Source organism: Phocoena sinus, chromosome 3, assembly GCF_008692025.1.
Source record: "Phocoena sinus isolate mPhoSin1 chromosome 3, mPhoSin1.pri, whole genome shotgun sequence".
Lineage (NCBI taxonomy): Eukaryota > Metazoa > Chordata > Mammalia > Artiodactyla > Phocoenidae > Phocoena > Phocoena sinus.
In genome coordinates this window covers 153,082,295-153,154,383 of record NC_045765.1, presented here as the reverse complement: position 1 = coordinate 153,154,383, position 72,089 = coordinate 153,082,295, and the positions used below count along the sequence as shown (strand labels likewise).

Genomic DNA, 72,089 nt, shown 5'->3' with positions numbered 1-72,089 from the left:
ATCTGAGGTATTTTTCAACCCCTGGTTCTCATGACATTTTCCCTATGTGCATATTTATGTACAAATTTCCCCCTTTTTATAAGGACAGCAGTCATATTGGATTAGGGGGCCATCCCACTCCAGTATGATTTCATCTTAACTAATAACATACACAACAAATTGGTTTCCAAAATGGTCACATTCTGAAGTACTAGGAGTTAAGACTTCAACATATGAATATTTACTGGCCACAATTCAACCCATAACACCATCCATAGTTACTTGGAGTTCATCCTCTCTCATTGTAAACTGTAGATTGTGTGTGTATGTGTGTGTGTGTGTGTGTGTGTGTGTGTGTGCTTTCCACACTTGACTGAGGCTGTTCCTAAATGTACACATGACTGTAGTTTTGTTCACCCAAATCAATGCCCTGTTGGTCTATCCAGTTTATGGTAGATGACTGCTGGTCACATAATTTCTTGATATAAACAAGATTAGAATCAGTAGCCTATCAGACATTCCTTTTTGTTTCTTTCTGTTTGTTTGTTTGGCCACTCCTCATGCGCAGCTTGTGGGATCTTAGTTCCCTGATCAGGGATTGAAGCCAGGCCCTTGGCAGAGAAAGCACCAAGTCCTAACCACTGGACCACCAGGGAATTCCCTCAGACATTCCTTTTTGAATGGGCAAATGTCATATGCTGCAGATGATCTTGTTCCAGAACCCTAGGAATCTGTATAATGTCTCTCATATTGGAGCTTGCCAGAGACACCATATGCCATTCCTATCTACCACAGGTAACACAAGCACTACAGAGTCTGCGGGGTCAGATTGCTGAATGCAGTGCAGCTTGTACCAAAGCCTGAACCTGCTGAAGAGTCCTCCCTTTCTCTGGACCCCACTCTAATATGGCAGTCTTCTGAATCACTCAGTTAGAGCAATATTTTCAACTGTCCTATATATTGTCTGCAAAATACAAAGTGATTGTCATCATGTACTGTGCCTCTCTCTTCATGGTAATAATTGCAACATTCAATAACTCATCCTGGGGCTTCCCTGGTGGCGCAGTGGTTGAGAGTCTGCCTGCTGATGCAGGGGACACGGGTTCGTGCCCTGGTCTGGGAGGATCCCACATGCCGCAGAACGGCTGGGCCCGTGAGCCATGGCCGCTGAGCCTGTGCGTCCGGAGCCTGTGCGTCCGGAGCCTGTGCTCTGCAACGGGAGAGGCCACAACAGTGAGAAGGCTGCACACCAAAAAAAAACCTCATCCTATATCTCGGAGGTGATGTCTCCAAACCATTAGATATTAAAAATGTCCCTATAGTGCAAGTCCCTGAAATTGTGTAGGGTTTATTTCTCACCATTTTCCAGGGCTTGCAGAATACTTTCCAGTTTTGACTTTAAGGGTAACATTAATCTTTGCTATATAATCTGATGTGTTTTTTAATTTCTCTAACTGACTTTCTTGACTAAAGGGGAAGAAGTTTCTAGGTCTTCAACTTGGCTTCTATTACCATAATCCCACTTACTAAGTCCTAGAACTACTGTGAGTATGTGATTATTCTGCCCAGTATATTTCTACATTATGTAGTGAAAGACCAGGGAAAAGACAACAGGAAGGGTCCATGGAATCACTGGACATATTGTGAGATGAACTGAGTCCATAACATAGTGGACACTAGAGAATACACCCTCCTTGGTAACTGAACAATTCTGTTAGCATGCTTTCTGTAGATAGAAAGTCAGGACCTAAAGGTATCTGTACTTTCAGACAGCTACCAGTCTCCTTTAATTCATGCTGGTGGCACTTTTCCCACATATATTTTGGTTACCACCAATGAGATGTTGAGTAATGTTAATGCTTCCTTTGTACTCTTTTAATCACCTTAATGGAGGTAGTGTCCTCTTGACCCTTCTGGGGAATATATTCATCTGATGCTTCTCTGTTTTTATGTAATAAATATATCCTTCAATGCATGCCTTTCTGAGTCTTTTCAATCCTGCCTCAAAACTCTAATGGTAGTTCCACATCTTTATCTCTTCTGGCTTGGGTGTCGTTCTAGCAGCATAATAGGTCAGGTTCCTGAGTTATAGGACAACGATCTCATATCAGTAAATCTCCGTTATCCAGCCTCCCATGTCACCTAGTTCACTCTTGAGATTGACGCCAACATATTTTCTTCTGGTTCCTATTGGTAACTGGTAGCCTGATTCTGCTGCTTTTCCTTTCCTTTAATTTATATTTTCTCCCTTCCTTCCTTCCTTCCTTCCTTCCTTCCTTCCTCCCTCCCTCCCTCCCTCCCTTCTTTCTTTCTTTCTTTCTTTCTTTCTTTCTTTCTTTCTTTCTTTCTTTCTTTCTTTCTTTCTTTCTTTCTTTCTTTCTTTCTTTCTTTCTTTCTTCTTCTCTCTCTCCCACCCACCCTTTCTTATTTATGTATTTAGGTAAAAATCCATTTCCCAGTATTGCAGAAAATATTTCTTCATTGCTCAGGCTATGCTTACACCCACTTAATTTTTGGTCTGGAAGCAATATGGAGATAAAGCTATGTTTTGAGGAGGATAAAATAATCTTTTGAGACCTTTTCATGGTTTATAGGCAGTGGGAGACTGCTTTGCTATAGCAAGGTGAAAAGGACCCTTTTACCGGCCAATAGTCTAGGCTCTAACCTAGGGGAAACTGGAGGTTCAGATGTTCCTATCTCAGTCCTCAGGGTTCCATACCTTCCTTGTCAGAACTTTAACTCTACCAAAGTGTGAATTCAGTCAACTTTTAAAATGGGTCAATTCTCTCAAACCTTTGATTTTACCCTTTTATCTGTCGCCCTTAAAATATAACCTCACTTATCAGCATCAACTCTTTTAGTTTGGGATCCTTCCAAAGAAGATCCTGAAACAACTGTACACATAGTTTATTTAGGAGGTAATCCCAGGAAGAATAATGGGTGAGGCGAGAAGTGAGAAAGTTAAGAAAATTGTGAAAAAGAGGTTAGTGCTATGGGCAAGTAGGACTCAACTTCACTTTAAAATCTCTGAGAGACTGTATAAAATCTCAACTTAGAATTGTTCTGTAAAGTGACAAACGTGTCCACAGGCATGCATCATCCCTCATTGGTTGATACATTAATACTTCTCACCTACCTTTTGTATGGGCTGACGATACTCTTATAAATAGAGATACCCTGCAGTCGAGCAACAGAGAAAGCCACTCTCATGTAAGGAAACTGTTTGAAGATGGCTTTCTAGGTAGGTGGAGGGCTTTGGGCTTGTTTATCCAACAGAGGCAACGTTGGCTTATACCAAGCCAAGATAGTAGAAATATAAATACAGATTGAAATATATTTGTTTATTTTACATTGTTGAGTTCACCTGTAACATTATGGAAGACAGGTCCAATAGTGTAATGTGTGTAAGGACAGATTACATTGCTTTAAAGAATGTGTTTAAGTTTTAGAAATAGAGCCTGAATTAGTTAGCTAACTCTAACTAATACTGCATAAAATCTATTCCAAAGTCAGTGTCTTGGAAAACAAATTATGCATTCTCATGAAGTTTGAGGTTGGTAAAGGGTCAGAGTATATTGTTCAGGCTGGGACTTCTGGGAAGCTCTGCTTCATGTTATAGGCCTTCAGGGCTAGCCCTGCCTCACATGTCTGTCATCCTCCTGGGAGCAATAGACTGTACAGGATATGCTCTTCTCATGGTAACAGCATAGGTACAAGAGGGCAAGCAGCACCACAAGAGGTCTCTGAATGTCTAGGCCCACTGCTATATTAACCAACATTTGTAAGAGAGAATAAACCTGACTCCATATTGGATCTATTCCTTGCTCTCTGTTGCTTGTGCTTAGGCTGGCTCTGCGCCTTTGTAAAAGGATGTTGCTTATAGCCTGAAATATATATGATAGCTCATTCTCAAGACCCTGACCTTTAAAGGTATAACAATTTTTCATTCATATAGAGATAAAAAGTTGCAGAAAAGAGAATAACTCTTAGAACACTGTGACCAGGCCTACATGGACAACTGCAAGAACAAAGGATTCCAGAACCAAGAAATGTGCAACAATTAGCCACACACCCTCTCCTTTTAGCATAAAAGAAGCCTCAATTCTAACTCTGGTAAGATTGTTCTTTGAGACACCAGTCCACCATCTTCTTGGTCTGCTGGCTTTCCAAATAAAATTGTTATTACCTGCCCCAACACCGCATCTCTCAATTTATTGGCTTGTCAGCAGTGAGCAGTATTGGCTTGTCAGCAGTGAGCAGTACAAGCTTCGACTTGGTAACACATTCAGAAAACCAAAACTTGACTACCATTAAGGTGAGGTAACTGAGACTCTCACTTGGGGCACAAAAGTTGAGGGGCTGCCAAAAACCTTAATGGGCAAGATGAAAAATATTTTAACGCAATATTTTAAAAATGCAAAAAGTTCCACAAAGAACAAAATATCAAGCAAACTTATTTTATAGAGGTATGATTAACATACAAAAAGTTATACATACTTATGCATACAACATAATGAATTCAGAGATAAATATATATCTGTGAACTATCACCATAATCTGTGCCATAAACATATCCAACACCTCCAAAAGTTTCCTCTCACCATATTTTATTTATTTATTTATTATAATTATTATTATTTTAATCTGGCCTTGAATGTGCATGGCCTTGCTTCACCTTCCTTACCTTAATCCCACCTGGCAAGTCACATAGCCAAGCTTAAGTTGACAGGGTGATAAATGTACTCTACCTAAGGAGGTAGGATTTGAGGAATAAAGTATTTTGAACAATAATTTAAAAACTAAACAATATGTCTAAATATTTCAATGAAGAACTTATATCTGAGGGAAATAGGACTGATAGAGTGATAAATCTAGTAATAAGAAGATGATGTAGGATGAAGGAAACATGCTTATACACATAATAACATGCATAAAAGCCCCATTATAAAGACTTTAAGATGTATTATTAGACAAAGTGACTTAACTAGCTTGGTAGAAGAGACAACGTAAAGTAGATAAAGAAATAAAGATTTTCTGGAATAATTTTTGTATAATAGCCAAAGTCTGCAAAGATTGTTATTTAGGAATAGAGAAGATCCATTTGGTGAAGCTACACAATTCTTGTGTTGATGAACTGTCTAATAAAGAGATTTTTGTTAAATATGCTCTTTTCAAGCATATTTACATATATATTTTCATATATACATATATATATTATATATACTTATAAACATAATCTTTTTCATATATTCTCAGTGAATATTCTGAAGCATTTTATTCAACACTGATGAAATTGTGTCTTGTTACCAGCAATTTCTTGCTTCTGTACTATTTCTTGGAGATATTTTCCCTAATGTATTATATGAAGATAGTGAATTATATGGTACATAAATCCAAGCTTAGTATTTTTTAAAACAAATGAAGACTTTTGAGCCCTTTGGAAAAGTTGGAAATACCGGGGATACGTAAAAAACAAAAACTGTAATTTTGATTTGCAAATATTTATATAATGAAATAGATATTTGCTTTAGCTTTCTTTTTTTAATTTTAAAGTCAGTACTTTCTTGTGTTTTTTAATATATTTTGTTTGCATCTTGCAAAACTGAGATGGAGATAATTACCTTAATAACATTTTAAGCAATATGTGTTGAGCTATAGATAACATTTCTAAAATACATTAAAATTTAAAATTTTATAAAATATATATAATTTTTTCAGCTGAAGTTTTAAGTGTCCAAAATTTTCATAAAATTTGTTTTTGGAGGAAGAATTATAGAAAGTTCACATAATTTTTCCATATAGCTCAATATTTATAGGTTCACTGTGGTCATCTACCTACTAAATTAGTAGATTGTTTTTGGGGAGAGGAATTGGTTAATTTGTATCTTTAATGACATTACAGGTCTACAATTAAAAACACAACAACAAAAATATAAGGTATTTTAGTGAAAGTACTTATTGTCATTTAAAACACAAAAATTATATGTTCATCAGAATTTGTACGTATTCTATGTTTTTTTACTTGATCTCAGTTGTTAACTTTGGTTATTACTTGGAATCCAAAGATTGTATATGAATTCTTATGATATCCTATAATTTCCAGTAGAGTAATAGTCTATACTTTCTAAACATAAAATAATTGAAAAATACATATTATCTTACTGCTTTTGCTTACAGCCATGTTCTGTATTATATCCCTTCTTCTGAACAACCTTAACAAACATAATTGCAATGCATTTACTTATAAAGCCTTCAGCTACCCTAAAGTATAAAAGGGATACTTACAGCTGATACTCAGCAGAAGCTTTACCTAGTTTTCATTAAAATAGTTTAACAACTGTGCTACATAAGATGACAACATTTATTATGTTGCAGAACAACTTTTAAATAGCTGACACAATTTTTTAGTGATAAATTGCCAATAGAAAAATAGGTCTTCCATTTATAAACTTTAGAGAAGATATTCACAAAGCCCTAAAACTATTTTCACCCCATATATGTGTTACATTTGACAACACTAAAAAAATATATTCTACTGAGATGGATATGGTATAAAGTGTTATTGCAATTTGAAATTAAAAGAATACGGTACAATGTTGATGATATATTTTCCAAACTCATATGCTTCATCTTTAATATTTAGCATTATTGCTCTATAAACTAAAAATCATTAGTTAAAGTAGTATATTGGGATTTCTTTATATGGCAAAAATATGGATATATTTATTTCTATCAAATGACCACCTTATTTACTATATTAAAAAAGTCATATAGTTAAGTTATAATTTCAAAATCCATAGTAACAGTGACAAGCCTCTGATAAGGTAGACCAATATAAAAGTGGAAACTTTAAAGAGTTGAAGTCAACTCTAATAGATAGGAGCATTAACCCTAAAAAACAATTCATTAAAATGAAACATAGATCGCTAGATTGTAAGCAAAGAGAAATACTGATATTTCTATTATTATATTTATTATGTATTTACATTTGTTATATATTTATTATTATATCACATTAACTAATAAAGGTGTCTATTTAGAGTAGATATACCCATTAGGTATGATTTAAATTTTCAGATTTTGGAATTTTTAATATTAATTAATCAAGGGGAAAATTACCCAATTTACTTACCTTTTCTTACTCCCTTTTTTCCTTTTTCTTTTAATACTTAATAACCTCATTCTTTTCCCAATAAGAAAAATAATCAAATATTTGAAGAGTCAAATTTATGTTGATTGAGCCATAAAATCACAATTTTATAATTTTAAAAATTGTGACTTTATTATCCTTAAAATTACATATACTGAATATTATTGCAGAGGAAGTAGGTTAAGTTTATCATAATAGTGAGCTTATCCTTGAGATATGCCTCTTGAGCAAAAAGCCTGGAATCATGAACATGGTATTAATAATATCAATTTAATGAAGTAATATTACATTTCATATGCTTATGCTGAGATGAATTCTGGAATAATATCCTGAGGACATACAGATATAATGAGGAAACATTTTTTCAAGAAATATTAAATCTCAGTAAAAACAGTAGAAGCCTGTGGCATTTGAGCCATGGCCCCCTCCCTTCCCACCCTGTCCCAGTTCAATCTGATTGAAGCCTTACCCCTGAAATATTCATGCAAGAATACAGGGCTTCCTCTGTCTTTAGCCCCCTGTCTAATGTCTAATGTCACTGTTTCTCCTCAGGAAGGGTAAGCTGGCAGTAATTCTCATCTTCCTAGCTCTGTGTTGCAGAGGTACTATTTCAGGCAACAGCAGCTGAGAGGTCTGGATTTTCTACCTCCACCAAGGCAAAGGGTCTACCCTAGATGGGGCAGACTTAGAATTATCATCCTCCTATCACTATTGCCCCAATCCTCTAGGAGAGCAAAATTTCTGTTCTGAAAGATGCAAGCTGAAGAGCTAAAGCTGAATTAGGAGATAAAACTACAAAGCAGTTATTATAAATATGTTCAAAGAACAAGAGAAAGCAACGTTTAAAGAAGTAAAGGGAAGTATGATGATAAAGTCTCATTAAATATAAAATAACAATAAAGAAATAAAAACAAATTGTAATTTTGCAGTTGAAATGTACAATAACTGAAATACAGAATTCACTAGAGGGGCTCAACGGTAAACTTGAACTGACGAAAGAAAGAGTCAGCAAACTTGAAGATAGAACAAAAGAGATAATGCAATCTGAATAGTAGAGAGAAAAAAGAGAAATGAGGGATACTCTTTAGTGCACCAATATATACACAATAGCAATATCAGAAGATGAGGAATGAGAAGGGTAGAAAAGATATTCAAAGATAATGGCTAAAAATCTCATAATCTAGTTATCTAAAACTTTCATATCTATATATCTCATAATCTATTTCTATTGTCTTTTTTTATTGGCTATAGGTTACATTTATCTTTTCCTTCACAGGTTACAAAATTTGATTATATACTGGAACGTATTGATATGTTGTAGATATTCTGGATTATTTTACTTTTCCCAGGACAGTGTTCATTTTTTTTATATCCAATGGTTGACTTTTCTGGTCTATTTCCCTTGCAGTTGGCAGTAGTTAAAATACTTATTCTGTTCTTTCTGCTTTCCACCCATTACCTTCCATCATTACTGTTATGAACTGAATGTGTCTTGCCCCAAATTCAGGTTGAAATCTTACCTTCCAATGTGATGGTGTTAGAAGGTGGGGCCTTTGGGAGATGATTAGGTTATGAGCATGGAGTCCTCATGAATGGGATTAATACTTTTATAAAGCAGACCACAGAGGTCTCTCACCACCACTTCCACCATGTGAGGATGACTGTCTGCAGACCAGGAACTGGGCCTTCACCAAAAACCCAACCATGCTGGCATCATGAACTTTTAATTCCAGCCTCCAGAACTGTAAGAAATAAAATTCTGTTTTAAGCCATCCAATCCATGGTACTCTTATAGCAGCAAAAATTAAAACAATTATTCTTGATATTTACCACATCCATGGGAACTTGGGGGATAAGTCAGTGTTTTGAACAGAGTTTATACCAAGACTCTACTTTCCAGAATTTCCTCCCACTATCTAGGTGCCTCTGTAGTCTTAAAGTCTCTCTTTTGGCCTTTTAAAACAATATCACCATTTCTTCTAATGGAGTTCCAGTATTCCTATATCATGAGGAGTGAAAATTCCCTCAGGTAATCACATATCACCAATGGCAGTTTTCTTAATTTTCTACCCCATTCACTTTCCAGATTTCTCCTGAATTATGTCACTCTCTAGGATTTTAAGTATCTTTAAACTACATTTCAGTGTGTGTTCTGTGTGTATGTGTGTGAGATCCCCAAGAATGTGTTTGATCAAACTACTCCACCATTATCAGAAGCAGAACTTGAATGCTCAAATGAAATTTCAGTGAAAAGCACTCATTTTTCCTCCAGCGTTTGTTCCTCAATCATTACCATATATTAATAGTCTCACAGTACTGATTCAGACTCTGAAAATCAGTTTCAACTACCTGAAAATTAGAACACTGGTCACTATGTACATATAAAATAATTTGCCTTTGCATAGTTTATGTTATTAATATTATGGGGTGTCCAACACTGTCATTTGTAAAGTTAAATTTTGTCAAAAACTAGTTATGATCACTTCTCTCTCTCTCTCGCTCTTTTGAATGTATTTGTCATTACATTGACAAATGATTGTACAAGCTTGTGACATTAAAAAAATGCAAGTTGGAAAGATGCATTTAATTTTTTTTAACATCTTTATGGGAGTATGATTGCTTTACAATGTTGTGTTAGTTTCTGCTATATAACAAAGTGAATCAGCTATATGTATAAATATATCCCCATTCACTTCATCCCAGCTTACTCTTCCCCCTCCCTGTGTCCTCAAGTCCGCTCTCAATGTCTGCATCTTTATTTCTGTCCTGCCCCGAGGTTCATCAGAACCTTTCTTTTTTTTTTAGATTCCGTATATATGTGTTAGCATACGGTATTTTTCTCTTTCTGACTTACTTCACTCCGTAGGACAGTCTCTAGGTACATCCACCTCATTACAAATAACACACTTTCATTTCTTTTTATGACCGAGTAATATTCCATTGTATACATGTGCCACAGCTTCTTTATCCATTCATCTGTAAATGCACACCTAGGTTACTTCCATGTCCTAGTTATTGTAAACAGTGCTGCAATGAATATTGTGGTACATGACTTTTTGAATTATGGTATTTGTTAATTTGTATATACACTGTAGTGGGATTGTGGGGTCATATGGTAGTTCTATTTTTAGTTTTTTAAGGAACCTCCATACTGTTCTCCATAGTGGCTGTATCAATTTACCTTCTCACCAACAGTGAAAGAGGGTTCCCTTTTCTCCACACCCTCTCCAGCATTTATTGTTTGTAGATTTTTGATGATGGACATTCTGACATGTGTGAAGTGGTAACACACTGTGGTTTTGATTTGCATTTCTCTAATGATTAGAGTTGTTGAGTATCCTTTCATGTGTTTGTTGGCATTCTGTATATCTTCTTTAGAGAAATGTATATTTAGGTCTTCTGCCCATTTTTTGATTGGGTTGTTTGTTTTTTTGATATTGAGCTGCATGGGGTGCTTGTATATTTTGGAGATTAATCATTCATCAGCTGCTTCATTTACAAATATTTTCTCCCATTCTGAGGGTTGTCTTTTCGCCTTGTTTATGCTGTGCAAAAGCACTGAAGTTTCATTAGGTCCCATTTGTTTATTTTTGTTTTTATTTCCGTTTCTCTAGGAGATGGGTCAAAAAGGATCTTGCTGTGATTTACATCATAGAGTGTTCTGCCTATGTTTTCCTCTAAGAGTTTTATAGTGTCTGGCCTCACATTTAGGCCTTTAATCCATTTTGAGTTTATTTTTGTGTATGGTGTTAGGAAATGTTCTAATTTCATTCTTTTACATGTAGCTATCCAGTTTTCCCAGCACCACTTACTGAAGAGTCTATCTTTTCTCCATTGTAAATTCTTCCCTCCTTTGTCAAAGATAAGGTGACCATATGTGCATGGCTCTATCTCTGAGTTTCTATCCTGTTCCATTGATATACATTTCTGTTTCTGTGCCAGTACCACACTGTCTTGATTACTGTAGCTTGGGAGTATAGCCTGAAGTCAGGGAGCCTGATTCCTCCAGCTCTGTTTTTCTTTCTCAAGATTGCTTTGGCTAGTCAGAGTCTTTTGTGTTTCCATACAAATGGTGAATTTTTTTGTTTGAGTTCCATAAAAAATGCCAGTGGTAGTTTGACAGAGATTGCATTGAATCTGTAGATTGCTTTGGGTAGTAGAGTCATTTTCACAATGTTGATCCTTCCAAACCAAGAACATGGTATATCTCTCGATCTGTTTGTGTCATCTTTAATTTCTTTCATCAGTGTCTTATAGTTTTCTGCATACCGGTCTTTTGTCTCCTTAGGTAGGTTTATTCCTAGGTATTTTATTCTTTTTGTTGCAATGGTAAATGGGAATGTTTCCTTAATTTCTCTTTCAGATTTTTTCATCATTAGTGTATAGGAATGCAAGAGATTTCTGTGCATTAATTTTGTATCCTGCTACTTTACCAAATTCATTGATTAGTCCTAGTAGTTTTCCAGTAGTGTCTTTGGGATTCTCTATGTATAGTATCATGTCATCTGCAAACAGTGACAGCTATACTTCTTCTTTTCCGATTTGGATTCCTTTTATTTCTATTTCTTCTCTGATTGCTGTGGCTAAAACTACCAAAACTATGTTGAATAACAGCGATGAGAGTGGGCAACCTTGTCTTGTTCCTGATCTTAGAGGAAATGGTTTCAGTTTTTCACCATTGAGAACAATGGTGGCTGTGGGTTTGTCATATATGGCTTTTATTATGTTAAGGTAGGTTCCCTCTAGGCCCACTTTCTGAAGAATTTGTATCATAAATGGGTGTTGAATTTTGTCAAAAGCTTTTTCTGTATCTATTGAGATTATAATATGATTTTTATCCTTCAGTTTGTTAAGATGTTGTATCACATTGATTGATTTGCACATGTGGAAGAATCCTTGCATTCCAGGTATAAACTCCACTTGACCATGGTGTATGATGCTTTTAATGTGCTGTTGGTTTCTGTTTGCTAGTATTTTGTTGAGGATTTTTGCTTCTATGTTTATCAGTGATACAAGCCTGTATTTTTCTTTTTTGGGACATCTTTGTCTGGTTTTGGTATCAGGGTGATGGTGGCCTTGTAGAATGTTTGGGAGTGTTTCTCCCTCTGCTATACTTTGGAAGAGGTTGAGAAGGATAGGTGTTAGCTCTTCTCTAAATATTTGATAGAATTAACCTGTGAAGCCATCTGGTCCTGGGCTTTTGTTTGTTGGAAGATTTATAATCAGAGTTTCCATTTCAGTGCTTGTGATTGGTCTGTTTATATTTTCTATTCCTTCCTGTTTCACTCTCAGAAGGTTGTGCTTTTCTAAGAATTTGTCTACTTCTTCCAGGCTGCCCATTTTATTGGCATATAGTTGCCTGTAGTAATCTCTCATGATCCTTTGTATTTCTGCAGTCAGTTGTTTTCTTTTTTCATTTCTAATTTTGTTGATTTGAGTCTTCCCCCTATTTTTTTTTTTTTTTTTGATGAGTCTGGCTAATGGTTTATCAATTTTGTTTATCTTCCCCAAACCCAGATTTTAGTTTTATTGATCTTTGTTATTGTTTCCTTCATTTCTTTTTCATTTATTTCTGATATGATCCTTATGATTTCTTTCCTTCTGCTAACTCTGGGTTTTTTTTGTTGCTGTTCTTTTTCTTTTTCTAATTGCTTTAGGTGTAAGGTTAGGTTGTTTATTTGAGATATTTCTTGTTTCTTGAGGTAGGATTGTGTTGCTATAAACTTCTCTCTTAAAACTGCTTTAGCTGCATCCCATAGGTTTTGGACCATCGTCTTTTCATTGTCATTTGTTTCTAGGTATTTTTTTATTTCTCCTTTGACTTCTTCAGTGATCTCTTGGTTATTTATTAGGGTATTGTTTAGCATCATGTGTTTGTATTTTTTACAGTTTTTTTCCTGTACTTGATATCTAGTCTCATAGCATTGTTGTTGGAAAGGATACTTGATACAATTTCAGTTTTCTTAAATTTCCTGAGGCTTGATTTATGCCCCAAGATACGATCTATCTTGGAGAATGTTCCATAAGCACTTAAGAAGAAAGTGTATTCTGTTGTTTTTGGATGGAATGTCCTATAAATATCAGTTAAATTTATCTGATCTAGTGTGTTTTTCAAAGCTTGTGTTTCCTTAATTATTTTCATTTTAGATGATCTGTCCCTTGGTGAAAGTGGGGTGTTAAAGTCTCTGACTATTATTGTGTTACTGTCGATTTCCCCTTTTATGGCTGTTAGCATTTGCCTTGTGTATTGAGGTGCTCCTATGTTGGTTGCATAAATATTTGCAACTGTTATATCTTCTTGGATTAATCTCATGATCATTTTGTAGTGTCCTTCTTTGTCTATAGTAATAGTCTTTATTTTAAAGTCTATTTTGTCTCATATAAGAATTGCTGCTCCAGCTCTCTTTTGATTAACATTTATATGGAATATCTTTTTCCATACCCTCACTTTCAGTCTGTATGTGTCCGTAGGTGTGAAGTGGGTCACTTGGAGACAGCATATATACAGGTCTTGATTTTGTGTCCATTCAGCCAGTCTGTGTCTTTTGGTTGGCACATTTAACCCATTTACATTTAAGGTAATTATCGATATGTATGTTCCTATTACCATCTTCTTAATTGTTTTGGGTTTGTTTTTGTAGGTCTTTTCCTTCTCTTGTGTTTCCTGACTAGAGAAATTCCTTTAGAATTTGTTGTTAAGCTGGTTTGGTGGTGCTGAATTCTCTTACTTTTTCCTTGTCTATAAAGGTTTTCATTTCTCCATCAAATCTGAATGAGATCCTTGCTGGGTAGAGTAATCTTGGTTGCAGGTTTTCCTCCTTCATCACTTTAAATATGTCCTGCCAGTCCCTTCTGGCTTGCAGAGTTTCTGCTGAAAGATCAGCTGTTAACCTTATGGGGTTTCCCTTGTATGTCATTTGTTGCTTTTCCCTTGCTGCTTTTAATACTTTTTATTTGAATTTAATTTTTGATAGTTTGATTAATATGTGTCTTGGCATATTTCTCCTTGAATTTATCCTGAATGGGACTCTCTGTGCTTCCTGTACTTGACTATTTTCTTTCCCATGTTAGGGAAGTTTTCAACTATAATCTCTTCAAATATTTTCTCAGTCCCTTTCTTTTTTCTTCTTCTTCTGGGACCCCTATAATTCGAATGTTGATGCACTTAATGTTGTCCCCAAGGTCTCTGAGACTGTCTTCAGTTCTTTTCATTCTTTTATCTTTATTTGGCTGTGAGGCAGTTATTTCCACTATTTTATCTTCCAGGTCACTTATCCGTTCTTCTGCTTCAGTTATTCTGCTATTGATTCCTTCCAGAGTATTTTTAATTTCATTTATGGTGTTGTTCATCATTGTTTCTTTGCTCTTTATTTCTTCTAGGTCCTTGTTAAACATTTCTAATATTTTCTCCAACATATTTCCTAGATTTTGGATCATCTTTACTATCATTACTCTGAATTCTTTTTCAGGTAGACTACCTATTTCCTCTTCATTTGTTTGGTCTCATGGGTTTTTACCTTGCTCCTTCATCTGCTGAATATTTCTCTTTCTTCTCATTTTGTTTATCTTTCTGTGTTTGGATTCTCCTTTAGCAGGCTGCAGATTTGTAGTTCCCATTATTTTTGGTGTCTCTCCCCAGTGGGTGAGGTTGGTTCAGTGACTTGTGTAGGGTTCCTTGTGGAGGGGATGGTGCCTTTGTTCTGGTTGGTGGGACTGTATCTTATCCTTTTGGTGGGCAGGGCTGCATCCGGTGGTGTGTTTGGAGGGTCTTTGAACTCAGTATGACTTTAGGCAGCCTCTCTGCTAATGGGTGGGGTTGTGTTCCTGGCTTGTTAGTTGTTTGGCATGGGGCATCCAGTACTGGAGCCTGCTGGCCACTGGGTGGAGCTGGATCTTTGGTTTGAGATGAAGATATCTGGGAGAGCTCTTACTGATTGATATTACATGGGGCCAGGAGATTTCTGGTGGTCCAATGTCCTGGACTCAGCCCTCCCACCTTGGAGTCTCAGGCCCTACACATAGCTGTAGCACAAAGACCCTGTCAGACACACAGCTCAGAAGAAAAGGAAGAGAGAAAAACAAAAACAAAGACAAAAAATGAACAGACAGATCCCTAGGACAAACGGTAAAAGCAAACCTATACAGACAAAATCTCACAAAGAAGCATACAGATACACACTCCAAAAATAGAAAAGGAGAAAAATATATATATATATATATAAAAAAGGAACCAAGCAACAAAACCAATAAACAAATTCATCAAAGATAATAAGTTCTAAATACTAAACTAAGATAAACATAAAACCAGAATCAGATTAGACACAGAAAGCAAACCCCAAGTCTTCAGTTGCTCCCAAAGTCCACCACCTCAATTTTGGGAACATTCATTGTCTATTCAGGTATTCTTCAGATGCAGGGTTTAACAGGTTGATTATGGGGATTTAATCTGCTGCTCCTGAGGCTGCATGGAGAAATTCCCCTTTCTCTTCTTTTTTCACACATCTCCTGGGGTTCAGCTTTGGTGTTGGCCCCGCTTTTGTGTGTAGGCCACCTTCTGGTCTGTTCTGGTCAGAGTCTGTCCCCCTCCCCTGACAGGAGGGGGTTAAAACAGCAGCTGATTAGGGCTCTCTTGCTCTCAGGCCAGGGGGAGGAAGGGGTATGGTTGTTGTAAGTGGAATTTGAGGCGAGCCTGCAGGGGCAGAGCCTGGCATGACATTGCAACAGCCTGAAGTGTGCCATGTGTTCTCCTGGGGAACTTGTCCCTGGATCATGGGACCCTGGCTGTGGTGGGCTGCACAGGTTCCTGGGGTGGGTGTGGATAGTGACCTGTGCTTGCACACAGGATTCTTGGTGGCAGTGGCAGCAATGGTAGTGGTTCATGTCTGTCTCTGGGGTCTGAGCTGATAGCCACGGTTCACACCCATCTCTGGAGCTCGCTTAGGTGGTGCTCTGCCTGCTGTGGGCACACTGGGAAGGAATCCCCTCTCCTCGAGCACCCCAAAACAAAGGTCTCTTGCCTCCCTGGTAGGTCCAGACTTTTTCCCGGACTTTATCCTGGCTAGCTATGGCACATTAGCCCCCTTCAGGCTGTGTTCACGCAGACAACCCCAGTCCTCTCCCTGGGGTCTGACCTCTGAAGCCTGAGCCTCAGCTCCCAGACCCCGCCCACCCCAGCGGGTGAGTAGACAAGCCTCTCGGGCTGGTGAGTGCTGGTCGGCACCGATTCTCTGTGCGGGAATCTCTCCGCTTTGCCCTCTGCGCCCCTGTGCTTTCTTTTGTGGCTCTGAAGCTTCCCCTCACACACACCCCATCCCCATCAGTGAAGGAACTCCCTAGGTTGTGGAAACTTTTCCTCTTCACAGCTTCATCCCAGAGGTGCGGGTCCACTCCCTATTCTTTTATCTCTGTTTTTCTTTTTTTCTTTTGCCCTACCCAGGTATGTGGGGATTTTCTTACATTTTGGGAAGTCTGAGGTCTTCTGCCAGCATTCAGCAGGTGTTCTGTAGGAGTTGTTCCACATGTAGATGTATATTTGATGTATTTATGGGGAGGAAGGTGATCTCCATGCCTTAATCCTCCACCTTCTTGAAGGTCTGATCTCATTTAATTTTTAACTCTTTATTCTTATTAAAGAGAAAGTTTGTCTCTTACTGCCAAAAAATATTTTTAATTATATCAAAAAAGAAGTCACTGTACTTTGAAAATTATTTGGAAATTTGATGGATTCCTGATGATTTTGATGATTTTTTTTTGTGGTATGTGGGCCTCTCACTGTTGTGGCCTCTCCCGTTGTGGAGCACAGGCTCCGGATGTGCAGGTTCAGCGGCCATGGCTCACGGGCCTAGCCGCTCCGTGTCATGTGGGATCTTCCCGGACCAGGGCATGAACCCGTGTCCCCTGCATCGGCAGATGGACTCTCAACCACTGTGCCACCAGGGAAGCCCAATTTTGATGATTTTTGACAACATTTTACAGTATATAGGGTCATGGTCACTAGAATAAATATATCAGAGGAAAAATAAACTGTAATTTTGAGGTGCTCATTTTCTGCTTTTTCTTGTTTTACAAAGAAGTTGCACTTGAACAATTATTTGTAAATATTCACATTATCCATTCCCAACTTAAGATCTATTCATAATTTATATTTATGGCATTCTGAGGGCAATATTAATATTACCATTTTAATCAAAAGATTAAATTTAAATGAACATTTATTAATAAATTATCTAGTTTCTATGAATAGAAGACAAACCACGAGGCAGTAATAGCACTGAAAAAAATAAAGATTTAATACATAAAAAGCAACACAAACCATAATAGAGCATACTGTAATAAAAATTATAGATAATGGAGAAATGACGTGACAATTTACACTTTGTTTATTCAAGGTTGACTGAGATCAATTGGCTAATGTTCTTCCTTTAGGAAATGCACATACTTTCAAGGTGTATTTTGAAGAACATTATAAAATGTCCAAGAGAATCAATAAAATTTTCTTCCAATTATGTGAGATATACATGTGCAAAGTTAAATTATCACCTTTTCCTCTGATATCACCAAGGAGCCACTTGTAGATCATTGTCCTGTGGTCTGAGCAGCACTCACAGATAAAAACCATTAGCAATAAGCAGCAGAAAAATTTAGTTTGAGAAAATATTGTTCCATAAATATTATCTATCGGTCTATAAGCTTTGTCTATGTCACAGAGCTTTCAGAACTGGCTAATGTGGTACAAGTGTGACATTGATGTTCCAGTAACAACATTTCCTTGTCTCTTTTTTTTCTTTAGATGCTTTGATGTTGATTTGAAATAAAAGCTAATCATTAGTATTGTTCTGTAATGCACATAGATAGAAGAGGATATCACTGAGCTATTATTAAAATATTATGCTATGAATCAGTCAAACATTACAATTACAGAATTATTTTATCTTATATAATTTATGATAAGCACAACAGATATCTAAGAAGCACTATAACCATTAAATAATGAGGGGTAAAAGATAGCTCTCTTTTGGAGTAAAATATTCAGAAAAATACATCAGATGACATCTGTAGAAAACCATCATTGACTTAGTACTTGAAATTTTCATAAGTTTACAGTAGAAAGCATTCTTTTGAGAACTTAAATAATCGCAGAATGGAAGACATTCTTGTCATTCACGGAAGAGCATTTAAATTCAAAATGAATTTGATAGCTTCCTGACATACTCAGCATTTCTTAAATTAAAACTAACAGAAAAAGATACAATGAAGAAGAAAAACAAGCAAAAATCTGGCAAATAGTGTCTAGAAGCAAGGTCCCAAATATGAGTTATCAACATTAACTGTGTTGTTAACTTTAAACAAAAATTATGCAAGATATATACTAATAATGTAGAAACAATTTGTGTAGGCAAGATTAGGGTATCAGAATTTTAGTCAGTAATTTTTGTTGTTATACTAAATATCTCTATTTTGTTTTAGTTCCTGCAACTTGGGATAAATTAGGATCATTTGGGCAAGTACAAAGGAGAATAATTAAAAGGTTTAAATGATTAAAGTGCAAAATATGTATTTAGGATTAAGAGATGTCAGTATTCAACCAGAAGATGAACAGTCTCTTGATAATGATGGAATGACTTATATCCTTTACAGAGAGAGAACTGAACCTCTATGCAAACTTGAGCTTCTATGTCTGTTTATAACTAGTTTTGATTTTAGGACAGATTTCGCTCTAACTGAAGAATGACAACAGCAGCAGCAGCTGCAACAACAACAAACAGAGAGAAACAACAATAACGAAATCTTGTTGCTCAAAACCCACACTATCTCCTGGTTGAGGTGTCCATGCCACCTACATCTGCACACTGCCGTTTGTCTTCATTGAATCTGCTGGTACGCTGGCTTGTCCCACATAGCCGCCAGGGAAACGCTGTCAAGTTCTGTCATATTCTGTCACTGAACACCTGTCCTGCACGGCCATCAGTCTTCAAGTGCTATAAGTTTTGCAGGCTTCTCTTTCATACCTTAGGTATTTAATGTCTAGAGCTTGTAACAACCACCCTATGTCTCTTTATCAGAGCCTTGGAACTTTGGTCACCCAGAGTGGACTCTGAGACAAAACCAGCATTTTATCATCCAAATAAGCATATTCCTTCTCTGACACAAGGCTCTCAGTCTGATGGCAAGCCTTTTGACACTAGCCTTCCCCATCTGAACTACAGAACAGTGGACATTGTTTGAGTGACTGTCCCTCAGGTGTCCCATGGATGGTACTAGTACCATATACTAGATGCATAGGAAGTTTCCGTTATACATAATGAACACTTTAAGACATTAAGGCTTAATTCTCTTTAGGTCCCTGGTGGGGAAATTCTAAGTTTCTAGGTCATGCTTGTACAACTTCTTTCAGGTAATTAATTCTCCATAATCATCTGGAAATTGACTCTGAGAGTTGAAGGTGGTAGTGGAGGTGATGACTCTGAAACTAACTCTCACCCTCCTTATTCTTTGCTTTCCATTCTAAATAAGTGAGAGGAGTCAAACTTATTTTTCGTTGTTCTCTCTCTCTCTCTCTCTTTTTTTTTCCCAGAGATTTTTCTATCATGTTCTCTTTTCTCTGCCCGAAGGGGTAGGTTTGGGATGGACACCAAGTTCTGTTATCCTTCTAACTAGTGGAAATGGCTGTCTGCATGTTTTTTAAAAAATTCTATGGCTCTGAGTCAATCACACATGAATTCTGATAAAAGAGTTTTAGGATGATTAAGAATTACTGAAAATAAGAATATACTGGTTTAATACTGACTTGATTTTTTAAAAACATTAACCCTGTAAAGCAACAATCTGAATATAATTCTGAAGCATTCTGTAGCTTATCTAAATCTGTGAAACTCTGTATAAAAATTTACATGAATGTGTTGATGAGACCCCAACAAAATTCCATGCTGACTTTAAAACAGATCATGTTTTGTAAATATTTCCAAGAAACGGAGGACAAGTTTTCATGTATTATGTCATGTACAACCTGTGTGACCTTGACAAGTTGCCAATTCTCTTTGAGTTTTGTTTTTCTCTTCAGTCAAATAGGAATAATGACCTATTTGTCTCACAGTATATTAGAATCATAAGGCATGATTATTAGAAAAGAGATATTACAAAGTATAAATTACTTCTTAAAAAAATAACATCATTTTCCTTAAAACTCCAACTAAGGTAGAAAGTCTCCTCTTAAGCATGCTTGAACATTCAGTATCATTTTATATGGAGAAACCACCAGTAATTAGTTAAGATTTGGAATTCATTGTCACAGCTTGTACTTTCTCAGTTCTCACGCATATGAACTGCACTCATTTCCTCTGCACAGCTTGACCTTTTCTAAAATGCACAGGATTGCCTAACTGCAACTTGCATTGATGTGCTGTGCTTATCGGTAATTGAAAAAGTTCCAGCTCTATAAATTTCCAAACACCTGCATTGAAAAAAATATATCTTTAAAATTTTAGTTTATTGGATAGTACCCAAATTATTCTTAGTTCATTATTTCCTACATTTGAGAAGTGACTATTATGTAGTGTATTTCTTAATATTGCCAAGTCCATATTACATAAATAACTTTATTCTTTAAAATTATTTTTTTTAAAAATTGCCATTGCATTTATTGTTTCCTAACAAATGAGAGTGAGTTATTTAAAATAACAAGCTGACATAAATAAAAATTGGGGAGAATGATCTACTAAAAAGGGAATATCTAAAAATAATTTAAGTAATATATCTTAGGCATTTTCTTTCTTAATTTCTCTTATTAATATATCCTATGTGTAGAACTCATCTTTTCTCTTATTACTCCACAGACCAGTAAAGGATAAGATTTAATTTTTAAAGAAAATTGATTGAAGGCTCAAAAGAAGATAAAACAGACGATAAACCACAATTACTATACAAGTTCAGGGAACTTTAGGGTCACTTATTGAACTATTTCTCTGGCTAGCTCCTAGCCTCATCTATCCTCCCACCCCCCAATATGTTGTGAGCCAGCCTGTGTGTTTCCACCACAGCCTTTCTGGCATCCCTTCCTAGAATTCAGATAAAAAATATTCAAGAACACCAAGTGAGCAAAAAACACAGACACGGCTCAGAAAATTTGTAAGTACCTGTTTCTTTTCTCTACCTTCTTATTACCAACCAAAATTACAATGGATGACTCAAGGAAACACACCAACTTTAAGCTATGACTTCTATTATTCCCTGGAACATCCATGTATGCAATTACATTTAAAGAAACAATTCAATAAATTAATCTCTTTTCAGTGGAAAAAAAAATATCAGGTTGTAATATTAAGTTGCTATGAGCTGACACTTATCTTGCCCTTTCCACAGATAGGAGAGACATTCCCTGAGAAGAGGCAGGGAGGTAATTGCCTGCTATTTTAGATAAGATCAGTGAATTTCAAAATATACATGTTAGTACCATACATCTTATAAGAAGGGGAAACTGAAATTTCCATCCAACGTTCTTTTGAAATGGAAGAAAATGGTAATGGAACTTTAGATGGAGGGAGAAGGGAAGAATCAACTTATTTTTTGCATTTTAATTTTCAAAGCGTTAATGTTTGGGGAAAATGTTCACATTATACTTCTAAGGAAAAAGAAGCAGGTAATGAAACAGTATATTACAGAAGAATATGATTTAAAAAAAAAATGTTACACAGTCACACACACATATACACACAATGCACACATCCTGGCATCACAGGTCTACATCTACGAAATGAGTCACACTTAATGTTCAAATAAGAGGACTTGTATCCCCAAGGGTGTGCTTTCTGTTGCCTGGAATCTCCACCCTTGAGGAGCCTTCCTCCCTGTTTTGGCTGCCCATTTGAGAAGGCCCACTTGAGCTTGCCACACAGCTTGTCCACTGCAGTAACTCTGCGGTTTCTGCCACAATAATTTTCTCCAACTCCTTCCATAGCTGATGACTATGCCTCAGAGACTTCCAGAAGGACCCTCTGAGAAGCCAGTGCTAATGATGTCCCTTGTGAAATCCCAGTTCTATGACAAGGATGCTGTACCCGAACTCTCCAATGTGAGAAAATGGTGCTGGATTGCATGTAGAGCTGGTAAACTGGATCTTTCCACAGCTTCCTGCCACAAATTGTCATTTAGGTTTCTAAGCAGCATTGTTCATTTTCATTGCTTACTAAATTCATAAAAAATTTTTCTGCTTTTCCTTTTCAATCTTTTCCTGTAGTGTCAATCAACCAACAAAAATACTAAAAAAACAACAAAAAACAAACAAACAAACAAAAAACTAAAAAAACCCAAACCCTTAAAAAAAAAGAAAAGAAAAACTTCATTTTCTAGTAAACAAGAAAAAGTATTTAGCACAAAGCTGTAGAGATTTATATTCTATCTAAACATTTGTCTGCTTTTTTTTTTTTTGGTCTCCTAACACCCACCCAACAAAACAGAATTTTTGAAATAAAAATAAAATGTCATTCTCAGTTTTAGAACAGAATCTGACAAATATTACTACTACCAAACCATAATACTAATAGCTATATTCAGGTTAAACATGACTTATATTCTTACTCTGAAACAATGAATATATATTTGCTTTGAATTTGTATAACAAAGGGACCACTTCTGATCATTGTTTTTCTGAAGTAATAAAATGATTTTCCCAACTCACAGAGAAGAAGGAATAGTGAGGGAAAGTCTGAAAAAGATATAACAGATTGGAAATTAATGCATTTATCCCTGAATTATGGACATAAGTGTAATTTATATTTATTTGTAAATGTTTTACAAACACACATTAAAATGCTAAAATAATGCTATTAAAATGTGATTGCATATTTACATTCTCAAGAATCATGAAAATGTGTATGGGAGAGGGATGCTTGCAACTATTTTCTACTTATCCTGTCTTATATTGCCATTCAGCATTCAAGGCAATGGCACTGTGTCATGGTGAAGGGTATACACGCTGAAACTTGAGTTTGAATTTCACCTCTAATTCTTACCATGCAACCACTGGTGTTGCATTCTTTGGGCTTCTGTTATCTCATCTTAAAATAGTTATAGTAAAAGTAAAAGGTCTTTTGTATGATTAGCTGATTTAATGTATGTAAAATTTTAATTAGTGTTGGCGTTTACAAGGATTATGGAGTTTACTGGCTGTGAGCTCAGGCCAGTGTAAAAACTTCGGGGAAACGTGGTCCTCTGTTGACTGACTTTGAAGATGATCTCTGTGCACTCAATTCTCTTTCATAATTCTGAACATAACCTGGAATATCTGAATCGAGTTATGGTATTTTTGCTCTCTTAGAGAAAAGTAAAATTAAATGTATAATGTGTTCAGACAATTTTAAGTGCCTATAGAATTACATTTTCTTATTTATGCATTCCTTTCCAATGCAGTTGTTACAGGTGATGCCATTTCTGATACTTTAAGTTGCAACCCGGCACTCAGTGCCCTGTTTGACACAAACATTTGTTTATCTAATAACTTGTACAGACCACTGCAGCCATGCCACTGTACCCTTTAGAGACACATGCTTCCTTCTTTCTTCAGCAATTGGTACAGAATTCTCTGCATTGACTTTCAAATCAACTTTTTTTTTGCTTTCCCTGTGCATATTTTTGTTTTGTTTTGTTTTTGTTTTTTTGCGGTACGCGGGCCTCTCACTGTTGTCGGCTCTCCCGTTGCGGAGCACAGGCTCTGGATGCGCAGGCTCAGCATCCATGGCTCATGGGCCCAGCCGCTCTGCGGCATGTGGGATCTTCCCAGACCGGGGCACGAACCCGCGTCCCCTGCATCGGCAGGCGGACTCTCAACCACTGCGCCACCAGGGAAGCCCTCTCTGTGCATTTTTTCTTTTCATTAGGCTGTATTACCTGATAGTCTTCAAATCCCTGAACTGATCAGGCAACGGTCTCTCATGGGTTTCCTCCCTACAGTGATCTGCACTCAGCTGAGTTCTGCATGGGAAACTGAAAACCTCAAGGAGCCTCTGCTTGTCCAGTAGAGCAGCTAGAGCTTTTCCTGGCATTTCTTCCTTTGGATTCTCTCTTCTTAAATTCATTCAGTGAGGCTGGCAACACACACTGGGCCCTCAGCACTCAGGCATTCATTTGGGAAACTACCTTGCAATCAAGAATCAAGAATCAAGACAGGTGAAATAAGAGTGAGCTCTTGTGTTTGTTTAATAGTTTCTTGGGAGACATGATTAAGAAAAGCTGTGATGATGCTTAATAGTAAGAGAATTGGTAAGAAAGTAGGCATAAAAAAATACTACCTTTTTCTAGTTATCTTCAGCTGTATCTGTGGTAGTCAAATACCCTATGTAGTCTCTACTTTAGGATAGATTCACTGTAGCATATATGAATCTTTGCAAAAAAGTAGAAATTTCTTTAGGAGAACTAAAATTAAAAGTCTATTCCTAGGAACTTAGAAGTATAGCTTTTATTAAAATTCCACACTTTCTTTGCTCATCTTGGTTGCTTCTGAGATATGTACAAAGTATCTGAGGAGAAGTGGTAGTGAGAACTGAACAGGTAATGTTGCTATAAGAGTTATAAACAGTAAAGGAGCTAATATATTCATTAGTGCTTTTGTTTCCAATCATACCAAAAGATTTATGCCCTTTAAGCTTTGAAGGTAAGCTAAGTTTTTCATCTGAGAGTAAAAAGAATAAAATGTTTTTTATTCTATAATTTTACATCAATCAAGCCATGACGAACATCATTCCTCTGGTGACTTGCATATTCATATAATGTCATGTAATTGCTTCTTTTTTTTTTTTTTTCAGTACCAGTAAGTATTCATTGTATTTTCCCAGGAAAAAAAGGAGAAGGGAAAAGAGTCAGCATGTGTGTTATAAAATGATAGTAAATGGGAAAGGAAGTACCTGGCACAGCAAAATTTACCGTCAAATAAACACTGCCTAGATGGGGTCGCCAAAGCCCAAAGAGGCTCATTCACCTGCAGTTCAGGAATGAGAGGAAGCGATGAGGGAAAGAGCAGACAGGTACATGTTTTTCTACTCTCCCTTCCTCCACGTAAATTCAAGATTTCACAGAAAGCTTTGGTTTCTAGCAGTAAACATGGAGTTACATTCATCCATCTCCTATTAAACAATCTCATGGCCACTTTGACGTTTCTTGCACCTTCATAAAAGTTCCTGAGTGACTTGGATATACATTCATCTTTCCTTTTGTGGTCTCCCAACCCCACTTTCTACATGGAAGGCCCCCTCATTGCTTCTCTCCAACCTAGGATTAGAGATTAAACTAGGTTTTAATTCATCCAAAGGCAACAGTCTGTTTGACATGAATCACATCAAGGAATGGTCATGGCTCAGGAGACTGGGAACAAGGGATGGAGAGTTCTTAGCTTCTTCAGGATTTTTGCACAAATCATTTAATCACAGACACCCCACAAATTAAACAGAGGTGTATGGACTATTTTGGGGGAGCATGAAGGGGGAAAGACAAAGGAGTAGGAATCTAGTTTTTAGGACATAAGATCTTGTTTGAAATAGGGGAAGGGAAACACAAAAGTGTGGTTTAAGACCCCTCACTTCAAGGTGAGGGGCCCCCGAGCCTATGTTTCAGATCTTTTTGCCTGGTGCAGAACCTTTAGTCAAAGATATTTTGGCTATTTTTCTCAATATAAAAAGAAGTTTGTAAACAATAAAACCCCAAAAGAACATGGAGAAGACCAACACATTATATTTACACAAACTAAGCCACCTAGCAATCACCAAATCAGCTACTTGTGAAGTCCTACAAAGCCCAGACAAATATAATAACTAGAGGGGGGCAGTAAATTGGGGAGACAAGAACCCAGGATCAGACACACATCACCCAATGCGTTCTACTGCATTTGCCCTGTTACAACAAAGTGAGGTAGTTTTGCTGTGAGCTCACAGCATGTAAACAAAACCCCCTTTTCTCCTTTAGCTAATCCATGACACTAATCACTGCTGCAGCAGGGCAGGACACTGGCTCTGGGAACCACAAAGAAGCCATGGCTGATGGTCTCTCGGCAAGCCAAGGAGGAAAAGCCCAGAATTGTTAAAAGCTAAGGATCTTGTCCTTGCTTCATATATACATACCTGGGCAGCTCAAGATGTGTACAGAGGCATCGTTCTTAAAACCTATCCTTACCAAGTCACATTTTTTACAAAAACACACACATACACCCTGCTGTGCATGGTAGGCCTAGCCCAATCCAGTGACGGATGCATCTGGTATGTAAAGCAAGTCCTGTGTCCTGGGATTAGAGGTCTGGAAAAGGAATCCTTTATCACATGTACAGATGACCTTTGCCTAATTTAGGCTGCCCCTCTCTGCACCTTTTACCTGGCCCAGCCTCTCCTAACCTCTCTGCACCACCTTTTCCTGATCAGACCAATTTCCAATCTTTCAGTAGAAGGAGACCAAGTCATGGGGCAACCCAGCTAAATCTAGTCTCCCGTGAAACATTGAAGATGGTAGAGTTTCAAGAGAACACTATGGCAGAAAAGCCAGCTCTAATTGGCAAAAGTGAGGTAGCTCAATTAGGCTCTATGCTCCAAATAGTTGTTTTCTCTGGTGACATAGAAACAAAAGGTATTCCTGCTGTGCAGACACGGAGCTGCTGCCGACTTATCCCTGAGATTGCTCACGTACCTGAGAACACAGAGCAGGAATGAGGGCCTTAGATTAAAATACACAAAAATACAAAGCCAGAATACTTATATTACAGAAAAAAAGTTAAAGTGCACAAGATATGTCATTTGCACACAGCTAGTGCAGTTGGCATCCTAGAGAAAGTGGGACCCAAGGTATAGTCATCCAAGGAAGCAAATGAATAAAATTGTATTGGCCCAGAATGGGGTGGGAATGAGCTTAGAAGCAGCAGGTCTACAGTTGTTCCCATAACCACCCCTTTTGCCTATCATTACAACCCACTGCTTGGGACAGTTCTCAGCACTTTATCCCAAGAGGGGGTTATGAGGAGACAACAGGTGGAAAACCCTGCCTTATGCCTGAGATATTCCCTCCCACAGAATGTAATGGCTTGTGGGTTGGGCCCATCAATCTGGTCTCATGCTTAATCTTTTCACTCTGGCTGGGAAATATTCTTCCAAATCCTTCTTTAAGAGTAAAACAACTTCCCTATCCAGGCCACTTTCAAAAGCTGAAGATTCTGCGGGTGGAGACTCAGATAAAGCATGTAGGTAGGGTTACCCCCCCAGAGCCCTCATGTGCGTTTGGATAGAGCATGATTGGAGTTCCTTTGCCTCCCCCCTCCTCCCACCAGGAGGGAAGAGGGGGATGTTGTGGACCCCGGCCTGAGATATATGGCAGTGCCAGCTGCCCCCTACCCACGCTGTCCCCATGTCTCCACTCTGCCGATTGATGCCTGCTCCTCAAAACTTCCTGATCACAAAAGGATAGCCCCCACCCACTGTGGCTCAACTCTGTGCCTCTGGGAGCATGGCAGGGCTATGGATCTCTTCTTCCTCCTCCCGAAAGTAGGCTGGCTTTCCCTGTGAACTGGGAGCCAGCTGGACCTTCAGTGGCCGCGAGGCCACCATATGGTTGATGCTCTAGCAGAAGTGGCACTTCTTGGGATGGGGTGGCTGTCTGCATCCCTTGGCATGATGGTCTAGACCTCCACAGCTGTAGCACCTGTCTCCCTTTGATCTCCTTTTCTGTATGCTCTTCCCTTTGGGCCGCCTCTCGCTCCCAATACAGAATACCCGACCAGAGCCAGTGATTCAGAGAGATTCCAGGCCCTTGTCACACCTCTTAAAGGTGAACTCCATGGCCTCACCCTCCTTTAGGCTCCGGAAGCCCTCCATGTGCAGCTTACTCTGGTGCACAAAGTCATCCACGGGCCAGGGGCGGGGTGTTGAGCGCGACCCCAGCACGGGAGGTCATGGACAGGAAGCCGAACCCCATGCACACAGTGAACCACTTAGAGGTGCGGGCACCGTGCAGCAGCTGCGGCTCCTCCGGTGCCTCCTCAGGTGCGTTGGCGCAGCAAACCCCCAAACTGCTGGTTTGACACAGAGCCCGTGGTCTTTGGCTGAGCCCGCGGCCCTGGGGCCCCTGGTCGGGCGGCCGAGGGCCCCAGAGAAGTTGGGAGGCAAAGGGGTGGCTTGGAGAAGAGGCTGCTACATCTTCCCCAGCACAACAGAGGTGGGAGGGCTCACCCATGTAATTACTTCTGATATAGACAATTGATTCATTTTTCCAGTCTTTCAAATCTGTGAATAAAGTATCTTTGGAGAATGTTGCTGCTTGCTAATTACTTTGTACTATATATTCTGAGTTACTACAGTGTTCTTCTGCATATATAGCTTTATTATAGGTTTCCTATCCTCCCTCTGCCCCATTCCTACTAGATCATTTCTCCTTAGCTTGTTATAGATATTCTGTGCATGTAGGTCTTGTGTGTGTGCATCGCATAACTCTGTCTTTTTATGTATACAGCAGGGGGAGTTGGTGATGGTAGTAGAGAGTTTCATGATGGAAAAAATAATCCTGCAGTCTTTGCATTCAGTTCTTACTGTAGTTTATTTTACTGGTAATGAGCGATCAGAATTTCAAAGCGTCAGGGAAAGTAGAGCACGTTAACGGTCAGCACAACACAGGTATTCTACAATACAAAGAACATAGCAAAAGTCGCAGAAGTTGTATAGCACAAAAACAAGAAATGAATTAGGGAATGATGGGCTGAAGTTGAGGAAGATAACTCTGCTTCGGGAGGCAGAGCTGTCGCATGGTCTGGGGATCTGAGGCCGAGATGTGGCAGAAGCAGGACAAAGCCAACAGTGTCACAGAACCCGGGGCCAAAGCTTCAGTATGCAAATGAGCCACAGACCCTTTACAAAAGGAGCTCTCCTTTCAGGAAACCGGACAATTCTAGGATGGACCTCACAGAGCTCAGAAGTCATAAAATTACATTCAACCTAGAAAAAATGTGGATGTCCATCAACAGGGCAAAATTTGACTAAATTACAGTGAATGGATGACTATACAGCCATACATAATAATTTGTTCCACACATGTTAGGATATATGGAGAATTATGCAGCCATAAATAACAGTTTTTATCCGTATCTGTGGACACAAATAAATGTCTAAGATATTTTTTCCCAGTGGGACAAAGAAACAACTTGGAAGGGTAATACTTTATACATATAATTATATATTTGTAAAAAATATATATATATATGTCTGTGAAGAGTGAAGGAGAGAGAAAAAGAGAGAGAGGAGGCAGGAAAATAAATCTCAGGCCCTGAAAGTAGATTTTCTTGGTGGGAAAGTAAGAGGAAGCTGGCAAATTATCATATTTGAAGTGTATGGAGACTGTTATTCAATTCCAAATTCATATTTACTTTTTTATAATTTAATAAAGATTATGTGAAAATATAAACAATCAAGTATCTTCCTGATTTTATTATTTGCTTTTAGCTTTATGCATGGTCTTTGTGACATAGAACCTTTCAATTTCTCTGCAGTAAATCTGTCAAGCTTCATTCTTTCCTAGGATTTTATGTTTTAATATGTCTTCGGATTTTTTCAATATTAGTGTTTTAAAACTGAATTTGTTTTGGCATAAATTGAGGGACATGCCTCAATGTTTGATGCCTTAATATTTGACTCTAAGCAACTGTATCAAAACTGTATACTCTGCATTCAAGTGGCATTATAACAAATATCTTTTCATAATAATCAAACTCATTCAAACTTAAACCATACATTTCTCACTGATCATATTTTTCAAATATATGCTATTTTAGTCCATTCATGTTTCTATAATAAACCGCCATAGACTGTGTGACTTAAAGAACATTTATTTCATATAGTTCTGGAGGTTGAGAAGGGCAAGAATAAGGCACCTGTTGACTTGATGTCTGGTGAGGGCCCCCTTCCTGGTTCGTAGAAAACTGTTTTCTTGCTGTGTCCTCATATGACAGAAAGGACATAAAGTCATTAATCCCATTCATGAGGATTCTACCCTCAAGACAATCATTTCCCAAAGGCTCCACCTCCTAACATCATCATATTAGAGATTAGAATTTCAACAGAAAATTTTTGAGGGGATACAACATTCAGTCCATAACACGTCATAGATTTAAAAGTTCTAAAAATTATTTAAATAACCATTGAATTAAAAAATGCATACTGATTCTAGTAAGAGTATCAGAAATAATTTTATATTTAATTTATATATTCTTTTAAAACATTATTCATGTTAAGTAAATTATATGGGGTGTTTGTGTATGTATGGTGTGCATGTGCATAGGATGTGTACATGTGTGTGTTTGTATGTACTTACATTAAAGAAAGTTAAGAACTAAGGTAGAAAATTTAACTGATTTTCTGGCTAAGGGTACATTCCCAGTGCTGATGATTTCTCACTTGGGGGATTATTAATGAATATGAAAGAGTTACGAAATTGAATCTATAATGATCTTTTATAATCTTCCATTTTAATTCTCTTCATGGAGTTGTAATTTATATTTTATTATGCATTAAAATTAATAATAGTACATTTTAGACATTTGTTACACTTGGGTTAATATAATTATGTACTCTCCCTAACAAATGCTACCCACCACATTTCTTCAGCTAACATCACCCTATGAAAAATTAACTAGTGTTTCGAAAAAATAAATATGTATCTTTTTACATAGACTAAAGTTTAATTTTAAGTTACAAAACCATGCATAGTGTTCTTTCCTTGTGTTGAAAATATAATCAATATTGTTAGTTCTTATTCAGATGAATTAGTTCTTCATAAGCTTTGATGGGTATATCACTTAGTAGATTAATTTAACTTCAGCCCATTACACATAATGGTGGTCAAATTAATTCACTAAAACTCTGACCACATTCTGGATAGTAAACCAAGGAAAGATTAATCAGCTTAGTACTGTGCATCACACTACACTTAGAAGTGAATCATATGAGTGTAAATTATGCAAATTATTCCTATGTCTTTTCAAAATAGTTGCAAGTATATTGTGCAGTTTAACCATTGTAAATTCTATAATTATTAAAGTGTTTCATTACTCACCAATTCTGTTATAAAAATATCAAATGGTTACAGTAAATTGTGAAATCATGTACTTTATAACTAAAGAAAGTATACTTTGATGCATTCATAAATGAAAACTGTTTAATTGTAACTGTAATAAATAAAGGTATTGCAAATCTGTTTGGTCACATAATCCAGTAAAATAGGTTAGGAATATAATTATTTTGATAAATTTTAGGTTATTCAAAATGTCATTAGGGAAGATATTATGAAATGAATCAAAAAATAAAACCATAAAACATTTTAAATTGTGTCAGACCGTATCTCTATTTATGCCTTTGATTCAAAACCAAAGTACTGAGAGTTTCCACTATTTCTGATTAGTTAATTTTACTTCAGAAATATATAAATGTGACAGCCTGGAACAATGGAAAGAAAAGAAGAACAGAGTCAAGGCCCTGTGCCCCAAGACCAAATTTGTCTCCTATTTTTTGTAAAACATTGAGCAAGTTATTTAATCAAGTGAAATATCTTTCTTAGAGTGTAAACAGAAGGATAAACTTCAAAATCTGAATAAATCGCAGAACAGTAGAGAAATGGATGAAAAACATGATTTCCCTAAAACTCTCAACAAATATCCATCAGAGTTAAAATGTTTTAATACTATCAACACAAGAAAAACAAACTTTGATTTCCATATTGTCTATTGATTATTCAGTATCAAATTGTATTTTGAACATATGCTGTGTTTGTGTGACACTTGTGTTTCATTATCATCTTCTCAGTCATCCCACCCACCCAGCCAATCATGTATTCATTCATCCATTTGTAACTGGACTGTATCCTGAAATGTTCATGTTTACGTTACTCTTTTTGAACATTCATATAAATACCATTCTACCCACATTGCCTCTAGGTGTATTATGGTTGACTTACTGAGAACGCAGAGGTAAAAGCCTTAAATACTAATAACTTGATTATCAAAAAATAGACTCTTGAAAATCAAAAATAAAATGTCATGTGATTAAAAAAATGACACATATTCTTTCTGAAAGAAAATAATGTCATCAGCTAATCCTTCAGCCCCATTGGAGATAAGATGATGAATTTGTGGACTGGGAGTTGTGAAGAGAAAGACATGAATCATGACATTAGTTTGGGCCAAGGAGCTGCAAGCAATAGGGTTTAGAGACAAAGATAGGATGCTGACCAAGATCCAACCAGCCTCAGAGAGCCCAATGGAGTTACAGTCACATATGCATACCACTAACACTGGGTAAACACCTCCTGTTTCCCTTGCTGATATTTTTGAGCTATTCTTCTCTTTGCTGTGGGGAAGACCTTCTCCCAAGAGCTGGTGTCATGTTAATTAAGGATCATGCAAACAAACTACACCTGCTGCTGAGACTTGGCTAAGGCAAGCAAAACAAAACCACTTTTTTTTTTAAAATACATTTGCCCTTTCCTACATCTTTTCAATCACCCAGGAAATGTAACATTTCAGTACAGCAGTGTTTTTAATCAAGGAAGATTCTACTGAAGGGGAAAGGAAAAATCACAACATTTCTCTATCAATGAAACACATTCTTGTTGCTCTTTCAGTAAAAATATTTTCATCAACTTAATGTCCAAACCCTACAGGAACGGGGCACACAGTTATAAAAAAAAAGAATCTTTAGCTCATGGATATTATTGCCTGGTTAGTGGAGTAAAATATTAAACTTTAAAAATATGCAATTACTCACAATTACAAATTCTGGGAAATGTTATGAAGGATGCATATAGGGTGATATCAAATAAATACGGGATAGATCAAAAGAAACTGGCTTGGGGGCAGTACTAGAATATTCTGATTTGAGGAATGATCAGAGAGTTGGGAAGTTTTGACTTTAGGATTCTCCCATGGATTCTAGCCCAAAGGTGAGGCTATGAAATCTAGGTTTTCTAAAAAGCACCAAATTACAGTGGGGTGGCAATCCATATTAGCAAGTGAAAATAAATAATTATAAAGATGGAGTGAGACCTCAAACAAGAAGTAGTAATAAAAACTAAAAGTCAGTGGAGATAAAAAAGGTCTGGAGTTTTTTTGGAAAAAATGAGTAGTTGGTTTAGAATTGATGCCAGTATTAAGCAGGGTGCTCCAGAGAGCCAATATGATATATCTATATATGTATCTATATCTATATCTGTCAATCTATGTCTAGATCTATGCACACATATATGTATTTATATGTGCATGTGTTAAGAGTTTTCTTTTTTCTTTTTTTAAGGATTGGCTCATGTGATTGTTAGGGCTGGTAAGTACAAAATTAATAAATCAGGCCAGCAATCTCAAAACTCAGGCAGGGATTGATGTTGGAGTCCTGAGTCTAAAATTAGGTAGATTGGCAGGCTGGAAACTTGGCAGGAGCTGACATTATAGTCATGAGTAAGAATTTCTTGGGGAAAACTCAGTTTTTGCTCTTAAGACTTTCATATGGTTGGGTGAGGTTCACTCACATTATCAAAGGTAATCTACTTTGCTTAAAGTCAACTTGTAGATGTAGATGCTAATCCCATCTGCAAATTAAAAGTCATAAGAAAGCATAAACACATTAAATAAACTTAGAAACAGGTTGTATCAAGAGTAATAAATAAAAACTGGATCTTTAATACACACAAGTTATATAATATTAATTACAGTCTTCAGACCAGATATTTTTATTTACCAAATGAGTTTAGATTAAAGGTATCTTCTTCAAAGGAACAAGAAAAGAGCCTAATTAGTTATTTCACTTAGAACTAGTACAAATGTAAAAATGTGGATTTCCTAAATATCATTTTATTGTATTATCTATTAATAAATTTGCATACTGTATTATAAAGCTTACTTATTCAGTATCACATTAACACTGGTTTTATATATATATATATATATATATATATATATATATATATATATATATATATATATAAAACAAAGCACAGGCTGTGATCTTATCTGCATGCTTCTAGGTATGTTTCCAGAGTCACTATTCCTAACAATTGCTGCCCCCAAATTCACTTTCATATATGACTTCATAATATTATGGCCAAAACAGAGTTAAATGCCAAAAGAGTAATGTAAAAATGATAATAAACATTTTTTGCAAATTTGCTTTGTTTTGAAAATAAAGCTAAGATAGCTTCATGGTATGCTATGAAGCAGGTATCATTGTTAGCACTATTTTTCAGCCAAAGAAACAGACATTTAGAATTAGTAAATAATTTTTTATGGTTAAAAGAGGTCATGTTTCAAAGCTGAAATTGAAATCAGGTAAGCATTAACCAAAACTTTAATCGTAATCGAAGTTTCCATGGTACTATAATCAAACAAACAAACAAAAAATAAAATAAATAATTCTAGCCATTACATAATTTGAAAAAGCTATTATCTAATCAAGTTTCAATAATTCCCTTTGTGCTAGAAATAATATATTAGCTTAAGTGAACAAATGGATTTGCAGAAAATTTGTCCTTTTGCAACCAGACTCTCAGGATGACCCTCATGATCCCTATTTTCTGATATTCATGCCTTTATGTGATCTCTTTCGAATGTCGGCAGAACACGTGACTTGCTTCTAATCAACAGAAAATGAGAATCATGTCAGGATATATATGATTATGTTTTTGCTACTAAATGATTGCATTTCATAAAATTGGAGAACCCATCTTGATGGAGTTTCTTTCTCTCTTCCTTGCTGAGTTTGAACAAGCAAGCAGCCATTTTTGGAAACCCTCTTGGCAAGTAACTGTGAGAGGCCTCTAGTCACTGAGGGAAGTCACTGCCTGACAGAAAGAAAGATGATTGAGTCCTCAATTCTAAAGATGCAAAGAACTGAATTCTGCTAAAAATTTGAGTGAGTTTGAAAGTGGATCCATCCCTAGTTAGAATTCAAATGAGACTTCAACCCTATCCTACATGTTTATTGAAGTCATGTGAGGTCCTAAGCAAAAGACCCAGATAAACCAATGCCTGACTTCTGATTCATAGAAAATTGTGAAGTAATAAATATCTATTGTAACAAGAGATAAATAATAGAACTCCTTAGTTTTTCATTTTAGATTTCTCACTAAAAGTGACATTGGGTTGATTGTCATTCATGAAGTGTCCCTCATTGTTATTTTAAAATGCTTATAAGACACTCTTAAAGATAATCCATGCTCATGTACAGAAATATACCACAACTCTGAAAACAAAACCAAAAATATGCTATATGCTTCTAAATATAATCTTTCTTAAATATAAATCATAATGACACTTGTAAACTTCAATGGCTTAAAACAATACTAATTATATGACTCATAAGTCTATGGCTGTTTTAGACATTCTCCAGAAACAGGATATGCCAGCTCCTCCCACCCCCAAATGTCAAGACAGATGATCGCACACACAGAAAAAGAGGACATAAAAAAGTTTATTACTTATATAATGAGATATTTTGGTAAGAGCAGGGCAGGAAAGGTTTCCAAGCTGGCCTAAAAATGGCTGGAGAGTGCATGGAAAGGAGACTGGCTTGGGTTTTCACAGTGGTTAGGGAGTGGCACCAGGGTGTGTTTCTTGTGTGCAGCAAAGGGCTTATATGGTTTTAAATTCTGTGAGCAGCACAAGAGGAAGTACACAGATATTCTTATCAGCTTTCTGAGATTTGAGACAGAAGGGAAAGACGAAGAGATAAGGCCCAAAAGTTGTCAGCAGCCAAATATCAAACAGTCAGACTCATTATTACAATGATAGATTGAGTAGATTTTTCTGATTTCAGCTCTGATCCCTCATGTGTCTGTGGCTACCTGTAGGCAGCTCTGTTGACTGCTGATCTAGAATGGATGTCTGGAAAACTGAGCTCTCCTCCAGCATCTGTTCCACAGTAGAGGAAGAGACCCAAAAGGGAGGCTTGAAGCACTCAGATATTGAAGGCTACGACTTAAAACTAGAAACCTGAAACTTTGTAATATACTAACTAAAATAAATCATAAGCTCAACTTAGATTCAAAAAGTGGAGGAGACTCCTTTTCTCGATGAAAAGCATTGCAAAATCAATTTGCAAGGACATGATTACAGAGAGTAGGATAATTAAAGTCATTTTTGTAAACAATCTACTATAGAGATGACTAGAGGAAAACATTAAACTATCCATATTTTATTTCATGGCATGCAAATTTGAACACATTGAATTTAACTGAAACAAGGGAAAGAGTCATGATTTACACCTCACCATTCAGTCTTCTAACCAAAAAGAATAAAATTATACTAACCAAACATTTAAGTGGCCATCTTTTTGCAATGTAAGTTGATTTTCAATCACTCAGATGCTATTTCTCCCCTGCAGGTTATTGAATAATAGTAAACAATGAATAGTGACTGAAATCATTTTAAATTAACCTATTCAGAAATGGCAATTTCCAAGGAAAAGAATGCAAAGCAGAGGTAGGGGATGGTGAGATTTATAGAAATATTAATTAAATTAAGAGGTAGCAGCACAAAGAGGAAGATTCCTAGGAGCAGGGTATCAAAGGATTGCATTTTCTCATGTATTTTATCAACTCAGAGAATTAGAAAATGAAGCAGTAGTATAGTGATTTTAGTAGTATCTTAATAGTGCATGTCTGGACAATGCTAAAAAGTATAAACTTAATTGGCTGCATCTAAACCTGCCCAACAATTATAGTTTAATAAAGGATCCCACTGTAATACTAGAAGTTAAATCTAAGCCAAGTTCAGGCTTCACACGCTGTCCTTTGGGAAATACAACACTATGGTTAATCTCACTTTATCTGAAAATTAATTGTATGATACATATCACCAGGGAACTTCTGAAAAGATATTCAAACATAAAGGAATGGGTTATTTTAGAAAAGAAAATACCATAATTTGAGATAAAAGAGAATCTTGAACATGATGATTAAATCAACCTATTAAGCAGTAACATACTTAATGGTAAATCACTAGCAGCAGTTTACTAAAAACTTGAAAATAAGAAGGGAATGCCCACCACAGTTATTTAATGATGTCCTGCAAGAAGAGGAAGAACAATGGAAAAGACTGATAGATTTTGGCTAGTTGCTCTAACTAAGAGAGGATGTGACTTTCTACTTGGAAAGATTATAGGAAGCTAACGTATCATTAGAACATATACAATAAGAGTTGGACACACTACTCTGCTACAACATAAAATTATAGAAGTCAGTAACTCTCATATATATCAACGATTATAGGATAGAAATTATATGTGTTTAGAACAAGATAGAAACTAAAATAGAATGAATATTCCATTTCACCAAATAACCCAAATGACACGTTATTTCCTAAAAGTTTCCTAGAAGTTAATTCCATTATAAATATTCAATACTGATCAAAATATAATACACAATATGATTGAATACTTGTCTAAATTAATACTATAAATGATTCTGAGTAAGATTTCTATTTAAATGTACTCTATCACCATAAGCCTGTTTTTCAATTACATAAAGTTACTCCAAAATTTCAACACAAACCCAAAAGAAATACTAGATGTCAAACATATTTGAAAAAATGTGGGCTAGTTTTACTATCTTATGTTTAAATATGTTATTTCTTTATAAAAGGTAAAGTAATGATGTACTAGAACAAAAAAATAAACCTATTAGATCAATGAAAATAATAGAGAACCTAGTTGTAGAGCATTTTGTTGAATACAAATGTAAGAGAATATCCACATACTCAAACATTCATACACACACAAACCTATACAAACACACACACACACACACACACACCCCTAGAGTATAACAATACTTTAAAATGGAGGTTATTCTTGTATGTTCTATAAATAATAAATAATATTATTGTAATTGTAAGGGAAATCATAAAACTGTGTGATTCACTGAGTATACCAAGTCTTCAGATAATTTTAATATTCTTTACACTCTATTTTTCAATTTTTCTACAATGAATAGAACACACAATTTATACTCTAATTTCAGAAAAGAAACAATAAATACTTAAAAATAATTTGAAAAGTGAATTGAAAACTTAGAAGAAAATTATCATACTTGAAATATTCAAAGTGTAATTTTATTATCAGTAAAAATATAAAACCAGAGTCTCGGTGATTTTGTGCCTGAGTTAGAAAATATATTATGCTTGCATACTTTCTTGTATGAAAGAGTTCAGCATGTTTATCTTTTTCTTTACTTATATTCAATTCACACATATACATATCAGAGAAGGGAAAAGGAAGCTGGCAAAGTGAACCATTTCCTAGAAATTAAAATAAATATAAACGTTCTGGGAATGGAAATTTTTCCATAAATTAGTGGTTCACAAGTCTGATGCAGAATTCTTTCAGAGAGACCTGAGGTCAAATGTATTTCTAAAATAACGCTAAAACATTATTTTTTGTTTTCAACAATATTCTCTCATAATTGTAGAGTGGAGCTATCTAAATGCTACATGACTTTGATGGGGTAATTGCTCTCATGACTAATGGATGTGAATGGAATTGTGTACAGTATATTCTTATGTTTCCTAGAATATTCTGAAATAGTGCATAGGTAGATGATATGTAGGTAGAAATATATATATATTGTTTTCAGAGATTAATTCTATTTTTTTTCAGAGTTCATGCCATACTCTTACTAGCTATGTGCAATTATAACTAGCATGATCTCTGTAATATTATTTTCCAATAATTCATCATTATTTGGAAACCCCCAATTTTTCTGCATTTATGTGGAAATACAAACAATACATAGTTTTCTTGCCTTGCAATATTTTTTAAAAATTGAGGAAACTTTTAGGTATCTGAAGCTTATTTTTTAGAATTTTAGTTAGGATATATTTTCTTGCAGTTAAGAATAGATGTTTGGCTTAGAAAGGGAGATTAGACGACTTGGTTTCTCAACTCACATTTGTAGCATCTATGTATAAAGTTGCTGAAGAAAGATAAAATGAGTCCTCTCTATTAAACATAGACACGGTTTGTGCTTTAAAAGTCAAATATTGTTATACCTTTACAAAGGATACATGGAAATGTCCCTGAAGCATCTTACAATTTTTAACTTATATCTTGACCCTGAGTACACATCTTTCCAAATTGCTTTCTAATATAGCTATATTGAGGTATAAATGATGTACAAAAAAGAGCACAAATTTAGTGTCTACAATTTGATGAATTTGATTACATTCATACACCGTGTGTGTGTGTATCACAAAGATTAAGGAAATAAACATGCACATCACCTCCAAAAGTTTCCTCATGCTCTGTGTGTATGTTAAGAATACTTAACATGAAATCTACCCTCTTAACAAATTTTTAAGTGTTTGATCAAGCTACTCCACCGTTTGTTAATTGCAGGCACTATGTTGTACCCCAGATGTCTAGAACTTATCCATCTTGTATAACTGTAACTTTATACCCACTGCACAGTAACTCTTATTTTCCCTTCCCCATGCCTTGGCAACCATCCTTTATTTTCTGCTTCTACAAGTTTGACTATTTTAGATAACTCTTGTAAGTGGAATAACACAGTATTTGTCCTTCTGTGACTGACTTAATTCATTTAGCATAATGCTTTACAGGTAGAGCCAGGATTTTTTTTTCGTTTTTAAGGCAGAATGATATTCTATTGTATGTGCATACCACATTTTCTTTATCCATTTGTCTATTGATGAATATCTGGCTTTTCATATCTTGTCTATCATGAATAATGCTACAATGAATGAAAGTCCTCTTTTTTTTTAACGTCTTTATTGGAGTATAATTGCTTTACAATGGTGTGTTACTTCCTGCTGTATAACAAAGTGAATCAGCTATATGTATACATATATCCTTATATCTCCTCCATCTTGTGTCTCCCTCTCACAATCCTACCCCACCCCTGTAGGTGGACAAAATCATCCAGAGCTTATCTTCCTGTGCTATATTGCTGCTTCCCACTAGCTAGCTATTTTACATTTGGTAGTGGATATATGTCCATGCCACTCTCTCAGTTCATCCCAGCTTACACTTCCCCCTCCCCGTGTCCTCAAGTCCATTCTCTACGTCTGCACCTTTATTCCTATCCTGCTCCTAGGTTCTTCAGAACTTTTTTTTTTTTTTTGAGATTCCATATATACATGTTAGCATACAGTATTTGTTTTTCTCTTCCTGACTTACTTCACTCTGTATGACAGACTCTAGGTCCATCCACCTCACTACAAATAACTCAATTTTGTTTCTTTTTATGGCTAGGTAATATTCCATTGTGTATATGTGTCACATCTTCTTTATCCATTCATCTGTCGATGGACACTTAGGTTGCTTCCATGCCCTGGTTATTGTAAATAGAGCTGCAATGAACAATGTGGTATATGACTGTTTTCAAATTATGGTTTTCTCAGGGTATATGCCCAGTAGTGGGATTGCTGGGTCTTATGGTAGTTCTATTTTTAGTTTATTGAGGAACCTCCATGCTACTCTCCATAGTGGCTGTATCAATTTACATTCCAATCAACAGTGCAAGAGGGTTCCTTTTCTCCATACCCCCACCAGCATTTATTGTTTGTAGATTTTTTGATGATGGCCATCCTGACTGGTGTGTGGTGATACCTCATTGTAGATTTTTTGTGTGTGTGTGTGTGTGTGGTACATGGGCCAATCACTGTTGTGGCCTCTCCCATTGTGGAGCACAGGCTCCAGACACACAGGCTCAGCGGCCATGGCTCATGGGCCCAGCTGCTCCGCGGCATGTGGGATCCTCCTGGAGCGGGGCACGAACCCGTGTCCCCTGCATCAGCAGGTGGACTCTCTACAACTGTGCCACCAGGGAAGTCCCCTCATTGTAGTTTTGATTTACATTTCTCTAATGATTAGTGATGTTGAGTATCCTTTCATGTGTTTGTTGGCAATCTGTATAACTTCTTTGGAGAAATGTCTATTTAGGTCTTCTGTCCATTTTTGGATTGGGTTGCTTGTTTTTATGATATAGAGCTGCATGAGCTGCTTGTATATTTTGGAGATTAATCCTTTGTCAGTTGCTTCATTTGTAAATATTTTCGCCCATTCTGAGGGTTGTCTTTTTGCCTTGTTTATGGTTTCCTTTGCTGTGCAAAAGCTTTTAAGTTTCATTAGGTCTCATTTGTTTATTTTTGTTTTTATTTCCATTTCTCTAGGAGGTGGGTCAAAAAGGATCTTGCTGTGATTTATGTCTATGCCTATGTTTTCCTCAAGAGTTTTATAGTGTCTGGACTTACATTTAAGTCTTTAATCTATTTTGAGTTGATTTTTCTGTATGGTGCTAGGGAGTGTTCTAATTTCATTCTTTTACATGTAGTTGTCCAGTTTTCCTAGCACCACTTATCGAAGACGCTGTCTTTTTTCCATTGTATGTTCTTGCCTCCTTTATCAAAGACAAGGTGATCATATGTGCATGGGGTTTTCTTTGGGCTTTCTAACCTCTTCCATTGATCTATTTTTCAGTTTTTGTGCCAGTACCATGCTGTCTTGATTAATGTAGCTTTGTAGTATAGTCTGAAGTCAGGGAGCCTGATTCCTCCAGCTCTATTTTTCTTTCTCAAGATTGCTTTGGCTATTCAGGGTCTTTTGTGTTTCCATACAAATTGTGAAATTTTTTGTTCTAGTTCTGTGAAAAATGCCATTGGTAGTTTGATAGAGATTGGACTGAATCTGTAGATTGCTTTGGGTAGTATAGTCATTTTCACAATATTGATTCTTCCAATTCAAGAACATGGTATATCTCTCGATCTGTTTGTATCATCTTTAATTTCTTTCATCAGTGTCTTATAGTTTTATGCATACAGGTCTTTGTCTCCCTTGATAGGTTTATTCCTAGGTATTTTATTCTTTTTGTTGCAGTGGTAAATGGGAGTGTTTCCTTAATTTCTCTTTCAGATCTTTCATCATTAGTGTATAGGAATGCAGGAGATTTCTGTGCATTAATTTTGTATTCTGCTACTTTACCAAATTCATTGATTAGCACTAGTAGTATTCTGGTAGCATCTTTAGGATTCTCTATGTATCGTATCATGTCATCTGCAAACAGTGACAGTTTTACTTCTTCTGATTTGTATTCCTTTTATTTATTTTTCTTCTCTGATTGCTGTGGCTAAAACTTCCAAAACTACTTTGTATAATAGTGGTGAGAGTGGGCAAGCTTGTCTTGTTCCTGATCTTAGTGGAAATTGTTTCGCATCTTCACCATTCAGTACAATGCTGGCTGTGGATTTGTCATATACGGCCTTTGTTATGTTGAGATAAGTTCCCTCTATGCCTACTTTCTTCAGGGTTTTTATCATAAATGGGTGTTGACTTTTGTCAAAAGCTTTCTCTGCATCTATTGAGATGACCATATGGTTTTTCTCCTTCACTTTGTTAATAAGGTGTATCATGTTGATTGATTTGCGTATATTGAAGAATCCTTGCATTCCTGGAATAAACCCCATTTGATCATGGTGTATGATCCCTTTAAAGTGCTGTTGGATTCTGTTTGCAGGTATTTTGTTGAGGATTTATGAATCTATATTTATCAGTGATATTGGCCTGTAGTTTTCTTTTTTATGACGTCTTTGGCTGGTTTTGTTATCAGAGTGATGTTGGCCATGTAGAATGAGTTTGGAAGTATTCTTCCCTCTGCTATATTTTGGAAGAGTTTGAGAAGGATAGGTGTTAGCTCTTCTCTAAATGTTTAACAGTATTCGGCTCTGAAGCCTTCCGGTCCTCGGCTTTTGTAACAAACAAGGAAGATTTTTAATCACAGTTTCCTTTTCAGTGCCTGTAATTGGTCTCTTTTTAGTTTCGATTTCTTCCTGATTCAGTCTTGCAAGGTTGTGCTTCTCTAAGAATTTGTCCATTTCTTTCAGGTTGTCCATTTAATTGGCATATAGTTGCTTGTAGTAATCTCTCATGATCCTTTGTATTTCTGCAGTGTCACTCCTTCTCCTTTTTCATTATAATTTCCATTTATTTGAGTCTTCTCCCTTTTTCTCTTGATGAGTCTGGCTAATGGTTTATGCATTTTGTTTATCTTTTCAAAAACCAGCTTTTAGTTTTATTGATCTTTGCTATCATTTCCTTAATTTCTTCATTTATTTCTGATCTGATATTTATGATTTCTTTCCTTCTGCTAACTTTGGGTTTTTTGTTTTTCTTTCTCTAATTGCTTTAGGTGTAAGGTTAGGTTGTTTATTTGAGCTGTTTCTTGTTTCTTGAGGTAGGATTGCATTGCTATAAACTTCCCTCTTGAACTGCTTTCACTGCATCCTACAGGTTTTGGGTCATTGTGTTTTCACTGTCATTTGTTTATAGGTATTTTTTTATTTCATCTTTGATCTCTTCAGTGATCTCTTGGTTATTTAGTATCATATTGTTCAGCCCCCATGTGTTTGTAGTTTTTACAGATTTTTTCCTGTAGTTGATACCTAGTCTCATAGCGTTGTAGTTGGAAATGATATGTGATATGATTTCAATTTTCTTAAATTTCCCGAGGCTTGATTTGTGACCCAGGGTATGATCCATCATGGAGAATGTTCCATGAGCCCTTGAGAAGAAAGTGCATTCTGTTGATTTTGGATGGTATGTCCTATAACTATCAATTAAGTCCACCATTTTAATGTGTCATTTAAAGTTTGTGTTTCCTTAATTATTTTCATTTTGGATGTGCTGTCCATTGGTGAAAGTGGGGTGTTCAAGTTCCCTACTATTATTGTGTTACTGTCGATTTCCCCTTTTATGGCTGTTAGCATTTGCCTTATGTATTAAGGTGCTCCTATGTTGGGCACATAAACATTTACAATTGATATATCTTCTTCTTGGATTGATCCCTTGATCATTATGTAGTGTCCTTCTTTGTCCCTTGTAATAGCCTTTATTTTAAAGTCTATTTTGTATGACATGAGAATTACTACTCCAGCTTTCTTTGATTTCTATTTCAATGGAATATCTTTTTCTATCAGTCTGTAGGTGTCCCTAGGTCTGAGGTGGGTCTCTTGTAGACAGCATATATACAGGTCTTGTTTTCATATCCATTCAGCCAGTCTATATCTTTTGGTTGGAGCATTTAATCCATTCACATTTAAGGTAATTATCAATATGTATATTCTTATTACCATTTTCTTAATTGCTTTTGGTTTGTTTTTGTAGGTCTTTTCCTTCTTTTGTGCTTCCTGCCTAGAGAAGTTCCTTTAGCATTTGTTGTAAAGCTGGTTTGGTGGTACTGAATTCTCTTAACTTTTGCTTGTCTGTTAAGGTTTTTATTTCTTTGTCAAATCTGAATGAGATCCTTGCTAGGTAGAGTAATCTTTGTTGTAGTTTTTTCCCTTTCATCATTTTAAATATGTCATGCCACACCCTTCTGGCTTGCAGAGTTTCTCCTGAAAGATCAGCTCTTAACCTTATGGAGAGTCCCTTGTAGGTTATTTGCTGCTTTTCCTTTGCTGCTTTTAATATTTTTTCTTTGTATTTAATTTTTGATAGTTTGATCAACAGGTGTTGGTGTGTTTCTCCTTGGGTTTTTCCTGTATGGGACTCTGTGTGCTTCCTGGACTTGATTGACTATTTCCTTTTTCATATTAGGGAAGTTTTCAACTCTAATCTCTTCAAATATTTTCTCAGACCCTTTCTTTTTCTCTTCTTCTTCTGGGACCCCTATAATTTGAATGTTGGTGCATTTAATGTTGTCCCAGTGGACTCTGAGACTGTCCTCAGTTCTTTTCATTCTTTTTTCTTTATTCTGCTCTGGGGTAGTTATTTCCAATATTTTATCTTCCACGTCACTTATCTGTTCCTCTGCCTCTGTTATTCTGCTATTGATTCCTTCTAGAGAATTTTTAATTTCTTTTATTGTGTTGTTCATTATTGTTTTTTGCTCTTTAGTTCTTCTAGGTCCTTGTTAAATGTTTCTTGTATTTTCTCCATTCTATTTCCAAGATTTTGGATCATCTTTACTACCATTACTGTGAATTCTTTTTTAGGTGGACTGCCTGTTTCCTCTTCGTTTGGTCTGGTGGATTTTCTCTTGCTCCTTCATCTGCTGTGTATTTCTTTGTCTTCTCATTTTGCTTAATTTACTGTGTTTTGTTTTTTTTTTCTCAGGCTGCAGGTTTGTATTTCCTGTTGTTTTTGGTGTGTGTCCCCAGTGGGTAAGGCTGGTTCAGTGGCTTGTGTAGGCTTCCTGGTGGAGGGAACTGGTGTCTGTGTTCTTGTGGATGAGGCTGCATCTTGTCTTTCTGGTGGGCAGGACCATATCTGGTGGTGTGTTTCGCAATGTCTGTGAACTTATTATGCTTCTAGACAGCCTCTCTGCTAATGGCTGGGGTTGTGTTCCTCTCTTGCTAGTTGTAGCTTGCTGGTCTTTGAGTGGAGCTGGGTCCTAGCAGTGAGATGGAGATATCTAGGAGAGCTTTCACCATTTGATATTACGTGGGGCCGGGAGGTCTCTGGTGGACCAATATCCTGAATTCAGCTCTCCCACCTAAGAGGCCGAGGCCTGACCCTGGCTGGAGCACAAAGACTCTGTCAACCACATGGGTACTAGTGTTGGAGCGTCTCCTGCAGAGGCAGGGGGTGGCTGTGGCTCACTACAGGCACAAGGACACTGGCAGCAGAAGTCTGGGAAGTACTCCTTGGTGTGAGCTCTCCTGGAGTCTGCCATTATCCTCACCAAAGAAACTATGAAAGTCCTCTTTAAGGGCATCTGCTTCTTGCCTCTAGCAAAAACTACATGTGTGATTGTTTGAGTTGTGAGCTAAACTAAATACTCTTTTTCCTCAAGGGAAAGCATTTTTACCGAAAACAAAGTCTTGAACAGAAATCATGGTAATTCAGACCTGGGTGTTTTGCAAACACTTTACAGAGAAGACAAAGTGAGCCACTCACTTTAAGGAAAACAACTTTTTCTGATCATTGCTATTAGCAAAATAAATGCTCTGGGGCAAAAATTAGAATTTTAGAAATTGTCAGCTATGGCTCCTCAACTCTGAAAGAATTTTCCATGAAATAAATGGTAATATTAATAAATGTATATCAACTTTCAGAAGACCTGTATAACTATTGAAGCAATATTTTCCAAAGTAACAAAGGACAAAATTATACTTGTGTATTAGGTCCATTTACAGTACAACATAGACATTGATTTCAGTAGAGTATGACAAATTCATTGGTATGGTTTCATATTTCACTTATACTGTTTTAGCTTGGATCAGGATGAATATGCACAATGATCTCAGAAGCTAATTAATTGCTAATCCTTTCCTGGATTTCATCCTTTTTTGGATTTCCTTTATATCCTTTGACTAAAACATTTTGTAACAAATTGAATGCAGAAACAGATACAGGAGTCAAGTTATCTTCTATTAAAGCAGACTTAAAGATAGGTGCAAAAACATAAAACAATATAATTCCTCTGAGTAATTTACTGTTGTTTTAGAGAACATCATTTTTTTAATGTGTTGATTGTGTTAGTGATAGGGATAGAGTAGGATAAATTAAATAGTCAGTTTACAAATCCCACTAGGGGATTAAGGACAGAAGGGAATTTTAAGGGAGTTTGGGAGACTGTTGTAAGCTAATGCCCACTTGAGAAAAGATCTAGCAATGTAACAACAATCTACACTACCTTGAAGAGACCAGGCGCATCCAAGCTCCATATACACTTCAAGTCACAAGTCCTGATAATTAAAACACAAGACAATACATATGGGGTCTGAATCTTGTTACATGAATTACAAAGAGTTAATGGTCCTGGAAAAGTAGCACTTCTGATGTAGACAAGACAAAAATATAGGTGAAAGGGGAAAGAAACTAGGTGAAAGGGGACATTATACCAAAATCTGAGATAAATTACCATATTTTGGTATATGTTACCACCCTTTTGCTAATATACGTATGATTTATAAAGCACCATGACAGTCTCCATTATACCATATAGAGCCAAAGGAGAGACTAATGATGTAAGCCTTGACGTCTGCCCAAGAATGAGGAAGAAGGTGGTCTTCTCCCCTCCCCGCTTTTTCTTTGATTATAAAAATGTAGCCCTCTTTGTTCTCCAGGCTGCTGCACTCCCCTTGCCAGCCCGCTTGTATCTCTCACAAGCATCCTATGCTAATAAACTCGCCCTTTGCCTGCTGCTTTCCCTCCCACTGAATTCTTTCGGTAACCAGACAAAAGAACCTGAGCTTCAGTAAATCCTGACATGAGGTGAGCGGGTTTTAATCAAAAGACAGGGGGTTCAAGTCTCCTAGTCAGGGATCATGGGTTCAAGTCTGAATCTGAGGTGCGGGTGGGTTAAGTTCCAACCTGTGGGTCCGAGTCACAATCTGAGTTTTGGCTGGGTTTGAGTCCCACACGAGAAGGACTGCAGTTTCATTAGTATGTAATGGGTTTATTCTTGGTATTCTAAAACTGATTCATAGATCAGTTTTAAATCATAAATTTAAAAAACTTCCTCACGTTTATTTACTAATACAATACAAATCATATATATATATATATATATATATATACATATATATATATATATATATATATATCTCACATTAAAAATCACATCTTTGGGATCATTTTTTTCTCTTTAAGAATATAAAAGCTTCTGAGATGAAAAAACTTTCAAACTCTAATTTAAAGGAATATTAACTGAGAGAATTTTATACATAAAAGATTAAAACAACAATAAAAATGACATAAGCCAAGTATGCATAGACATTTTTCCATATCTCTATTAATTATATATGTAATGTCTTGTTCAAAAGCTGTTATATCATTACTAAATGATTCATAATAAATATATAATAATTATAAATGAAGCTATAAGAGTAAACACATATACACCTGAAATGCTTTTGCAAATGATATAATTTGTGAAAGTACTATTCAGTTATACCTCATATACATATATACTCTAAAATTCATAAACTACAAAATTACTTTAAGATCACTTTTATTTGACATTTGACTGGCATAGCCTTTTTTTTTAAAAAAAAGAATAAAGGTAAAAATGTAAAGTCAAAAGTAATTTTCTTGTAGTTTCCATTATAGATGGCTAAAATATACCTATAGTATAATAATATGTGTATAAAAATATTATGCATTTAGATTATTTTGAATGTAGAAATAGTTAGCTTTTACCAAACACTGAGTAGCTATTAGAGCCACAAACAAGGTATCAAGTTTGAAGAAAGATCAATCACCATTTGGGTATGGTTTGACCTTCAATATATTGCTCTCTTTCAGACTTGTCACACTACCCACTGCTGCTCTCAGTGCAATAGTGTGTGTAAGTCATGTTTGCTATAGAATGGCACCATTCCTCTATATTCCCTCCAAAATTCCAGCTCATTGTAGAGGATCCAGTTTTCAGACACTGCTGCAGCTTTGGCTGACAATACAGATACTTTTTATCTTTGATAGCACTGCCCCCAAAATATTTTATTCAAAGAGCTAAATTTACCTTTTGTTCACTTTTTATCGTAGATCTTTCTACCAGCAAGAGACACAGGCATAGGTCTGATAATGACTGTGTACTAAGGAAAAAGACAATCTGAATACTAGGTTCTGAGCATCTTAGAATCATTCCTTTGATACCTGCCCCTTTGACACTCTTCCTTGAACCAAGCTTGTGCTTTGTTTAGGCGTTTTTCATATAATGAGTCATTGCTGGGTGGGTCTTTCAGTTATTCATGTCTAAACAGTGACCCTAGTGAACTAGTGGATATTAAATTTCTCCAAAATTCTTGTATATACCTAAATTCTTGGAAAGCACTCTTTACACTTAATATTTAAAAGAAATAGAATCTAATTACCTCCAGCCACTAGGAATAAGTGATTTTGGAACTTGTGTTTTAGTGAATACATAAGTGCATTAGGTATTTATTAATTTATTTATTAATTTATTATAAATGTATTAATTTATTAATTTTTTATGTGTGAAAATAGCTCTCTAAGCAGATATGATTGCCCTTGATAAAACATATTTTCCGTATTTTCTTCATTTTGTTGTTGTTTATGGCTGTTATTTGAATTTTTTTATGTTTTGATTTGATGATATCATATAAGATTTTTTAGATTGTCTAATAGTTTTAGAAGACACACTGATCTCTTGGATCATCTTTTTGACGTTATTTTACTATAAAATGGGTACATATCAAGCACTATAAATGATAGCTACTCATAGCAGGATGTTCAAATTTTTTCTTTATTAACTTATCAAATATAAATTTGAAACACAAAATAATGTATGTATCATTAATATAGGTTATGAAGGAAATAATACAATATCTTCTCTGAGTTAATCATGAGAATTAGGAAATCACTAGGACCATGGAAGTTATTACTTCATAAATTATATTAATGCTAGATTTGCTTTGCCAATATTCTGGTTAATGCTTTTGAATTCATCTTCATAAGTTAGATGGTTCTATATAATTTATTTTCATTGTACTATTTTTTTCAAGTAACAATGATAACGTCTTTTAAAAGGATGATTTATGTGAAAGATAAGATGATATAAAATGGGCATCATTTTTCCTTAAGAGTTTGATGAAATCTGGGAAGATATTCACCTTGTCCTAGTTTCTTTCTTTGTGGAAATCTTCCTAAGTAGTTCTTCAGTTTTTCTTATAATTGTTCTGTAGCACTTTACTTATTCCTAAATTAGTTTTGTTAAGTTCTTTGGGTACTGTTAATCCCTCTACTATGCAAGAGATGGAAGAAAGGCCCATAAGTGATAAATAGAATAAGAACAATTTTTTAACCACTTTATTGAGATATGATTAATTACAAAAAGTTGTACATTTTTAATGTTTACACAGCTTGATGAGTTTGGAGATAAGTATATATACCCATAAAACCATCAACACAATCTATACTGTAAACATATCTATCACCTCTCAAAGTTTCTTCCTGCCCTCTTGATTTATTATTATTTCCTTTTAAAAAAAATCAGTGCCCACCAGAGTCTTTGAAAGAATAGTTCTCAATTCTAACTTTGTATTAACACATTATTTTATCAGTATGATAACCTGTAGCTTTGGTGAAATAAAACATATACTTATGAGAGAATAGTTACAATGAAAAGCAACATATGATTACAGTTTCCTATAAGCGTGATAATAATACTGTAAGCATTTGAAAAAGGGTTATATTACAGAGACAATAAGGTATTTCCACACTTATATTGTGGGCATTTAAAAATGTGCTGATATGATAGTGATGTTTCCTCAATCATCATTAAAGACAGTGTTTCTGAAATGGAACATAAGTATCCTGCTGGCTATGATGGGAAAAAAATCTGTGTTCCACTTCTGGGTACATGCTATTTTTGTGAAGCTGGTCAAGATGCTATCTCACTCTGTAAAATCAGCAAATAAATACTGTAATAATTACTATGTATCTCATTGTTATGTCACAATATCTGACAAATATGGCATTGATTTTGTATGTATTGTATGAATGAATAACTGAATCTCAGAAAAACTATTGATAATTTTCACTAAAACATATGGTATACTTATCGATTATATGAAATGTGTTCATGTTTTTCAAGTGCATCATATCAGTGTAAACAAAGTGAGTTTATTACTCAGTCATTGAAATGTGGCACTAGGCCGATACAGTTTTCTCAGCTTTCTCTGGTTTTAAGATTTGGAGTCACATGTCTAGTAAACCAATGGCTAAATGAGGCTAGAATTTGCCTCTCTACTGGTAAACAAGATTTTAATTCAAAGTTTCAGATTGTATTATTCAGGTACATGGGCTTATTAATATACACAAATTATTATACTTATAGGACATACTTATAGGGCTCGGACGCTTCAAATTGGCCTATAGTATAAAAATAAATTCAGAGCTTATGCATATGTTTACCAAACTTATAAACCAAACTTATAAATAATAAGCTTAAACCAGATACCTACACATGCAATTCAGAGGGGGGCCTTTGCATATAGTAGTGTAACAACCAGGCAACAAGAAGCTGACAGTTCAGGGGTTGGTCATTATGTCCACAATTTTAATAAAAGAATGTTGAGTCAATGGCTGTTTTCCACTTAAATTATCTGAATTTCAAATCGAGTTATTTAAAATCATCAATAAACAATGTATGCCCATATTGTTTGTACATGTTGCCTGGATAAATTACAATGATTATGAAGCAAGTTCTCTACATTTTAACTAATATTTAAAAAAAAAAACTTTTCCAACACAGGTATTTATATTTAGTATTTAATCGATTCTAATGCTATCTAAATCCAGAAATATTACTTACAAATTCTCACACGTACAGCAAACATAGTAGCATGGTTTTGATTTTGTTATTTTCAAATTTATACTATAATTGAATGTAAATGAATATTAAGTCACTATATGTCTAACTTCTTAGATTTTCCTAAATGTATCTTAACCATGTTAGAAATTGAAGTTAAAAATAATTGATTTTTTTTCCCATGCAAACTGGAACTATGTAAAATAGTTTATCATTTTAAACTGCTTGTTTCTAGTTTGTTCTTCTTGAGTACTAGTTTTTTGTTTTTTGGGTTTTTTTGGTATGTATATAGAAAATTTCAGATAATATTAGTTAAGCTTAAAATAAATTTTGAATTCATTTTTCATATTCTGTAAAAGGCTTTATAAAATTATTAGGTACTACTGAAAATAGACAGAAATATAAAGGTACTGATGAATATAAATCACACTGATTTCAGTTTTAAAATAACATATTTTGAATTAAATTTTTATGTTTATTTGTATATATACAAACCTCTGTACAAGAAACACACACATATTCAGTCTCACATTCTCTCGTGTACAATACATATATATGTACATCTAGATGATTTAACAAAGATATGCTTTACTATTGTTATTCTTCAGCTAAATGAATGAAATTTAGATTTGTTAAACAACATCAAAAACAAAATTTTTTTTAGCAGAACAAGCAGCACATTCAAACTAAGTTCTGCCTACTAAGAACTGAATCCTTCACTGCCTCTTCTTAAAATCACAACTGTGTTAAATCTGAGGTAATATTTGATTTTGTTTCTGATTGGTTCAAACACTATAGGATCTTATTTTAATCTCAGAGGCTCCATTGTATTAGAATTTATTGCCCACATTAAAAAGTACAGGAAATTACTTGAATAAAGATGAAGGATGTAGTATTATAATAATGAATATTATGTGTTTCTAATCCAAAATTGACAGTTCCTTTTAAATACATTTTGGGGCTCTGTAATTAGCTTAATTCACAAGAAAAGTGGCATACTTGATTTTTTCTAAGTAAAGTAGTTAATTTAAGTGCATTGAACTTTTAAAACTAGATTAAAATACTTCTTATTCACTTTTCTTAAGACACTTCTTGATTTCTTTTCTTCTTCTGCCCACCCTTTCCCTTTCCTCCCCTCACTTCTCTTCCCCTCCTGTCTTCTCCTTTCCTCTCCTCTCTTACTTCTCCCTAGTTAGATATCAGCAAGGGAGTTTTTATGTGTTTCTATAGTTAAAATGTTTGCGAGCAATTCTAAGCTGTTACTGAGTGTTAATTTATACAATTGAATAGCTTCCAAATAGCCCAGCAGACATGACAATTTATTTCAGTATTGGGAGAAACTACATTTTTTTGTCCTAAGACTCCAAAGAGGAATATAATGGTGAATAATTAAGTGCAGAACATGGTCTATAGTTAGTAAATCAATTTATGGACTGTTTCTTGAACCCTAAATTGAATATACCATGTAAATATAAAATGTTTCTCTTAAAGACTTAAAATCAAAGGTTAAAAAAGATAGTCATCATTTAAAGTAAAAAGTAGGAGGCATGTCAGCACTGCTCAAATCACTCAAATATATTTTAGTACTGTTTTTTTTCAAATTCATGACAGACAGAATATTATTAAAAATATCTTCAAATCCTGCCCTACTTTCTGGGACCAGCTAGCTTTTAAAAATCAATGCTAGGCTATCTTTTCTGGAGAAAATACATGTAATCTCCTCATTTTGAATAATTCTCTCTCTCTTCCTTCCTATTGGTTTGCAGGAGGGGTCAAATCAGTTTACTGATTCACAAAGTTTCTTCTAATAAACCAACTGTTCCCAGTATCACTGGTGTGAAAAATACACTTCGTTATCGCTTAGTACTTGTTTCCTTTCTTCTATGGAGGCCCCCTTCCTTTGTCCACACCCTTTCCCCCCATCCTCCCCAAGGGTAGTGATTAATTTTCATTAGGTAAAAATAATCATGGTCATTCCTTTCTGGGTGCTAGTAGTTCATTTAAAAGTGGACATATAATAATGCCATTCTGGTCAAAGGACACAAGGTGGAATCTACAGGGGGATCTCTGGGGAAAATTTCTTCCTTCACACAAAAGTCAAACTGCTGAGGAAGGCAGAGTAGAGGATGAAAAAAATCCTGTGTAGTGGATGGATGTCTTTTTTTATGTCTCTTAATTAACCTACCTTTAAATAGTCATACCTTCAGATTTTGAAGTAGACTAATGAATGTCTTACTGTTCAAACCATTTGGAGTTGGGATATTAATACGAACACCCATCAATATCCTAAATTGATAGCATTAATCAGGAATTGTATACATTTGGGTCCAAGTAGGATCATGTTGTTAAAATGTAATAATTATAAACTAGTCCATCCTCTTTTAAAATTATATTAAATTTTATGTTAAATTAAGTTGAAACATAATGTAATGTTATTTTTAGATTTTTAAACTGTTTACTCCAAAAGCAAATGTGTTCTAATAAAAGTAATTACTCTGGGAATTTTTCTTATATAAAGCTTATGTGTTTTCTGTGATAACCCTTGATTACAAAGTGCATTTCAATCTTCAAGTTTGCTTTGTTTTGCCATTAATTTGATTAAAATAATAAAGTAAAAAAAAAAGATTATCCAATAATTAAAATGAACCAAATGAATTACAAAACATTTTTATTAGATCAAAATTATCTAAAACATCAATGCTTCCATGAGGATTGCAAATGATGTAAAATATCATTTCTGGAAGCATCAGAAATAAAATCCAAACATGTCAGGCAAGATTTCTACACACCCAGTGCCTGTACAACTTACTATCTGACACTGATGGTTTATAATACGGATTACCTGCAGGAAACCTGCCATATGATTTCGGAGTAAAGGGTAGCTTAGTAACCTTTTTTTATTGTTCAGTTGTTTCAGTTGTACTTCTCTAATTAGGGACCATCAAATTGCTCCTGGGTTTTAGATCAATAAAACTCTTTGGGTGCCTACCCCAAAGGTAAAGAGGTAAAAGAATATTTCTTCTCTGAATATTTTGTAGAACTATTTCTACATTCCACTTGACTTCAGATAAAAGAAAAACTGGTCTATAAAAATTGCTTTTTAATATTACAGAATGAAATGCCACTTAAAGTGCTACCTTTCCAAAGACAGCCTCTGAAAATGACCCCTACGTCCTGTGTGCTAAAAGAAATCACCCTCTTTTCTGCAATGAAGAATTTTATTAATTCCCAAAGTTTTATGATCTTGATTTTCATCATATTCTCCACTGTATTCGTGGCTTTATTCTTAAAAATCAGGACAGTGCTCTGAAACTGATAGCTGACATTTACTTGAATGAAAAGATGCATCATTTAGTGTGAACTTTCATTTTGATCTTTCCATACCCTGATTCCCTTCCAAACATTTCTTTTTCCTTTTTCATAGACTTGAAACCAGTATTTCCTGAACAAGCTCATTTCTTAAGTGACTCATCTAAGAAATAAAATGTATTTATGCCCTAGGTGTCCAGAATATAAACATTGTAATATTAACTATTTTTTTCTAACAGCAGAGTGATTATAAGTAAAGATCTAGAGCATGCACTTAGACTCTGTGACATTCTGCACTTACAATATATAGTTTAATGTGGATGAAATTTGCAAAGCCTGAAGGTTAAATTGACATTTAGATGCCAGATACAGTCTATGGGTGCTATATTCACACAATAAAAAGATGAAGTAAATATTGGTTTTAAAAGAGAATGGTCAAGTTCTATAATTTCTTCCACCCTACTTTAAGATGTATAATAGCCTTCAGTTTTTCCATTTAGACATAAAGACAATGAATATATGACTACCACTTACATAATAATTTTCCACAGCACAAATCTATAATTCAACAACTGGCATCTATTTGGAAGAATAACTGGCACACTCTGAAGCCCTGGCCAGAGTGTCTGTGACTTTAATTAGGCACCTAATTTAAGGAGTGTAATGGGGTTGACAAAATATTTTGGACCCAATAAGTTTGAAATGTAGATACCTACCTTTTTTTAAGGTTCCACTTTTGATATACAAAATGTAAATCATTATTACATAATTTCTTATTTTTGTGACAAAAGATAGATATATCGAAAATAAAGAGAAGATGCTGAGGGATACTTTTATACTATATCTTATATTGTTATTGCAATTCTGCTTGTTTTTACTATGATACCTATTTTCAATTTATTTCGTTTCACACATATATTTTTATAGATACTATTCACTGAATGAAGACATTTAATAGAGTTAAGATGAAATTGAAAAAGTTATTTATGTTTATAATAGTTAAACACAGAGAAGGAAATGTTATAAATATGTATACAATATTACCTTGCATATAATGATAGACACAGAGAAGATAGTATCTTAACCTATACTTCAACGTAGACTTAATTATCATCATAGTCAGTATCATACTACCTACTTTTCATTGTGTAAAATAAGCTTTCACAACTTAAATTACTAAAATAACTCAAATTAGTTCTGTTCTCTGACAAGTGCTGAAACATTTCTGCATAAATCACCGTAGAGTTCTGGAGGCTCTTCCTCTGTTCTGGGGGCCCAATTTGAAGTTTCTTATAAGATAGTGGATTCATTCATTGTAAGATATACACATACAACTCATTAAATTCCAGAAGTTTGGAGAAAATCATGATGAAGTATCTGTTTTCCTAATCCTCTTAAATAAACAAACTCCCTCAGTCCCTCAATCACATCCTCTCCAATTATACTGCTTATATTTCCAATACTCTCACTCTCTGGAATTCTCATAATATTCATTAGTTTGTAAAATTTTGCCCATTTTGGCCTATGAGGGCAGGAACATTGTCCTTTATTATTCACTATTGTGTCCATTATTCACTTTTAAAAGCTTCATATATCATAGGTTTAAATGGGGAATGGTAATGGTGTTCCATAATACTAGGCATAAGCTTTTGAAAAGATGTGTATTCATAATCTCCAATAATCTCCAAAATACATGTTCTATGTTTTATAATTATTCAAATTTTATAGGTTTTATGGTTTACTTAAAACTTATTTTAATTGCATTCATTTTAATTATATAATTATATTTTGCAAATGTTTAATTAAATAATTTTAAGTAAATGTTTCAAGATGTTGATTATTATGGGGTGCATTTTAACATTTTTATTCTGATCCCTGTCCCTTTAAATGTATTTTGTACACGTTAGGATGTTTAACTGATATATTTCAGGGATATTAAAGTAGTAATATACATTGGAATGTGTAAAAAAATGGTTGTTAGGTACCCTATGACCCCAAATTATATTTAAAGAAAAACTAACAACCAGAAAATGTGGCATCCCTAAACCACTCCTCTTGTGGTGTTAAAAAAAATAGAATACTTAGTTGAGATATTTTTTAAATAAGGAGGACAATATGCCTTCAACATACGTTTTGTTCAGTGGAGTGAGTGGTTCAAGTAAATTCGTATATGAACACATGAGACAATTCAAATTTTTCCACTGTTTTGAAATGATGATTTCACATTATATTGAATGTCAGAATCTTCCAAGTTTCTTCTGAGTTAGTGAGTGAGTTTTATTCAGCCATTTTTAAAAATGTTAAGTAAGTCTCTGTTAAGTAAAAGCCTCAGTGCCCTAATACAGTGAGCTTAGAAGGAAAGAATGAACATAATAGACATGTGTTGAACAAATTCCTACAAGGTTTTCATATTTTCCTACAAAAATCCCATTTTTTAAATATACTAAACCAGAAGTCTATGTTTTCTACATTAATTATGGCTCATGATAGTGTTTCGAAAAACAAAACACTTCTTAAATTGAATCCTGATTAAGACAAGTATTCATCATACAACATTTATTTAATGATTTTTATAAAATGGAAGAAGTCTATTTCTTGCAGGTTGTAATGATGACCTTGAGATCCATAAATAAAGTTTTAAAGCAAAACTGTATTTTAAGAAAATATTAAATTGATTTCACAGTCACAGAAAACTATCTGAAGTAATATATCAAGAAACATGATAAATAGCAATATTACATTGAGGAAGTTGTCTTCTGGTCTGTCACAGAGGTCATTCTTTGCCTCCATCTGATTTAATATCCTGTTTAGCATTTTAATTAAGAATTTTAGAAGAGCAAGTAAATGGAATATTAATAAGGTTCTCATATGATACAAAATGGAGAGGTGTTACAAACTATGTCAAAAACAGAGAAATAATACAAATAGACATAATGAGGTTAGTAGTGGGGATATTATTGAATAAAATGAAATGTATTTGTTAAAGAGATGAGTTAATGTGCATCTCACAATTCAGGCATGTAAGTATAAAAAATGTGTAGATAAAGAAGATGAACAAAGGGAAAAGTTGTGCATGTGGAATACTTGAACATATTGTAATGTTCATTATACAAGTATGTTACCTGGGTTCAAATATAGAAATTATGGTCTAAACTAATGATTGCAATACTAAGTCCAACCTAACATTTGCAAGAGTATAAGATCCATATATATTTGATTAAATAATTAAAATATCTAAACAAGCTAAAGCCATTAATAAATAATGTTCAATTCTCCTACCTTGAAAACATATCTTTACAGTCATTGAAAGGTCAGGTGTGATTTTCCAATCCTCACTTCCAAGAATTCTGTCCTGGAACATCATGATATGAGGAGAGCCAGCACCCTGAGCCTGGGTCTGTACCATATATGACAAGGGGCTTTGCACTTGCCTTTGTGGACATCCGCACCTCACATTTTAGCACCTTCCAAAGGAGCAGCTGCATAACTTTCTCTCAGGCCTAGGAATTAACTCACCAGTACCATGATCTGCCCTCAGGGCAACACATTTTGGGACAAAGCCAATGCCAGACCTAGAGATGAGCTCAGTTTTGTGGTAAGAAGTCCAAAGTCCTGGGAGCCTGGACTGTGGTCTACAGAAGTGACATGAGATCAGGTGTACCATAACCCTATTCTATAAACGCCTGAACCAGTGGTACAAGATACAGTTAGAAAAAGGCCAGAATATATATTCCACATCAGAGCCAAACAAATTAACTCTCTTCTCAGCACTTGAAAATTGTACTGTGTGATACAATAACATATAGAAGACACCATTATTGCAACATTCAACTACTCAGCTGACCGAAGGCAGGGTATTAGGAATTACAGAGTGGCTGATTTTGTAGAAACTGCTACCTACAGAGCAATAGCAGGAACATATACAGTTGACCCTTGAACAGCACAGGTTTGAGCTGTGTGGAGTCACTTATATGTGGATTGTTTTCAGTATATATGTACTACAGTACTACATGACCCAGGGCTAGTTGAACCTGCAGATGCAGAACCACAGATACAGAGGGCCTACTGTAAAGTTATACTCAGATTTTCAACTTCGCCGGGGTTAGGACCCTTAACCCCCACATTGTTCAAGGGTCAACTGTACCTTTAATAGATTACAACTGAGAAAGCTGAAAAATTCGTACTTTTAATTTAAAATCTCATGGTCACAAAGTGTCTTAATTTGGTTTTCCTGGAAACAGAAACTGATACAGGATTTTAGTTGCACATGGTTTTTTTGAAGGAATTCTCTCTTCATCTCAGGAGAAAGTGAGTGAAATAAACAGAAGAGGGCAAAAGTTGGATGAGATCATAGCAGGGGAGTAGCTTCAGTCTGATTTCATGAGATGTCCCAGAGCATGAAGAGTCCAACAAATTGGCCTCAGCTTGAGGCAAGAGGAAGACGTTAAGTACCCCTGTCAACCAATCATTGACTGTAGTTGCCCCCTGCAGCGAGCATAACCTATTTTATTTGGACAACAGTAAACCTTTGAAAGGAAGGAAGCTATGAACCAGTAACAGACAACCCTTAAAACAGCTAGGATACACTGTCCTAATAAAAGTGATCTAAAGGCAACATCATTAGTCTCCACCATGGTCAATGCATTGTACTGCTCAAATCTGCTTCCTTCTCACGTTTAGTTCATTTCATCCAGGCTAAAGATTGGTCACAACTTAAGAGAAGTTTTACAATAGAAAAGTTATTGCAATGAACTGCAGCACATGCTGCTGCAGTTGGTCTAAGGCTGTAATTGATACGTATCATCTAGTTTTTCTGCTACCCAATCAAGACCCCTCTTACATTTAACTAGTACTTCTACTGGTCTTTGTGGTTGCATAGTGGAAATTCTGATCCCTAAGGATTCTGAGCCTTGGTTACTGTGTATTTATCAGGTGTGTCTATTTACTGACCCATTTACAATTAAAGTTAAGCAGAGAAGTACCAAGAAATACCCACAGGATCTCCTGACTGCCGTGTACCTTTTGCCCTGCCCTTGTTATGGAAACAGCAGCCCTCATGATGGTCACAGTTAATTACCTTTGGTAGTCACAGTTAATTACCTTTGGTAGTATAGTAGCTTCCTTCTGAACCAGCTGATCAACTTCTATAAAGAGCTCAAAGACACCAGGCAGCAGTTATAGCTTTAAGCCTAGTTAAAATCTTAGTGTATTTCCTTGTGGAAGTGACCTACTCTACACTCAAAGAGTCTAGAGGAGACAGGAAGCACAAATTAGTCACTGGAATGATGGTGAGTGGAACCACTGCTACTTCCATTCTTTCATTTCCAGACCCATGTACTCCATCTATTGGAAACAACACACTGTATCACAGCCATGGCTTTAATGATTATTCTACATACTGAATGACAGCATCTCATCCTTTCAGAGATTTGTCTTCAAGTTGGCATTTCAGCTGTTTCTTCAAGAGGCTGTGAACCTGCTTTATCAGACAAACAGCTTCAGGACCGTGAAGTTTGTGGCTGAACCATGGTCATGTGCACGCTGCTGCAGTACTTTTGCTGTTAGGAATCTTTAGTTTGAGGATATTTTATAGGAGATCCCACATTAGTATGTATTTAAGTAGTGGAGCTGGCTGAACCACAGCACAAATAGAAAGCAAAACTATTTCTAGAGTGAGTGACAATGCAAGATAAGTCATTGGCCTTTCCAGATTCTAAGGAGTTCATTGTAACCAAATTGCCACCAAATAACTGGTCCTCCTACTTGAGGGATTGTGCTGTACTGTGGACTCAGCATTGTTCTCTGGTACTGACAGGTCAGATACTCAGCACCAGCAAGAACGACATCAAGCTGGTTTAAGATTGCGAGCTGCTGGACCTCCATCTATATTACCATGGCTGTTCCATTCATGATCTATGGCATAAGCACTGGAATGCCCAGTGAGGAAGACTGGCTGACATTTAATGACACTTAATTTAATAAGGTGTCTTGTGCACTTGGTGGTTTAATGACTCTTCTGAAGTTGATGCTCTCTGAAGGGAATTGTCTCTTGATGCAAATATTCACACAGTATATTTTGTGTCTTATAGGTCCATCCACATGCCTCTTGTATATACTTTCCTCAGGACAATTCTCTTTCTATACAAAGTGGATGATCAGTAACACTGCCCAAACTCTGCCTACTGAGAATACACCCTTCACCACAGTCTTTCAGGGCCAAGCTTGCTTAGTACTATAGAACATAAGCAGACCATAACATGCACACCCATACTAAGCTAATTTATCCTTGCATTAACCTTGGGCTTTTCTATTCTCCATCAGCTAGGTATAGGAAATCCCTGTAAGGTCATAGATGTCATTTGACAAAAAATTAGCAGCACAATAGTGGAAAATAACATGGGAGTTTGATCATCTTTTGTGCAGTTTACATGTGCCCTCTGGACCCCTTGAACCCAGTTCTAGATTGACCACTTCTAGTCTATAGCCTTCTGGGCTCACCTGAACTTAAACTTAGTGGTCAATCCTGACTGCTTGGTATATTGATGTAAAGTTTCTTGCAAGGAGATACTTTTCAAATGGTGCATAATTATCTTCTGGAGATGGCAGGTCTTTGTGCCAGAACTCTAAGGATCAGTGTGTGAATCTCTTTATTAGGCCTTGTCATTGGTTTCACCAGCCTCACTTCTTACCACATATACCTCTCATACCTTGGGATCAGTTTATTCACATGGCCTGAGTGGCAAGGCTGTAGTGTCGACTTGCAGCAGAGACCTTTCATGCTCAGAACCATATTCAAAATAAGCAACACTTCATGTAACCTGATAAATAGATCTTAGTTTCAGAGTTTTCTTGCAAGCATTAAATATACTGCCTGCAAACCTCAAGGAAGTCTACCATGTGTTGTGTTTCTTTTAAAGTGGTAGGAAGTACTGATTGTCCTATCTTGTCTTTAACTTTGCAAGGGATATCCCAGCATGCCACAAAAATACTAAAACTCCTGAAATATCACATCTGTGGTAGGCCCCTTAGTATATTTATGGTTTATCTTACACCATACTTACAACACTTAGATATTCTGCAGAACATCACATTGATCCTCTATATTTATGATATAATATTAATTAAACCTGATCAGAGGAAGTGGCAAGTACTCTGGATGCCTTGGTAAGACACACACACACACATCAGCATAATCTTTTGGACAAAACAGCTCCCCTTTATGTAGTTGCAAATTAGTAAGAGTTAGTACATTTTCTAGAGAAAGGTGCAGCTGTGAGATTTCTTCAGATATCACTGAATCACTCACTCGACTGAACAAATCACTGACATGCTTGTCTATGTAGAAAAATCTGAGAAAATAGACAAAAACATCTCCTGGAAGTAGGCAAGTGTAGCAAGTTTGTAGGATACAAAGTTAATATACAAAGTCCATTGCTTTCCTAAAAAGCAGCAATAAACAAGTGGAATCTAAAATTGAAAACACAATACAATTTATATTAGTGTCCTTCACAAAAATTAACTCAAAATGATCACAGACTGCCCTGTAATAGCAAAACTATAAAAGCTGGAGAAGGTAACATAGAAAGAAGCCTAGATGACCTTGGATTTGACAATGACATTTTAGATACAACACCAAAGGGAATAATCCATAAAAGAAATAATTGATAAGCTGGATTCCACTAAATTAAAAACTTCTACTCTGCAAAAGACAATGTCAAGAGAATGAGACACTAGCTACAGACTGGGAGACAATATTTGCAAAAGATACATCTGGTAAAGAACTGTTATCCAGAATATACAAAGAACTCTTAAAACTCAATAATAAAAAAATAAACCATAGGACCAAAAATGAGACAAAGACTTTAACAGACACCTCACTGAAAATAAGCATAAGCAAATATGCTCCACATCATATGTCATCAAGAAAAATGAAAATTAAAACAGCAATGAGATATCATTACACACCTATTAGAATGGCCAAAATCCAGAACACTGACAACACCAAATGATAGTGAAGATGTGGAGCAACAGGAACTCTCATTCATTGCTGGTGGAAATGCAAAATAATACAGCCATTTTGGAAGACAGTGTGCTAGATTCTTACAAAACTAACATACTCTTACCATATGATCCAGCAATTGTACTCGTTGGTATTTACCCAAAGAGTTGAAAAGGTATTTTCACACAAAAACCTACACAAGGATGTTTAATCCAACTTTATTCATAATTGCCAAAAACTTGGATGCAATCAAGATGTCCTTCAGTAGATGAATGGATAAAAAAACAGTGGTACACTCAGACAATAGAATATTATTCAATGCTAAAAAGAAGTGAGCTATCAAACCATAAAAAGACAGGAAGAATCTTAAATGCATATTACTTATGCCTATGTATATTACTGATATATAATATTGTATATATATATAGTATATAATATATATATATTATATATAGTATATATTATATATTACATAATATATACTATTATATATTATAATACCATATAATATACATAATATTCATAAGTGTAGGAAGCCAGTCTGAAAAGCTACATATTGTATGATTACAACAATATGACATTCTGGAAAAGGCAAAACTATGGAGAAGGTAAAAAAGATCAGTGTTTGCTAGGGACTGAGTAGAGGGAGAGATGAATAGGCAAAGCACAGAGGATTTTTAGGGCAGTGAAAATACTCTATGTGATACCATAATGATGGATCTATGTCATTATATGTTTGTCCACACCCAAAGAATTGTACAGCAACTAGAGTGAGCCCTAAGGTTGACTATGGTTTTGCCAGATTATGATGTATCAATGTAGCTTTACCAATTGTAACATATCTACAACTCTGATGAGTGATGCTGATAATGGGGAAGAGTATGCATGTGTTAGGTTAGGGGGTATGTGAGAAATCTCTCTACCTTCCCTTAAATTTTGCTGTGAACCTAAAACTATTCTAAAAGAAAAAAGTATTAATAAATAATGTATTACCAAGCTGGCAGTTAAATTTATTTCCTAAAATAGTGCTAGAAAGAAAATATTTATAAATATTATAAACAGAGAAGGCAAGACATACCTTGTATTAAAGGGAAAGGTGTAAAGTGAAATGTCACTGTTGTACTAGCTAGACTAAAACAGGATTTTTTAAAAATCAGAGTGAAAAAGTTTCCAGCAACATTTTTTGTATCCTACATATCAAATATTACTTGATAACATGTACTTACACATCTGATAACTTCCATGGACTATTAAAATATGCTTAGACTTTCCTATGACAATCAAGATTTTATCATTATAAGAATGTTCAGGGGGCTTCCCTGGTGGCACAGTGGCTGAGAGTCCACCAATGCAGGGGACATGGGTTCGTGCCCCGATCTGGGAAGATCCCACATGCCACGGAGCGGCTGGGCCCATGAGTCATGGCCGCTGAGCCTGCACATCTGGAGCCTGTGCTCCACAAAGGGAGAGGCCACAACAGTGAGAGGCCCACGTACCACAAAAAAAAAAAAAAAAAAAAAAAAAAGAATGTTCAGGAATATATGTAGGTGTACAACTTTTAAAATTAGAATAAGTGTTTTTTTCAGGACTTTTATATGATTACTTAAAAAATGAAGTGTAAAATCCCATATTTAAATGTAGAAATATATTTTTAGCTTCAAGTTAATTTAATGTAAAAAGAGTAAAATTTTACAGAAAAATTACTTTTTCAGATGCTACATAATGAATACCAGTAAAATTAATAGCAGACCTGTATGACCTTTACAACTATTCTAATAATATTGGACTTTTGATGGCATTCTCTTGGGCTTATTTTAACTTAATTCTTAAATATTCTTGGTTTCAAATGCCCAATCATTCCAACTTTCATAACAGTTTGCAAAACTCTTTCATAAATGAAACTTTTTATCTTTAAAATATCAAATAGTGAATAATAATGCAGGATTGATTTTGCTTTTGTTTTAAAAAATATTAACTTGACTTATGAATGAATAACATAAATTGAAAACTGTATATAACCATATAATTTCATCCTCCCAAACAAAGAAAACATATTTCAAAACAAACTTCTCCAAAATTCCAGACTCACATAGCATTAAATTTTTTAAAAAATGAATCTTTTATTTCACGACCCTGAGCCATGTGGCTGACAGGGTCTCGGTGCTCTGATCTGGTGTTAGCCCTAAGACTCTGAGGTGGGAGAGTGAAGTTCAGGACATTGGACCACCACCAGAGACATTCTGGCCCCACTTAATATCAATCAGTGAGAGCTCGCCCAGAGATCCTCACCTCAACTCTAAGACCTAGGTCTACCCAACAGCCAGCAAGCTCCACTGCTGGATGCCCCATGTCAAACAACTAGTAAGACAGGAACACAACACCACCCATTAGCAGAGAGGCTGCCTAAAATCATACTAACTTCACAGACACCCCAAAACACACCACAGGATGTGGCCCTCCCCACCAGAAAGACAAGATCCAGCCACACCCACCAGAACACAGGCACCAGTCGCCTCCACCAGGAAGCCTACACAAGCCACTAAATCAACCTCACCCACTGGTTACAGATGCCAAAAACAATGGGGCCTACGAACTTGCAGCCTGTGAAAAGGAGACCCCAAACACAGTAAGTTAAACAAAATGAGAAGACAGAGAAATATGCAGCAGATGAAGGAGCAAGGTAAAAACCCACAAGACCAAACAAATGAAGAAGAAATAGGCAATCTACCTGAAAAAGAATTCACAGTAATGATAGTAAAGATGATCCAAAATCTTGGAAATAGAATGGATAAAATACAAGAAACATGTAACAAGGACTAGAAGAACTAAAGAGCAAACAAACAATGATGAACAACACAATAAATGAAATTAAAAATTCTCTAGAAGGAATCAATAGCAGAATAACTGAGGCAGAAGAACAGATAAGTGATCTGGAAGATAAAATAGTGGAAATAACTACCCCAGAGCAGAATAAAGAAAAAAGAATGAAAAGAACTGAGGACAATCTCAGAGTCCTCTGGGACAATATTAAATGCACCAACATTCGAATTATAGGTGTCCCAGGAGAAGAAAAGAAAAAGAAAGGGTCTGAGAAAATGTTTGAAGAGATTATAGTTGAAAACTTCCCTTAACATGGGTAAGGAAATAGTCAAGTACAGGAAGCTCAGAGAGTCACATACAGGATAAATCCAAAGAGAAACGTGGCAAGACACAAACTATCAAAAATTAAATACAAAGAACAAATATTAAAAGCAGCAAGGGAAAAACAACAAATAACATACAAAGGAATCCACATAAGGTTAACAGATGATCTTTCAGCAGAAACTCTGCAAGCCAGAAGGGAGTGGCAGGACATATGTAAAATGCTGAAAGGGAAAAACCTACAACCAAGACTACTCTACCCAGCAAGGATCTCATTCATTTTCAATGGAGAAATTAAAACTTTTACAGACAAGTAAGAGGTAAGAGAATTCAGCACCACCAAACCAGCTTTACAACAAATGCTAAGGTAACTTCTCTAGGCAGGAAACACAAGAGAAGGGAAAGACCTGCAAAAACACACCAAAAACAATTAAGAAAATGGCAATAGGAACATACATATCTATAATTACCTTAAATATAAATGGATTAAATGCTCCAACAAAAAGACATAGACTGGCTGAACAGAGCTGGAGGAATCAGGCTCCCTGAATTCAGACTATACTACAAATCTACAGTAATCAAGGCAGTATGGTAGTGACACAAAAGCAGAAATAGAGATTAATGTAACAGGATAGAAAGCCCAGAGATAAAGACATGCACATATGGACACCTTATCTTTGATAAAGGAGGCAAGAATATAGAATGGAGAAAAGACAGCCTCTTCATAAGTGATGCTGGAAAAACTGGACAACTACATTTAAAAGAATGAAATTAGAACACTCCCTAACACCATACATAAAAATAAACTCAAAATGGATTAAAGACCTAAATGGAAGGCCAGACACTAACAAACTCTTAGAGGAAAACATAGGCAGAACACTCTATGACAGAAATCACAGCAAGATTCTTTTTGACTCACTTCCTAGAGAACTGGAAATAAAAAGAAATATAAACAAATGGGACCTAATGAAACTTAAAAGCTTTTGCACAGCAAAGGAAACCATAAACAAGATGAAAAGACAACCCTCAGAATGGGAGAAAATATTTGCAAATGCAGCAGATGACAAAGGATTATTCTCCATAATATACAAGCAGCTCATGCAGCTCAATATCAAAAAAACAAACAACCCAATCCAAAAATGGGCAAAGGATCTAAACAGACATTTCTCCAGAGAAGGTATACAGATTGCCAGCAAACACATGAAAGGATGCTCAACAACACTAATCATTAGAGAAATGCACATCAAAACCACAATGAGGTATCACCTCACACCAGTCAGAATGGCCATCATCAAGAAATCTACAAACAATAAATGCTGGAGAGGGTGTGGAGAAAAGGGAACCCTCTTGCACTGTTGGGGAGAATGTAAATTGATACAGCCACTATGGAGAATAACATGGAGGTTCCTTAAAAAACTAAAAATAGAATTATCATATGACCCAGCAATCCCTCCACTGGGCATATACCCTGAGAACACCATAAATCAAAAACAGACATGTACCACAGTATTCATTGCAGCACTACTTATTTTTTTATTTTATTTTTTTTACATCTTTATTAGAGTATAATTGTTTTACAATGGTGTGTTAGCTTCTGCTTTATAACAAAGTGAATCAATTATACATATACATATGTTCCCATAGCTCTTCCCTCTTGCATCTCCCTCCTTCCCACCCTCCCTATCCCACCCCTCCAGGCCGTCACAAAGCACCGAGCTGATCTCCCTGTTGCAGCACTATTTACAATAGCCAGGACATGGAAGCAACCTAAGTGTCCATTGACACATGAATGGATAAAGAAGGTATGGTACATATATAACAATGGAATATTACTCGGCCATAAAAAGAAACGAAATTGAGTTATTTGTAGTGAGGTGGATGCACCTAGATTCTGTCATACAGAGTGAAGTAAGTCAGAAAGAGAAAAATAGATACCGTATGCTAAAACATATATATGGAATCTAAAAAAAAAAAAAGTTCTGAAGAACCTAGAGGAAGGACAGGAATAAAGATGCAGACATAGAGAATGGTTTTGAGGACATGGGGAGGGGGAAGGGTAAGCTGAGATGAAGTGAGAGAGCAGTGTGGACATATATACGCTGCCAAATGTAAAATATATAGCTAGTGTGAAGCAGCTTCATAGCACAGGGAGATCAGCTCGGTGTTTTGTGACCACCTGAGGGGTGGGTTAGGGAGGGTGGGAGGGAGATGTAAGAGGAAGGGGATATGGTGATATATGCATACATATAGCTGATTCACTCTGTTATACAGCAGAAACTAACACAAAACTGTAAAGCAATTATACTCCAATAAAGATATTAAAAAAGATTTTTTTAAATAAAGAAATAGACAAAAAAAGAACATTTGTCATCTTTAGTCTCATACTACTATATATATATATATGTATATGTATATATATATATATATTTTTTTTTTTTTTTTCAGTATGCGACCCTCTCACTGCTATAGCCTCTCTCACCGCGAAGCACAGGCTCCGGATGCACAGGCCCAGCAGCCATGGCTCACAGACCCAGCGACTCCAGGGCACGTGGGATCCTCCCGGACCGGAGCACGAACCTGCGTCCCCTGCATCGGCAGGCAGACCCCCAACCACTGCGCCACCAGGAAAGCCCTCATACTACCATTTTTAAAGGTTGACTTTTAGGCAGAAGAAAAATAATTTAACATTGAAATTTTGAGACACAGGAAGGAATAAAGAGGAATAGAAACTCTAAGATGTGGCACTTCTAAATGAATACTACTGTCAAAACTTTATGGAGTTTAATTATACTTACATAACATTACACAAATATACAGAGATGCATACACATATAAACATATGCATATATATAGATAGGTGTAACAGAAAACAATAATAGCATATTCAGTGAGGGAATGGAAAACAGTTAAGATGTTCTAATATCTTTCAATTTTTCAGGAAGTTAAAAAAACTCATAGATGCATGTTATAATCTATAATTAACCTCATTAAGAAAAGTAAAAGAATGTATAACTACAAAATCATATAGAACTGAAATGCAATTTTTAAAAATCCAAAAGAAAGAAGATTAAAAAGAAGTATGGTACAAGTGGGGCAAATAAAAGATAGTATTACTCAGATACATAAGTCATTACATCCTATTCAATGAAATAAATTATCCAATTAAATTGACAAAGCTTTCCTGAGGGAATATAAAACATTACCCAACCATATGTAATTTATTAGAGACCAACTTTACTAAAAGATAAGAAAAATGAGAAATTAATAGAATGGAGAAATATAGCTCATGGACATTAATCAAAGATGGTTTAACTCTTAAAATACCTGATCAAGAAGATGTTAAGGAGAAATTTAACTAGAGGGAAAAATGGGTTGTGTCTTAATGATCAAAAGTTTATTCCAAAAAAGAAAAAAAAAGTTTATTCCACTAGGAGATACCACAGCTTTGCATGCTCATGGTCCTAATATATATATATAGTAAATATTTATATATATGTTTGAAATAACTAAAAGATAAATATTTAAGCATATAAAAAAGTTAGATTTTTTACCATGCCTCTCTTAAAAACTCACAAAGCAAGTATATTAACAAATTATAAAAAGATGGATGACTCAAACGACCTAGATTGACATATATTGAATAACGCACTCCACAACTAAAAGATACACAAATGTACTCAGAATAGTTACTCTAACTGACTTTTCTTCAGCCATATAGTAGATATTATCTAATTATAAATGTTTTAAAACATACAGTTGTGATCTCTATACATAGTGGAACTAAGCTAGAAATAAATAGCAAAAAGTTAACTAAGAATAAATCTACAAATGTTTGAAATTAAACAAAGCACCACCAGATAAACCATAGATGAAAGTACTCAAATATAAATAGAAAATATTTTTAGCTGAATCATATTATTAATCTCATTTTATAAGGCCAAAGTAAACTTGATTCAACAACCTGTGAAGGGCATTTTAATTCTTAAAGATAAATAGATGAAATATCCCTGAGAAAATATTATCAAACCTAATCAGATGATACACAGAATGGTGACTAAGTCATGGCCAATTTTACTTTAATTTCAAAATACAAGTTGCACTTACCACAAAGAAACAATGTATTCACCCTATTAATATTATTAAAAATAAATGTTATTATATCAATATATGCAGACAAAATTGATAATTTTTAACATCTATTTGTGTTTCAAAAAAAATCTTAGGATATTCAGACCCAAAGAAATATTTTTTAATCTGGTAATAAGGTATCAGTTACTGACCTATATTACATAATTTTTATCAGCAGTTTGAAAATTTTCCTTTAAGATCAGGCACAAATAAGGGTTCAACAATCTACAAATTTTATCAGCATTAAACACTGTACACACAGTCTTAGTCTTTGCAATAAGAAAAAAAAAGAAATCAAAGGATTGACAAAGACATATAACTACATAGAAGTATCATTATTTTCAAAAACTGTGACCATAGAATCAAAATAATCTACAATTAAATTATAAAAATCAACAGTAAATACATGATTTCAATAAAGTCCCTGAATTCCAAATCAATATACAAAAATCAGCATTGTTTTTCCATATAGTGGAAACAAAATATTAGAAAATAAAACTGTCAAAAATAACACTATTGATCGTCAATAATATTGGGGTGAGTGACATCACCAAAATGATTAAATGGGTTGTGCTTGACTTCATTCTCCCTCAGAAGAACAGCTAACAACTGTTAAAGAAACAAGACACCACTGAGAGAATCCTAGAACACAGGGGTGAGGATGGAGCACCACCCTTTCCGTACAGAGATCAAGACAGATTGCAGTGGAAGGATAAGTGAAGTGACTACACACTGACCACAGTGTCCCTCCCTGAAGCCAGTGCAGCAGCATCACATGGCCTGACCTCCCCTGAGCCTCCAGTACCTCCAATGGGAAAAGAGAACCCAGGAGGAACAACCAACACTTCCTAGCTTTGGAGTTGCTTTGTGGGAGCCCCTGCTCTGGTCTCATACCACAAGGATGGTAGGGGAACCTGTGGGTTGCAATTACTGGGAATCTGACTGTGATGGAGAAAGGGGAGAGGGGCTTGCAACAACTAGCACACAGATCTTGGTTGACAAAGTTCATACCTGCAGTGCCCAAGTAGTAAGTAATCCCATCCAGTGGCTTTGCTCATCTGCAGAACCAAGTCAGGGGTACGTTTTGACCAGGAAACTTGACAGGATGCAGATCTGCCTGTTCACATCTTCAAACAAGGAGCTTTGCTGACCCTAGAGCCTGGGATGTCTATACCCAGGCAAGAAGCTGAGTCACAGACACACCCACTGGAGAGAGTGCCTTCCTACCCCATCTAACTAGGGGAGCTGGTGACTACTCCTGGAAGCTGTACAGCCCAATGGTGCTCAAGCCATGAGAAGGGCAGGCAGAGTTGATCATTCCCAAAGCAAATTCAGTATCAGGACTGGAGTATTCCTGTGCTATGCCTAGGCAAGGGAGTTAATTCATAGCCAAGGCTAAGGATAGCTCTGGGCCTCTCCCAACTAGAAAGAATTTTTTGGGAAATTGATAGTAACATGGAGTGGACCTTCACCCTCCTGCCTAGGCAAGGGAGCTGAGACATAGCTCCACTAGGAGCTGAGACACAGCTCCACTCACTGTGAAAAGTGTCTTCTGGCCCTATCTGACCAGAAGAACTGGTGACAACTCCTGGTACATGTGTGGCCCAGTGGCACTCAAGTGGAAAGGCAGGCAGAGCTGATAGTTTGCAAAGCAAAGCCAGTGGCTTATTCAGCCAGAGAACTTGGGGAGTGGGTCATCTTGAGTTAAGACGACAAAGAGTTTTAATGGCTTTGGAGCTGCTTCTGCTGCACTCATTTGTAGCCCCACTCATTTCTGGGTAGCCTTAAGCCTGTCTGAACAGGGGACCTAGCTAGAGAACTCAGGAAACTGTGTAGGCCATTCAATAGCCCTATGTACAGTAGCCTAACAGACATATACAGAATACAATAACAGCAGAACATGCATAGAGCATATTCTAGTATAGACCACAGTTAGACCACAAACTTAGCCAACTCAAGAAGACTGAAATCATCCCAACTATCTTCTCTGCCGACAATGACATGAAACTAGAAATCAACAACAGGAGGAAAACTGAAAAATTCATGAACACGTAGAAATTAAACAACATTCTAGTGAACAACAATGGATCAAAGAAGATACTAAAG

At 35.7% G+C, this 72,089-nt stretch overlaps 1 pseudogene; it reads right to left on the bottom strand.

The window, feature by feature from the left end:
• Positions 1–27,576: 27,576 nt before the first annotated feature.
• On the bottom strand, positions 27,577–60,598 carry LOC116751130 (annotated as a pseudogene).
• Positions 60,599–72,089: the final 11,491 nt, after the last annotated feature.